This window comes from Oxyura jamaicensis, chromosome 1 (genome assembly GCF_011077185.1).
Source record: "Oxyura jamaicensis isolate SHBP4307 breed ruddy duck chromosome 1, BPBGC_Ojam_1.0, whole genome shotgun sequence".
Lineage (NCBI taxonomy): Eukaryota > Metazoa > Chordata > Aves > Anseriformes > Anatidae > Oxyura > Oxyura jamaicensis.
The window spans coordinates 193643607-193705891 of NC_048893.1; the positions used below are offsets into that span (position 1 = coordinate 193643607).

At 42.6% G+C, this 62285-nt stretch overlaps 4 protein-coding genes across 10 annotated transcripts; 2 read left to right on the forward strand and 2 right to left on the reverse strand.

Moving 5' to 3' along the window:
• Positions 1–1765: 1765 nt before the first annotated feature.
• On the reverse strand, positions 1766–8318 carry C1H11orf97 (chromosome 1 C11orf97 homolog). 2 transcript variants are annotated; one of them, XM_035328573.1, is made up of 4 exons: positions 8220–8318; positions 7459–7563; positions 4019–4144; positions 1766–2802 (listed from the first exon to the last, which is right to left on the reverse strand). In XM_035328573.1, exons 1-4 carry the CDS (start codon positions 8308–8310, stop codon positions 2798–2800), a joined length of 327 nt encoding a protein of 108 aa, XP_035184464.1. In that variant the 5' UTR covers positions 8311–8318; the 3' UTR covers positions 1766–2797. The 2 variants fall into 2 exon arrangements, with proteins under 2 accessions (XP_035184464.1, XP_035184459.1); XM_035328568.1 differs by lacking the exon at positions 1766–2802 and having other exon boundaries at positions 2828–4144.
• Positions 8319–10031: 1713 nt separating this feature from the next.
• Positions 10032–12672, reverse strand: ANKRD49 (ankyrin repeat domain 49). Of its 3 annotated transcripts, none has more exons than XM_035328590.1 (3): positions 12611–12672; positions 11812–12097; positions 10032–10999 (listed from the first exon to the last, which is right to left on the reverse strand). In XM_035328590.1, exons 2-3 carry the CDS (start codon positions 12082–12084, stop codon positions 10541–10543), a joined length of 732 nt encoding a protein of 243 aa, XP_035184481.1. In that variant the 5' UTR covers positions 12085–12097; positions 12611–12672; the 3' UTR covers positions 10032–10540. The 3 variants fall into 3 exon arrangements, with proteins under 3 accessions (XP_035184481.1, XP_035184472.1, XP_035184491.1); XM_035328581.1 differs by having other exon boundaries at positions 12515–12655; XM_035328600.1 differs by lacking the exon at positions 12611–12672 and adding an exon at positions 12429–12495.
• Positions 12673–12718: 46 nt separating this feature from the next.
• On the forward strand, positions 12719–33714 carry MRE11 (MRE11 homolog, double strand break repair nuclease). 4 transcript variants are annotated; one of them, XM_035328629.1, is made up of 21 exons: positions 12719–12798; positions 13108–13223; positions 14007–14139; positions 14713–14873; positions 15454–15541; positions 16491–16632; positions 18092–18206; positions 19330–19515; positions 19974–20145; positions 20733–20813; positions 21295–21421; positions 23293–23396; positions 25324–25497; positions 27056–27118; positions 28011–28227; positions 28836–28913; positions 29944–29999; positions 30447–30514; positions 30901–30982; positions 32111–32188; positions 32915–33714. In XM_035328629.1, the coding sequence occupies exons 2-20, from the start codon at positions 13204–13206 to the stop codon at positions 32153–32155; spliced, it is 2112 nt and encodes a 703-aa protein (XP_035184520.1). In that variant the 5' UTR covers positions 12719–12798; positions 13108–13203; the 3' UTR covers positions 32156–32188; positions 32915–33714. The 4 variants fall into 4 exon arrangements, with proteins under 4 accessions (XP_035184520.1, XP_035184500.1, XP_035184512.1 ...); XM_035328609.1 differs by having other exon boundaries at positions 32111–33714; XM_035328621.1 differs by lacking the exon at positions 12719–12798 and adding an exon at positions 12930–13020 and having other exon boundaries at positions 13109–13223; positions 32111–33714.
• A 3450-nt stretch (positions 33715–37164) lies between these two features.
• Positions 37165–41478, forward strand: GPR83 (G protein-coupled receptor 83). The gene is made up of 4 exons (XM_035328653.1): positions 37165–37758; positions 38039–38164; positions 38412–38545; positions 39290–41478. The coding sequence occupies exons 1-4, from the start codon at positions 37372–37374 to the stop codon at positions 39912–39914; spliced, it is 1272 nt and encodes a 423-aa protein (XP_035184544.1). The 5' UTR covers positions 37165–37371; the 3' UTR covers positions 39915–41478.
• Positions 41479–62285: the final 20807 nt, after the last annotated feature.

The window sequence follows — 62285 nt, forward strand, 5'->3', positions numbered from 1 at the left end:
CATCAGTTAATTTTTTCCATTATACAAAACAGTTTCCTCCTTCAAAAAGATAGTAGCACTTGTTATCTTATTGCAGGATGGATGTCTGGTAGGAATTCTGACAATGAAAACTGTAGTGTGCTAAGTATTACTAATTTGGAAAAGAATGTGCTAGGCTTATTTTATAAATGTGGCATAGACTGATCATTAATTTAGATTGCTAAATGTAAAGACAGAAAATATCATGCTCACCAGCCTCGTTTGATTGTGGGTCATCATCTCCCTCCCCTGTTACTTCTGAATATAGCTCTCCCTAGGTTGGCCAGCCTGCTGGCAATCGTTACTGTGTAGTCCTTGTATTATCACAGCACTTAAGAAACAATCATGGATCCTTTTAGGTTCTGTACAAACAGAGCTACTGCCTCACTTGTTGAGCTGGATCTCATCTCTTAGCGGTTCTTAGACCTCAAACAGCTCTCGCAGCATTTCCTCAGTGACATCCCTTAATCACAGAATCACAGAATTGTAGGGATTGGAAGAGACCTCGAAAGATCATCGGGTCCAACCCCCCTGCCAAAGCAGGTTCCTCAGAGCAGGCTGCCCAGGTAGGTGTCCAGACGGGCCTTGAATATCTCCAGAGGAGACTCCACAACCTCCCTGGGCAGCCTGTCCCAGTGCTCCGTCACCCTCACCGTGAAGAAGTTTTTCTCATGTCGGTGTGGAACTTCCTGTGCTCCATCTTGCAGCCGTTGCCCCTTGTCTTATCCCCACAAACCACTGAGAAGAGGTTAGCTACATCCTTCTGTCTCCCACACCTCAGGTATTTATACACATTGATGAGATCCCCTCTCAGTCTCCTCTTCTCCAGGCTGAACAGACCCAGGTCTCTCAGCCTGTCCTCATAGGAAAGATGCTCCAGGCCCCGTATCATCTTTGTGGCCCTCTGCTGCACTCTTTCCAGGAGGTCCCTGTCTTTTTTGTACCAGGGAGCCCAGAACTGGACACAGTACTCCAGGTGACACCTGACCAGGGCAGAGTAGAGATGGAGGACCACCTCCCTCGACCTGCTGGCCACACTCCTTTTAATGCACGCCAGGATCCCATTAGCCCTCTTGGCCACCAGGGCACACTGCTGGCTCATGGTCAACCTGTCGTCCACCAGGACCCCCATGTCCTTCTCCTCAGAGCTCCTCTCCAGCAGGTCGTCCCCCAGCCTGTACTGATACTTCCAGTTGTTTCCTCTCAGGTGCAGGACTCTACACTTGCTCTTATTAAATATCATTTGGTTTCTTCCTGCCCATCTCTCCATCTGGTCCAGGTCTTGCTGAATGGCAGCACAGCCTTCTGGCGTGTCAGCCACTCCTCCCAGCTTTGTGTCGTCGGTGTACTTGCTGAGGGCAGACACTATTCCCTCATCAAGGTCGTCAATGAAGATGTTGAACAAGACCGGACCCAGCACCGCACCCTGGGGAACACCGCTAGTCACAGGCCTCCAGCCAGGCTCTGCTCCGCCAATCGCCACCATCGTTCTTATGACTATTTTCTGGACTTGTTCCAGCATGTCTCTAGAACTGGACACAGCCTTCCAGATTATCTCGCCAGTGCTGAGCAGAGAGAAGGATCACCTCCCTCAGGCTGGAGATTCACAGGCTGGAAGGCAGCTCATCTAGCAGGATGCCAATTCTGCCAAGCTGCTCTCTAGCCTGTAAATCTCCAGCTTGTAATGGTGCAGAGGATTATTCCTCCCCAGGTGCAGGATGTGGCATGTCTCTGGGTTGAAGTTCATGAAGTTCTTCTCTGCCCAGTTCTGCAGCCTGTTGAATTCCTTCCAAACAGTTGCACGCCCATCTGGTGTATCAAACACTCCTCTCCATTTTGTACTCTCCGCAAGCTTGCTGAGGGTGAATTCCATCCCGTTGTTCAGGTCACTAATGAAGATGTTAAAGAGAGTCAACCCCTGGGCTTCTCAGTTAGTGACTCTCCTCCAGCTGGATTTCATGCTCCTCATCACAACCTTGGGAGCCTGGCTGGTCACCAGTTTTCAATCCACCTCCTTACCCATTCATATAATCTGTAACTTCATCAGTTTGTCTGTGAGGATGTTGGAGCAGAGTGTCAAGAAGCTTTGTTAAAGTCAAAGAAAACAACATCACCTGCTCTCCCCTTGTCCACCACGCAAATCATCTTGTTGCAGAAGGGTATTGGGGTGGTTAAATACAATTTCCCCTTTGTAAATCATTGCTGGCTACTCCCACCCACCTTCTGTCCTTCCTATGTTTGGAAATGATGTCCAAAATTATTTGTTTCATCATCTGCCCAGGGACTGAGGGGAAAGCTAACCAGCTAGTAGGTGCCTGAGTCTCCTGTCCAGCCCTTCCCGAAGACAGAAGTGCCATTTCCTTCTGCCAGCCCTCCGGTACCTCTCCAACTCACCCATGACCTTTTGAAGCCATCTTTTGTCCTGCTTTTGTACAGTACCTAGAAGGATCTAGGACTGTTTCTGAAGTTCTGTGATAATGCAATAAATACCAGATGATGATCATTTGGTATTACCTCACAGTAATAACGGTTACAAGTGAGAGTTAAGTGACAGGTTGTTTCAGGTTCCAGGCTGCCTCCATCTTCTTTAACACTACGATAACTCTTACATAAATAGAGACATCACAGGCTTATTGATGTTAACATTTTATTAAATCAGGCTAGAAATTGAATCACAAACTCTTGGCCTAGAACTGCTGGGTTTATGCATAGATTCAGCATAAGGAATGTTAAGGCATCTCTTCAACTATGTATTATGATCTTCTGCTGGAACTTACAATCACTCTGCAACAGAGAAACCTATAAAAATGTCAAATTTCACAGTAGTACCTTCTTGTCATCAGAAACATTCTGTAGTTTTTGGATCATGACACCTTCACTAACGGAAATACGGCTCAGATTTGGCAACTACAACAGGTGAAAAAGCAGTGTGAAGCTATGTGAATAGAAACAACTATAAAGAGAAAATAATTCCCTATCCAACCAGAACTTCAAAATCTTATAAATACAGGTCTACATTTCCATACACGGTCATTTTAATGTTTGACACATCAAAACAGATTTGGAAGACTAATTTGTGCTAGTCAATCATTTATGGGCAAAAGCAGCTAATTTTTAAGGTGCCAGTATCTCCAGAGCTCAGATCAAGAGAGCAAGAAAGAGGTGCTGATATAAAACTCATGCAGCTAGCTGTATTTTTAAACTACTAGCCCCTGAGAACATGACAAGTAGCTTCATCTAATTGCCAATACGCTGAGTTCGTATATTCTGCAACCTTATGGCACTAATAATATTCTTATAAAGCTGACGAACTCTGCTTCCTCAGGGTTGGAAGCTCTCACTTCCTACTACAAAGTTAACACATTCCAGCAAAAAAGAGAAGATGGACGCATTGAGAAGACAGCTGAAAACTACCAGCTCATAGGGTACAGGTCCATTCCACAAAAGCCACATTCCAGCGACTGCAAAGGAAGAAATATGTGCCCCAGAGCACCAACTGCAAATGGCAATTTGCTATGCAAAAGCAGGCAAATGTGAAAATGCCTAAAATGGTACCTAGATCAATCTCCTTTCAGGAGACATGATGGAGAAGGGCTTTTCCAAGCATTTGAATTGATTAAGGCTGAATGTGAAGGGGAAGTAAGGCTCATTACCTACATGTAACCAACACTCACCACTCGTTCATAGGAAAGAAGCGATTATTCCCCACATTCACAGAAGGTTTCAGAATATTAAACAAGGTGAGTCAACACAGCAATCCTAAATAGGTTTCTTATGCAAAGATTTCAAGTCTGTTGGCTACTTAATAAAGGTGGGTTAGCCCTGCAGGAAGATGCCCAGCTGTGATTACTCTAAGGCCATATAGGTCATTTCATGGAAAAATAACATTGAGCAAAACAGATATGCAGTCCAGTGAGATATCTTTGAATTACAAAATAGTATTATCCTGCAACTTTAAAGTGAGGTGTTATAGCGAAAGTTTCTTATTGTTGGCTCTTACTTTTCATTCCTGCATGCCTTGAGTAGAACTGAGGCTGTAAGAGTAAACCATTTCTGTTCTGCAGTGCTGGTTTTAGGCCTCCAATGGAGAAATTCTTTTTCAGACTCCAAATTCCTTCCAGAGCCACTGTTAATAATTTGTTAAAACAATCCTGTTACAACTGATTAATTCAACTTGTTCTAGATGAATGTAACATTTACAAGACAGTCCCTTTGGTCAGTACAGTACAAACAGGGAGAACACTATCATCATCCTCCATAATTAATGAAAAATCAGACTGACATCTTCAGAGAGGAATTAGGACTGCTAAAGGTGTATGTCACTCCTTAGTGTCTGTGGAACAGCTTAGGACTACTAGGCTAACTGATGTAGCTGATCTATGATGTATAAGAAACAGCAGTAATACTTAAATGCAACCAGTTTATTGGTCATACTGGAATACCAAACGGCCTCATAAAAGTGATAGCAGAACAAAACAAAAAACTACTTTTTTGTTGTCTGTTATTTTGTAGAAAGGTTACAATTTACCAGTTGTCTAATTTATGTAAAACAGTAAGCTTACGAATCATCTAAACTGTAAATCAGTAACTCTCCAACCTGAGAGTTTTTAATCAAAGCCCTAGCCACTTGTGGAACATCTCTAATTCTCTAGATGTATACTAATGAAAAAGGAACCAGGCTCTTGCTGAGTAATTTGCACACCGACATCTAATTTAACTTATTATACATAGCATTATTACAGGAAGCGTAGCTTGTAACAATTGTGCTCTACATACCATTATACGCTGAACTTCTTATACACAGATTTTATACATTCCCCTGACAAATATTTTTGGTGGTTCTGTTTTATCTGAAGTACTTTAAGCCTTTGTAACATGCATTTAATTGAGAGGATCTCCAGAAATGATGAGAGTATATTCTGTAGCACCCACTCATATGATCAAATTGAAACCTTCCTATTTTGGCAGATGGATGCAGTCCAATATAGGTGTGTTAAGCTCTTAGTAACATCAGCCACAGGAGCTGATTGAGCAAACCAATGTTAACGTCTGCAACCCAGCTACTTGCCCAGGTTCCCTTTAGTCACTGGGCACAGAACAGGCACTTAGACAGCATGACTCATGCAAAGGTAGGTATCTAGGACAAGAATTGTGTTTTCAAAATGACTTTTTTTTCTCCATTTACTATAAACAGAGCTTACATAAGTAGTTCATTTGCCTTTGTGCTGTTATTGCCTAAGGAGCCTAACCAGAGAAATGCAATTGCAGGTTCAAGTGGTCTTTAAACCTGATACCAATTACATCACCTAACTTTTGTACAATTTCATCTGTGAATCCAATTGTCTGAAATTCATTTGAAGTAAATCCACACTTGGGCCTTAATCCCACAAAAGAGAAAACAGAAAAACTTTTTTTTTTTTCAAAATTTTCCAGATTTGGATATAAAGGCTAAATTACCCTTGCCACATTTGTGGAGGGTGTAATGATTAAGAAAGATAACGGCGGGCCTATTCCAACAAAACGCAGCTTAATGTAACAAAGGAATAGATTTTCTCTGTTGAAAAGAATGCAAGGCTACAGAACAACAATTGTATTATGGAGCAAACCATTAATTATATATTATATATTCAAAAGATGAAATACATATTCATGTGTTACAGATTTAGGAGTAACAGTTGGCAAATAGTTCAACATTCCTGTCTTAATGTTAGCTCTAGACGTTAGTAGAGAAGTAAAAATAAGTAGATGATTCTCTCTCTTTCTCTCCAGGCTACTAATGATACAAATACTGAAATAACATGACCAGATTTGGTATTTACATTTTAAAAGGGGAGGTAAAACATTGGTCAAGCCCCACCCAGCTTGGCCTTGAACACCTTCAGGGATGGGGCATCCACAGCTTCTCTGGGCAATCTGTGCCAGGGCCTCACCACCCTCTGAGCAGAGTTTCTTCCTTACATCTAATCTGCTCTCTTAGCTCTCTGCTCTTTTAGTTTAAATACATTAGTCCTTGCCCTATCACTACACCCCTGGACAAAAAGTCCTCCTACTAAGACTTTTCAGTCAATTTCCACCACACTGAAGCCTAAAGTATCCCCAAAAACTGAGGTTTTGCAGTCCCCTTAATTCATGTGTATGTTCTTTCTTGCTTTAAGAGGATACAGAATCACAGAACACCCCTTGCAGGTGGGGTTGCTAAGGGATTTTTCAACAGGAAGGTTCTTAAAAGCCCTACCAAAACATGAAGAGAGGCTGTGTCCAGACAGAAATATACTTACAAGCATACAGCTAGAGAAATGTTTTCTTCAAAGAAGTGAAAATACACAATATATGTAAATCCTAACTCGGCTCAAAAGAAGTATAAATTAGCTTCATTTAACAGTCACCTTTTCTACTTGTGTAGCCTGCAGTGAACGCTGTGTTATTAATCAGGCATGATTTTTTTAACACGCCAACCACTAGAACAAACTGATGAGGGAAGCTGTGCAATACCCAGCTTCATTCAGCGGACTTTACAGAGAGGCTCCTACTGAGGTACAGCAGCTTGACCAGTAGAGACAGTCAGACCTGGCAGTCAAACAGATAAGCTGTCCTATCCTTAAATATTGCAAATTTCTGAAAAAAAATAATTTTCTACAATTAAATTAATAAATCTTATGGCTGCAAGAGAGAACCACCACGACGTAAGTTATGTCCTACATGGGTCACATGGCTTTATACTCATTTCTGCATGATGACTAGCAAATGAGCTTGGACTAGGGCTGTTTACATAGAAAATATTTTAAATATGTATTAAAATGGAGAATCGAATTGATCTTTGTTAAATTGTTCCACCATTAGGCTTTTTCTGTTAAAAAATGCTAATTATTCCTATTCCGATTTTCTAATTTTTACCTCCAGTTCTCAGAATTAAGTTTCTTATCTAGACCAAACACCTTAGACTTCCATTTCCTCATTTGCCTACTATCGTCAAGTAGTTCCATAACCTTCAAACTGCCTGAACAGACTGATTTTTTAATTGCCTTCATTATTCTCCTGTCCTTTATTTAACCTTACTCATTCTTACCCCAACTTCTTCTTTTCAACACCAACTTCAGAACTGGATGAAGTATTCAAATAACTACAGCACCTCTTTCAAAGAAAGATGTAATAAACCTCCCTAGCACTTGGTATTTGTTACTGTTTTATTAAACTGATAGATCAAATTGAATTACATGTTCTCAATAATTATGTTCCTCAGAATTTCAGGAAAAAAAATGCAATTCTTCTATTTATAAATGTTCTCCAGATCATTACATAAATGTTCCATGCTGTTTTTTGTTTGTTTGTTTGTTTTTTGTGGGGTTGTTTGTTTTAATCAATCATTTTGCCAGTTTTCAAAATGCCTTCTGTTTCATTTGCCCTGACAAACACTTTTCATTTGCTTGTAAGGAGGATTACCTGCAGCTGGATGTTTAATGTGGTATTCTTCTTTCTGAAAATAAAGCTCTTCTTGAAGGATTTCTTTAACTCTCCTAGATGGCTCAACATACACAAATTTCTTCCCTGTTAGCAAAACATTACAAAAGAACCAGTTATTTTACCCATGCCTCCCACCCCAATGTCAATATGCTTTGCTGAATGTAATTTCATCCTGTCCTGTTCTACTTTTATCCTTCATACAGGTTAAGACAAATTTACAGACATAGTGTTCAGGCATGCCCAGCCCCAAAAGGGATTCCTCAGCGGGTACCGAAAAGGGGAGCACTGGAGGATACCAAGGGAGGTGAAATCCATGGCAGCGAACCAAGGCAACTGCCAGGAACCTGGGAGAAGGGGCGATGGGGTCCCTCCATGAGCAGCCCAAGTTGGAGCAGAGTGCTGCCGAGGGGAGCTGGAGGCAGCCCCCAAGATGTCCTTGCTGAAGGGGACACCTCACAGCAGGTTACCCCTAAAAGAAGGCAGCACCCAGCGGTGCAGGGCTGCGTGGGGCCGCCACGGAGGAAGCCTGGGGAGGGATGCGGCGCCTTGCTTCCCTCTCCCCACCCTCCAGGGCTTTCTGGAGACCCATGACAGGGCAGAATCCCTCAGGATGAAGCCGGAGCCCACCCCAGTGGTGCCCAGAGTAGCCGGGAAAGGGACCCTGAGACGGGGAAAGGGGCACGGAAGGGGCTGCCCGGGCGCAGCGGACGGTGAGGCAAGCCGGGGGCCGCCGCGCTCACAGGGCTGCCCGCCTCTCGCCGCCTCGCCGCGGTCATCGCTGCCCGTCTCCTCGGCCTCCTCCGCCGCCTGCTCGCCGCTCGCCGCCTTCATGGCCACCGTGCCCGGACGGGTGCGAGCCGCGCGGCTCCGTTGCCACAGGAGCGGGGACGGGCGGGGACGGGCGGGCTGTGCCCCGCCAGCGGCTGCCCGGCGCCATCTTGTGGCTGCCCCGCGCACCTGGCGGCGATGTTCTGTTCCGGGCTGTGCCGCCTCTTTCTTCCTTCTGTCACAGCGCCGGTGTGTTGTGGCCCTTCCACTTTGACCTAAAAAAGACCTTTGGCCTTTTATCTCCGGTTCTTTTTAGTAAAAAAAAATAATGGATGAGACCTCGGTGCAAAGACGCCGTGAGGTCGCTGTGACGAGACCCCGGGTTACCTCATGCCGCCACTGGGCACAGCGCAGGCTGTACGTGGTACATCGTTAAACATCACTCATGGGGACAGTCAGCGTTACATGCTGGTATGCACACGCATCTCTAGTGCTTTGTGTCCCTAAAAAGTGTTGCCACTGCTCTGCCTTTTAAAAGGATGTCACATCTTATGTCGCTCTTCACACTGTTAAAGACAGAAGGATGCAGCTTGACTGGGGGCAATGAAGCAGATCAACTTGTAGGAGCATTGGCTTGATATTAATAGCACTTTTTGTAAAATAAGGCATCTTGAAACTTAAATAGGACTGAGGTGGCATTTTGATTCCACTGATCTTGCTGCTATGTGCATGTTATGAAGAAGAGCAGTTGGCAGGTACCACAACAAGCAGAGTGCTACTGGATAGCAGCAGATGAGCATACCAGCAAGCTGTCCCACTCGCCCAGCAGGGAGATTTGACCTGTGACTGCTTTCTTGAAGCCAAAACTTTCCATACAGGTGGAAGTAAGAATCTGTAAGATAAAGCAATGTCTGCTTAAACCAATGCACAACATAATCTGTTTTTCCTTAGTGTGTTTCATAGTATATGCCTTTCACAAATATCCTGAAACCAAGCTTTCAAAATAATAAGCATTAAAAGTTACTTTGTACAATTCCTATTTCAAAGGCAGTTGTCTATTTTTTAACAGAAGTGCAAAACAGGGCTTCAAGAAAGCCAGGGTGATGGAGATGCCCTCCAAGGATGCTTGATCAGAGGACCAAATAAATGCCTCAGAGAACAAAGGCTGACATATTCCAGCCTTGCTGTTGCTGCTACAAGTGTGCTTCAGACCTGTTAGTGGTGTCTGGAAGGAGCTTGGGATCACTCAGTAAAGTGTCTGCACAGGACAAGATGTTTTCTTACAGCTGTCTTGTTAGAAGGGCTGAACTGTCAAACAGAAGAAGCAAATTACAATACCTCTTGTGAAAACAGAGCATTATTTACCATTTTTCCTGTTAGTTAAACCAAATAGCACTCAGTGCTAAGACTTGGTAGGAACACCTCAGGTAAAGAGTCCCAATCCTTCATTGTAAACCAGTGAGATTCTAGTTTGCATGATTGCAGAGAGAAGCTGCGCTCAAGTGTATTTTAACAGCCTCAAAATCTCGAAACCAACCAACCAACCCACACTCCCCCAACTTCAATTTGGTTAAATCATGGGAATAAAATCTGAGTTTGGGATCCAAAAGGTTTAACAGATTTGACTGGCTAGAATTAGCAATACTAGCTGTAACTAATGAGGCACAAGTCTGTTGGCTGTTCATCCTCAAATGGTTGAATTTCCTGGGAATAATTCTTTTGATTTATGAACAGGCAATCACACTGGTTATTGAGCTTTCAATTAAAAATACGACAATGAAATATGTAGGGTTGAGTGTTTTATTTTATAATAGGCCTTACAACAGATCACAGCATTTTGTGTATCACCCAAATAAGTTACATTCATACTGAGCTTTCATGCAATTTTTTAAAAAATTAAATTTCTGAAAAAATAATTTTCTCTTGAGCTGTAATAAATTTTGTATAACCAAGCCTGAATTCTTTCACATAAATAGTCCAGTTTTCCCTCTTGCTTTGACATTGTTTTGGACCAATCACAAAGCTCCCTTCAAATTTGCGCTAATTAAACAGACTCACTGAAATTACTGAAATCACTGAGACTTTCTGAATACCTTGATAACAGAAATAACATTTCAAAGCATGAGGGAAACCACTGAGTTGAGTTGCAGAAAGTAACCAGACTGAAGAACATCCAAGTATCTTAACTGGAAGCCTCGTTGCGAAGGGACAGACCACCACTGACAAGCATGCAGAACGCTGCGTGACAGACAAGAGGTAGGAAAACCCAGGTTCACAATTCTAACCACAACTTTTAAGGGGTCACAGCATTTATGCAGTCTTCTACTATTTCAAACAGGTAGTGATATACATCAGTCCTCCTAGCGATGTCGAGGGCAGTTTCATCCAGATTATTTTTCAGGTCTGCTTTCACATAGCGATTCATCAGCAGAAGCTCAAGGGTTTCTCTGCTGTTTTTGTTCCCTGCAGCAATATGCAATGGTGTCAGCAAGCCGTTTGTCTGGGCGTTGATGTCTGCGCCCTGCTGAAGTAGGAACGAGGCCACTTTTGTGTTGTTCCACTTGCACGCGCTGTGCAGGGGCGTCCAGCCATCCACCGTCTGCGCGTGAACATCCGCCCCTTGGGCAACCAATTCCCGTGCCATGTCCAAGTGCCCGCTGTAGGCAGCTCGATGGAGAGGAGTGTATTGGTCTTCATCACGGGCGTTAATGGGGGCCAGCTTCTCGGAAAGGAGCCTCCTCACTGTACTCAGCTATTAAAGTGAAACGGGTCATTTATTATAAATCTCTAAAAACAAGATGTATTGCTTCTGCTGTTCTACCAAACTTTAGATGTTTTAGGAAAAAGCAGTTTCTCTCTGTCTCAGGACTACGTAACACAAAATTAAGATGAAACCAGTTATGGTTACTTAAAATAAACAGAGATACAGCTCAGACTGGCACAAAAACACACAACCATGGTTTGCCCTGCCTAGCTTTGGGCATTTAGCTGCAGTGCCTCCCCATTCGCTGTGAAGAAACACATGCCTCCACAAAACTACATGTGGATCGTGTATGTATAACAAAGGCAATCAATAAAAATAAACGTACACATGGGTGTAATAAGCTACCTAACGGGAATCTCCATTTTATTCTTGGAAGTTAGGGGATACAAGTTTTTTTATTTTTTCAGTAAAGAGATAGGAAAACAGTCACACATTCTCTGTACAAGTAGCTTTGAAGAAAATAAAATTTCAGATATGCCCTCTCCACCCCAGTTAAGAGGCTTACTTGCCTTGAAGAAAGAGTCTGGCATGAATTTTGTTTATACAAGCTTAAAAACAGCGCTGTTATTTTAGCTTTGAACTACAATCAAAGTGTTTCTTCTGAAAGCTAATTGACCCAGAAATATTTTTGCGTGTGTGGACTAAAAAGCAAGCTGCTTTTCAGAGTGCCTTGCAAAACCTGATCAAGGTAGTTCAGACAGATAAAGGAGAATACAGGGAAGTTTTTGTTCGTGGAAGAAACTCTATACATCTATTCGGGCTAATAATCCTGTTGGTGATACACTGAATAAACGCCTTACCCGATTGTTTTCGGCTGCCCAGAGTAGCAGTTTCTCTGGATTTTTTTCCATCTTTTTTTCTTGCATTTCATACCATTCCTCGCTTCTCTCTTGTTCGTCATCTTCGTCATCCGACTGCCCTGACCAGCAGCTCTGCGTGCCCACAGGAATCAAGTGCCTGTGTGTTTCCAGCAGCTCCAGCTGGTTAAAGCTCTCCGTATACTCGGCTAGGTCATCGCTGTCATCATCTCCTTCATCGACGTCTTTTTCAGTGGTATGCTTGCTTTTACTCATTTTTAGTCAGCATCTGCAAGGAGCAGAGATATAATGATGTTTATAATACGTTATTTGTGCGCTAATTGAACTCCCCATTATACTCATGCTACAAAATGCCACATGATCCCATTCTAGAAGTTATACCATCTGCAGACAGCGCAGGACTGAGTGGGTATTTCATTACCTAAAGCCACAAGCATCTTATAAACACAAGATTTGGAGGAAACGCTTTATTTTGAAGAAGAGTTTCTGCTTCTCCCCAGAGCCAGCGCCGCCCCAGATGCCGCCATTTGCCGCCCCAGCCCTGCCTCCCGGCCACCACAGCCCTCCAGGGACAGCCCAGAGAGGGCCTCAACACCCACCCTAGCTCCTCGGAGGCTCGGTTGGAGCTTGCAGGAGCCCGTCCGAGTCCTCCTTCCCACCCCACCCCCGTCCTCCTCGTCCCTGCCCGAGAGCAGCGTCGCCAGCCTCAGCGCACAAGGCCGGGCAGGTCTCCCATCCACGCTCACCCCCCGCCCGGCCCCGCTTAGCTTCCCCCGCGCACCTGCCCCTCCCAGCACGGCCTCCTAGGGGGCGGGGCTACGCGCCCACCTGCGCGAGGAACCCTTCCGGTCCGGCGGGCGTGATTGAACGCCCGACCGACCAATCACGCCGGCGAGCGAGCCGGGAAGTCTCGCGAGAGCGGTGCTCGGCGCCATGGAGACGGCGCGAGGGGCTCGGGGCCCGCGTTAGGCCGAGGGTGAGGGCACGTCCGGCCCCCTTTCGGCCCCCTCCCCTTTCGGCCCCCCCCCCCTTTCGGCTCCTTCCGGCTCTTTTCGGCCCACTTCGGCTCCTTTCGGCTTCCTTCGGACCACCTTCGGCTCTTTTCGTCCCCCCTCGGTTTCCCTCAGCCCCCCGGCCGTGTGAGGGGGCGGGCGGCGAGCCCGGTCGTCAGTGGGTAGACCAAGCGTTTGGGTTTGTTATTTTTAGTAAAAGACTGAATAATTGTGAAGTCAGCTTGCTGTGCCCTTCCTTCTAATCCGTTTGTGTTCTCGTCCCTCAGGCTTTGCACAGAATCCGTGAAAACAGAAGGGAGCTCTCTGCCCTGCCTCGTTGCGCTGTGCCCGGAGCCCTCTGCTGAGGCGTGCTGGCAGCAAGATGAGCTCCCTCAGCTCGCAGTAAGCTCCTGTCTCTGCCCGGTTCTTCTTTCACATTGGATAACACGGATTTTGTGCGTTGGGAAGGAGTCAACAGCTCAGACGTGGATTTGTGTCTGCAGGCCCCTTCGGGGCCTTCTAAGCATCATACATTCCTTTATATTTTCATAATTACCAGTGCAAACAGAGAAATGGAACGTCTGTTCCCCAAATTAAAGGCAGAAAACCTGCAAAGTTAGCTGCTGGGGGTCGACCTCTTTTCACAGATAACTAATGATAGGACTAGAGGGAATGCCTCAAGTTGTGCCAGGGGAGGTTCAGGTTGGAAATGAGGAGACGTTTCTTCCCAGAAAGAGCAGTCAGGCATTGGGATGGATTGCCCAGGGATGTGGTGGAGTCACCTTCCCTGGGGGTGTTCAAGGCAAGGTTGGGCCTGGTGCTTGGGGACATGGTTTAGGGGGTGACATTGGTGGTAGGGGGATGGTTGGACCAGATGATCCTGAAGTTCTCTTCCAACCTTTATGATTCTGTGATTCCATGATTTAGTTTTTCGTTAGATATCTGCAGCCCTTCACTAAAGTGGACTGATTGGGATAACCTTGTTTTGAAACCAGTTTGTTTGGTCAAGTGCCATTTGCAAGTAATGTAGTGAAATGCTTTGAGAGTATTACCGGAAGGATATCTTGATAGAATTTTATGCTAAATCTACTGTGTAATTGATAACTTTGGATAGAACCGCTTACCTTAATCAAGTGTGTTGAAATTCTGAAGTATTCCACTAACAAATTCTCCTGTTTAATTCAGGGATGATGAAGATACATTTAAAATACTGATTGCTACTGATATTCATCTTGGCTATATGGAGAAGGACCCAGTGCGTGGAAATGACACATTTGTAACTTTTAATGAAATCCTGGAGCAGGCTCAAAAAAATGAAGTAAGTATTGCTTTTAAGAAAGTAAAGCAGAGTCTGTGGAAAACCTGTTCGAACCTGCCAGAAACCAGAAAGCTTTGTTCTGCTGTAATCCTTACTAAAACCAAATACATATTGCAACCAATTACATTTCTAAAATAAATGATTATTCCTTCATTCAGATACAAACAGATGTAGTGCTTGAAAAGCTTCTCAGATTTCTTAGTCAAATTATTTGAAATGTTGACTTTTGTTTTTCTCTATGCTGTTTCAAAATCTGAGCTGAAATTAGTACGCTCTCAAAGTAATGCAGAGAGAGGCACAGGTTTCATTCCCCTTGGTACAGTAGCAATGAAAAGATGAAGCAATTCCTCAGGCCCATCAAAGGAAAAGTTTGGGATTATATATATATATAATGTTTGTTTCATGAGAAAATTAAATACCAATATCTCCAGCCACAGACTCATTTTATCTAGAAGTCCAGGTATGAGATACGTGGAACTCCTTAACAGAATTAATTTAATCAATTCGCTTATAGGTCTTTCAAAGTACTACAAAATGTTGTATTAAAATAATAGAGCTCTTTGTTATATACAGGTGGACTTTGTTTTATTAGGTGGGGACCTCTTTCATGACAACAAACCGTCCAGGAAAACAATACATTCTTGTTTAGAGTTGCTAAGAAAATACTGCATGGGTGATCGTCCTATTCACTTTGAAATTTTGAGTGATCAGGCAGTTAATTTTCAATATAGCAAGTAAGTCCCTTCCTATGAATCATGACAGCATGCGTTTCGTTTTCATATGGGGTGAATGTATTGTGATTTTGTTTTTGAATGCTTTTCTTCTGTGACTGAAACTTTGAAGCTTTAGGCTTGTTTGTATGGGGCAGTCGGTAGGATCGCTTCATCTATCATCTTTCACTGTTTAACTCTGTAAAGGACTGGACACCATATTTTTTGAGGAACTTCTGAATGTGTTGTAATAATTTATATATTTCAAGTAAAAACTAGGTTGTATCCTGCAAGTAAACCAACTTAAATGTAGTGTTGTGCTAGAATAAACAGTTCTTTGTGTATAAATAAAGGCTGCACAACCCAGTCTAAATATATATATATATATATGTATATGTTTGCTACAGTGTTCCTAGTAGGAAGTTCCAGACAATGAATAAGAATCTTCTTATGCTGTGGAGCTTAAACTTATACATAGCCTCTAGGTAATCATTTGCACCACTGTCATGTATTTGTGATGACAGCAGTTTGAAGAGAATATTAGGAATTATCATGGATTTGCAGATTAAATCTGCAAAGTTAAACTTTCCTTCTTTTTGTTCAGGTTTCCATGGGTGAACTATCAAGATGGAAATCTCAACATTTCTATTCCGATTTTTAGTATTCATGGCAATCATGATGATCCAACCGGGGTAATTATTGTCCTAGTTCTACTGCTGTGTTGCAAAACCAGTATTGTAGAAGTACAGGCTTTTACAGAAATACAGTTCTTGGCAAACAGGCTAGTTTTGGTCAGTTGCTCCACTCTTTGCATAAATATTTTGTGTTTCTTTAGAAGTCTTCTTGATTAGTGACAACAGCTTAAGTGTGGTATTAAAAAGAATTAAAAGAAATTAAGGTATCTATACAGACCATATTAAATCTCTTAGATTCCATAAACTTTGATAATTGGGAACAGTATCTGTTCTCATACCAAGAAGTGACAGCCCTTCAGAAAGTTCTGAGAACAAATTATTTCAATGAAGACTGAAAGCCTTTTTCTTAAGGAAAGGAAATTTTGATACTTGGGCTTGTGCTTTGATTGCGTGTACAATTGTAGTGCGTCTTCAATTACATTAACTTTTATTTTTAAGGAAGATAAGCTAACAATAACTGAAATGATTGTTTGAAAGTAAACATCTAAAACTAAGCACAAGAAAAGACCATTTGGAAAGCATATTCTGAGTTAAGAATTCTGTGTTTTATATCAAATAGCAGAGGATGGGTGTTATAACAGCAAAACTTGAACTTCAGCCTTACTATGAAGTAGTTAGCTTAACCAGATAATTTTCTGTAATATTGTAGAGATGCTGGCTGGGTTTCTGTGTTGTTTTGTTTGTGTTTGTTTGTTTGTTTGTTTTTCTCTGAATGGATTAATATTTAATTTCATGTTGTTAAAATGAGGGAAAAGTTGTAAGGAAAAAGGTTTTGCTTGTGTTACAACAAATACTAAAAAGGCTAATACATGTGGTGAGGTTTCCAACTGCAGAAGATATTTAAGAAAAGATGTTCTCTTTCCCTTTTGAGACTGTATCACTAAGACTTTAAAGGCTAAATAGCTTGTTCACAGCTTTTAGGTTTGTTTCTTACTATTTTCCACAGGCAGATGCACTGTGTGCATTGGATATTTTAAGCTGTGCAGGATTGGTGAATCACTTTGGGCGTTCAACTTCTGTGGAGAAAATAGATATTAGCCCCATTTTATTGCGTAAGGGTAGAACAAAAATTGCTCTGTATGGCTTAGGTAAGTGTTTTTCTGCCAGACTGTGGCTCAACTGTTTGGGTATTACCAAAGCTTAATAGCTCTGAAATAAGTTGGGACAAACATCCTGTGCTGCAGCAAACACAAGATGTCTAAGTAAAAGTAAGTTAAGGTGTATCAATTCGGTGAGAGTGTTATGGCTGAGAAATGCAGCTGCGCCAGCTGTGTCCGTAGTTTGTGTCTTTAACATGTTAACCTCTTGATCTCATGGTCCCATTTTTGCAGATTATAAAGAGATTCTGTGGTGGGTTTTCATCTTCAAATTGTCCCATCTTATTTTCCCTTCCATATTCCCCTTTACCCTCACCTCTTTGAAAGATTATGTTTGGCCACTTTCTGTTTAGAGAGGTTAACTATTAAGGTTCTCACTTCCCCTTATTTTATGTCCAGTCGTGAATGCTTGAGCACTAATTTCCAAGCAACATTTGTAGCTGTAACTTAGGTCCTATTTGGCCATGATTCCATGTGTTTGATGAGATACTCTAGAGTTTGCTTGATGTTCTAAGGGTAATAATGAGTGTTCTAATAAAGAGTGTTCTAATACCACAGTATAAAAGTTTTCAAAAAGCAATTGAATTTCTTATGCCCAAAATTGCTATTGGGAAATGCAGTGACTTTCTAAAGTGGAGGTGTTGGTGTTTGAGAATGTTTGGGAGATTTTTTTTTTTTGAACTTGTTCCAGGATTTTCTACACTCTTGACTCTCTCTGATTTACAGAGCACTTACTCATGCACAAAAGATACAAACTCCATATGGGATTTTATTGAAGTCTATCATAAGAATTAAGTCTGGATGTGGTTGGTTCCCTCTTCTTTCCCTACTTGCTTAAAAACATTAAGGAAGTAGCCAGTGACAGATAGTTCAGAAGTGCTGCAGTCTTTTTCCTGCTCTGTGGGAAAGTGTAGACTTTGTAGAATTTGTGGTTTATTTCTTGTTTTCTAGAGAATTTCTACGGATGTTTAAGAACTCGGTAGAATCTGTTTTTTAAGTCTACCATACAACAAAGTATACTACTTACTCCATCAACAAGAAAAAAAAACAAACACATTTTTAATTCTTCCCATAGTGTGCTCAGCACAGAAAACTGCCAAGAGACTTTAAACTTGATGTAGTTAACAAAACTGCTTTTAGCAGTTATTTAAAGGTAGATTTCATGTTACAGTGTCTTACTTTCAGAAGCCTGTCTAGTAAAATAAAAAATATACTTTATTATGAATCCAAACAGAACAATACCTTAGACTTTTTAGCTCATGAAAATGAGGATCTGGTCTTGCTGCAGAGTTGTATTCCCTATGCTCTTTGTAACAGGGTTGCTAATTAAAATGCTATAAAATGAAGAGTTGGTATATACCTCTTGATATCTATCAAGAGTTGATAGTCGATATATTTTGGTGTGATACATATACCACACAACAATGATGTGCTGTTTTGTCCACTACAGGAGCCATTCCAGACGAGAGGTTGTATCGTATGTTTGTCAATAAACAAGTAACTATGCTGAGACCAAAGGAAGATGAAGACAGTTGGTTTAACTTGTTTGTGATTCATCAAAACAGGTACCGGTACTGAATGGGTTATGGTGACCTAAACTTTGTGAGGTTTTGTTTGTTTTAATTAAACTGCTTTGAAAAGCATAGGAGAGAAGGTCAGCTGTGGTGGTTTGTGCTTCTTGCGAGTAGCTGACTTAAAGATTTTTCCCAAATAAAAGCAATATTTACAGCTGTTCTTAGAGAATAATCATCAGGGAAATGAGTTGAAATAAATGAGTTGGAGATGTTGGGAAATTGCTTCCCAAAATCTCATAGTTGAGGGGGAAGAGAGAGGGTAGGTAATGTAATATGTGTAAAATTAAGTCTTAAGTCTGCACGTTGCAGCTGAAAGATCAGGAAACTTCATATGCCATTTTCTATGCTTGTTTGAGCTATAATTTTGTTAGTGCCGTGTCTTCACTTGCATTTGTATCCTTTACAATGTCTCAGACAGGATAGGTAGTGTTGCCTGCACACTTCTCCCAGCAGTGTCAGTAGGAACAGGCAGAGTTCTTTTCCACATCCATTAATATAATTTTTCATGAGTTTTCATGAAGTCCTCATGTGGGAAGTAATGGTGCAGGAGTAGTAAACAAACAGAGCTGGGAACCCTGTGTATTGCTCTCTGTCCAGTAGGCTAAAGGAACTCTGTCACACTTTGTTTCCTCCATCTTCTGTCAAGGGATAGAGGGAGGTGTGTCCTACATCTTTTTATTTCATCTTTTTTTTTCCCTCACCATTTAAAAAACAAACAAACAAAACAAAAAAATGTGCTATAAAAGCATTCACATGGAAGATAACTGAAAGCTTTGCAAGCCAGTTAAAAAGAAAAGGGAGGTCTAGTGAGGGAAGTAGAAAAGGGTGAGCTTCATTCAGAACAGAAAAAATGCTACTGAAAACCTTCCCTGTGCAAATTAACTAACTTTATGGTTTAAATCTGTAAGTTTCCTTTTTGTTTACCCAGACACTTGAAATAATTGCATTAGGAAAAAACCTTGAAGAGTCGCTGATGTGAAATGTATGTCAGATATTTTTGCTAGCGCTTCTCTATCACTTTAAATCATACTGCTGGTTTTCACCTCCTTCGCTTCCCACCTGTGCTCACCCATGACTGCACCCATTCTAATTACTCTTCTCTTTTCTTGTACAGGAGCAAACATGGAGCCACCAACTACATTCCAGAGCAGTTTTTAGATGACTTTATTGATCTTGTTGTGTGGGGTCATGAACATGAGTGTAAAATAGCTCCAGTCCCAAATGAACAGCAAAATTTCTATGTTTCTCAACCGGGAAGTTCGGTGGTGACATCTCTGTCCCCTGGAGAAGCTGTGAAGAAGTGTGTGTGTTTTTATTTATTCTTTTCTTGTTTATCTCTTGCCTTACGTGTGTTGTGTTTATAAATATAAAAAGAAAAATACTTTTGTTAAGCATGAACAGATTTATGTTACAGTGTGGATTAGCATCGGTGTGACATAACAAATGAAGTGGATTGAATCAGTGCCTGGAATAAGTTTGGTTTATGTGGAACTAAACCTGACATTTGAAGCAAATGTAACTTATCCAAGAGGGGTTACACCCAGATAATTTGGAATACATGAACTGTGTACATCTGCTTGTATAAAGAACAAACACAATCTGAATATAATGGGCTTGAAGTTTGGCAGTGCCAACCCTGAAGTAGGTATCTGAGAACTTGCTATAGCTTTTGAGTTTTGGCCCCTGTAAAATAAACATAAATTTAGAACAAGCTTTTGTACTGGAAGTTATAAATTTAAGAGAACTTTCTCTTCCTAGACACATTGGTTTGCTGCATGTTAAAGGGAAGAAAATGAAAATGCACAAGATTGCTCTAGAAAGCGTGCGAACTTTCTACATGGAAGATGTTGTCCTATCTGATCATCCAGATCTTTTTAATCCTGACGATCCAAAAGTAACCCAGGCAATACAAGCATTCTGCATGGAAAAGGTAACTTGTAATGCTAATGGTTTATGGTAACAGCATGCGAGCAGGGAGGGTGATCTGTGAGTAGTTGTAAAAGGGGAAGATAAACCTTATTTCTTTTCTGATATTATTTGAGACTGACGTAAGCAGTGTTTCCACCAGCGGCCAATTCCATGACATGCACTGCAGATTTGGCCTCCAGACCAGGATGACCAATTAAAGCAGGCTGTAGCAGCTTTATGGGGGTCTACATCATCTTTCTGTAGAAACTCCCACCTGCGAATGGGACAGTGTTAGATGTGCACTTTGGAACCACTGTAAATACACGCACCTAAACCCTGGGAGCTGGGCTGTGCAGTGTGAAATGGCCCAGGTCACTAAGGCAGTTTCATTGATTTCTCTCAGTTCTTAGGTCTGTATTTGACTCTTTCTGCTTTTCCCAGAACTGGAACTCGAGCAAAAGATAGTGTCTACAGAGTAAAATAGTATGAATGGTCACTGATGTAGATGCTGCTGGACTAAGCTGTATTTCAAAGATAAGCAAGTTATATTTGAAGGGTTCAGGCATCTTTAAGAGAGTAAAGTGGAACTGAAATCCTCCTTCTTTGTAGGTTGAAATGATGCTGGAAAATGCAGAAAGAGAACGCCTAGGAAATCCACGCCAGCCGGACAAGCCTCTTATAAGATTACGAGTAAGACATTGTTCCATTTGGGTTTTGTTTTGAAATGTTACTGTGAAAGGTTTCAAAGCAAATTCATGCTTGTTGTATAAATACATAAAGTTTCTTACTGTATACAGGCAAATACAAACTGCTTTAATACCTTGACTCTGTTAACCTGTGATATAACCAACATTGTATGGTAAAGAATGAGATTGTTCATCAGTGTACTTCATTGCTGGTCTGAGTAAGGTGACCAAGATTATTATTTTTTAAGTCATGTTGTCCTGTGTTGGTTCCTAACCTAATATAAGGAAGCTTTCCTTAATGATAGTAAACAAGTTATGAATCTGGGCTCTTATTAGCTATTCTGCATGCCGTGATAAAGTATTAATTTTAGGCTGATTTTTTTTTTACTTTAATTTTGCTTTGAAGGATAACAAGCTTGCTTGCTTTGTGTGGCTTCTCTTTTTTCCTTTAGTTTCATGTTTTAATTTTTTCAATCCTCCCTTAGGTTGATTATACAGGCGGCTTTGAGCCATTCAGCATCTTTCGTTTTAGCCAGAAATATGTGGATAAGGTGGCTAACCCAAAAGACATCATACACTTCTTCAGACGTCGTGAGCAAAAAGCAAAAAATGGTAATTTGAAAGGAAGGAATCATTCCCTTTCCTTGATTTTCATTTTTCTTCTATTGTTTCACTACCTAGCCGTTACTAAACCATGGTGTCTACCATCTAATGTGTTACAGGAGGAGTAAAGACATATAGTCATATTCAAGGGTAAAATACCGCACAAGGATCTCTGTTCTATTCCAAGTGATTCCTGGGTTTGTCTAAAAATTCTGATACTCATCACGGGATCTTTATGATAGTTAATGCTAAATAATTCATTTCTCTTTGGCCTCAAATCTTACTGAGTTGCCTATAGCCCCATATCAGGCTGAATTATTCCGTGACTCTATGATGATTGCCATGAAAGGAATTAAAACATCTCGCTTCTGGAACTTCTCAGAAGGAGATGGTTGGCTTTGGTTTTTTTCCTACTCTGTAGGGAAAAACGTAGGTGGTGTTCTTTTTTCTTAATTTTATTGATGTAGTAAGTAATTTGTTCATTTACGCCTGAAATGCTAATGGGGGGATGTGCTTCAGAGTTGTTTTTATATTTAAAAAAGTCCAAATCATAGAATCTGATGTGTGGTGTGAATGTACGGCAGCATTTTGTTTGCCCTAATCAGCCACGTGTTTGAGGTGCTTTCGGCTTTTCAGCATGTTCCAGGTATGTCTCTATTCGAGCATTTTTGCAAAACAAATAATAGCTGTTACTATTGTGCTTTTTCTCACTGTGCCTAGAATTTTTAATAAATGGTTCATAAATGTTGCCCAATTAGTGGATTTGTAATAGTCACTAATAAAGGTACAGCGAGTCTGAAGAACTGTTAATACTGCACATTAGTGCATTGTAAGTACTCCAATTCCACTGACAGTTTTTATTTACATTGTCAGTTTTGTAAAGTTCAAAACATGATGGCTCATAAATGGAAATTTCTTTTAGTGAAGGTTTTTTAATTATGTTGCGTTGCTCTTGTTTTATTTTGCTTTGTTTTTCTGATGAGTTAAATAACCTCATCAACATTTGCAGAATGCAAGATAGCTCTCTCACCATCTTTAATCTATACATTTTCATTTCCCTGCTTAATGTGCATCTCGGCTTCAGGAAGGAAACTTAAAAAAAATGCCATGGTTCTCTGTGTTACTTTATTTGATAACTTCCACAAGTTAGGTGGCTAATAAAACAGTCAAAATTTCCTTTACATGTGTACATAACGCTAGTGTTCAACGCAGGGTGTTGTTTAGACTTAATAGTTCAGAAGTTGTTATTGTTTCTTTTGTAATGTTGCTTATATAATAAGGCCAACAAAACAGCATTTAGTGCTTGCATGCAGTAAAGCTAGAAACAGGCTGCAGTCATTTGAGACTACTTTTCACAGCATACAGTAACCTCAGTTGGTTCTGACAGTCAGTCTTCTGTTATTCCTACCCTGTTTCCTGGGAGTGCAGGGCACCTTCATTGAGCCATGAACCTCTTCTACTCAAAACCAACCAGCATGCTTTGGAGGACAGTTTCTTCTTTAGTAACGGAGTTACTCATAAACATCCTTTGTGCTTTGATGCATTTTCAATTCTCCTCCTGTTGTGATCTTCCAGAGTTCAATTATATCAACCTTCAGGATGTAGCGTTCAGCTTCTAATTCCAGACATTTAGTAGAAGAACCTTTTCTATCTACTAGAGATGTAGTTGTCTTGTACAACTGTTGTATCTGTTGAATTTACCTGTTTGCGTACAATAGTGTATTGTTTGAATAATAAGCCTTTACATATAAAAGGGACCACAGTTCTTAAGAGGCCTGTGTTAATCTTTTTTCCTATTACTTTAATTGGGATAATAAATACAAGCTGGAAACTCCTATGTGAATGATGGCTAACAGTGTCACTATGCTCTTCTGTTTTAGGCAGTAATATTAATTTTGGAGACCTGCTCGACAGACCTGTTTCTGATGGGATGACACTGAGAGTGGAAGACCTCGTAAAGCAGTATTTTCAGACAGCGGAGAAGGTTGTACCTTGTACCTTTTATAAATTTCCTATATAATTATATGCGTATTCCTGGGTAAAATATATGCCTTAGGTTAACAAGTAATTGTTGTACACAAAGTGTGTAAGATATGTGAACATAGGCTGTTTTGATAACATTTGGTAAATCTTCATGTTACTTGCAGTGCCTGTGCTGCACTCACAGTTGCCTCCTGTTGTTACAGGAGGAAAGTTTGAGGCAGCATGCTCTGAGAAGCTACCTTAACTTACTTTGGGGTGAATGTGAGGCCATACCAGTTACTTTTACCAACTTGGAATGATTTGTTACCTTGCAAATCATATTTGCATCATCAGGCGTAGTGCAGTTCAACATTAAAGCAGAGCAGGAAGGACAAAGAGAGCACCTGATAGTTTGTTTTCTTCCCATTCTTTCTTTAAACCTTATTTATTCCTACTTCCTGGTTGCAGGGCTGCAAAGTCTCAGAGGTAAAAAAAAAAAAATAATAATCAGTGAGTCAGCCACCCAAATGCTTGATCTGAATGATCAAGCATAACTTTCAGAAGCTACTTCAGAATGTGCTTTATAGAAGGTTATTAGAACACGGAAGGGTTCCTGAGGTAAAGATCCCCAAGTTTATATAAATCTCGCCTAACATTAAACGTACATTAGGGGCTTTTATTAGGATGGCATAAATTATGCCCTGGAAGGGCTACTTGCCTTTTGAATATGATAGGGAATGTAACCCAGGGTGAGTAGTCCAGAAGTAGGTGGTACTTCAGATGTAAGCCTTCCCTAAACCCCGTGGGGAGAAGCAGGGTCAAACTGTTCAGTTCCACTGTTGCTGGTAAGTCAAGGCCTGGGAATTAAGACCACTACTGTTTGTTTCCTTAGTAGGTGGTGTGTTTTTCCCCCTCCTTCAGAAGAAACCTTAATTGCTGAAAGTCACCGTTAATATTCTGTGTCGTTACAGTCAGTCTCTCTTCTGAGATGCTTGCATTACTTTTGTGTAAACTTATTTCATAGTAGCATTAAACTTTATTCCACTGTTAAGCATTATTTCAGGGAAGGTTTTACACTTCTGATTCAATCGACAATATAATTCCTAAAGGACATGGGGAAGGATCAAACATCGTTAAGAAGCATGTATAATGCTTATTACCAGGAAATTATCTAACGGACAAAAAAAACTGCATATCCAACATCACTGTCCATGTGGGGTTGCTTTCCAGAATGTCTCTTCTTACTGTACTGGGGAGGACATGTAGAGAAGAGAATGGCTTTGAAATGCCACCAGTAGCTTCTGTTACTTTTATTAATTAGCATCTCTGGTAACATCTTGATGTAGAGTATTTTGATGAATATCATCTCACTTGATGAACAAGTGGGAACTATTGGTATTTACAGAACTTGATTTCAATAGAGTAGACTTCTCCTTAATAGCTCTTACTGCTTTGCAATAATTTGCCCAGCTCTGTAACTGCCAATTTTTACTATTAGAATGTTACGGTAAAACAAAGTAATTTAACATTTGTAATAATTCAGTGCCTGTTTTTAATAGCTTTTTATGTCTTTGCAAGTCTGTCTTAGTTTAGCTTATAAAAGGGGTTGGACTAAGAAAAAATAGATGACCTTCTCTCTCAGTAATACATTTCAGACAAATTATTTTAGTTATGACCATCATCATCATTTCTTTACTGCTTATGAAATGTTTCTTCTTTGACTAATCTGGAAAATACTCTAAGTTAGGTGTAACACACTAGTAACAAAAAAGTTGTAACTGTATTACGAGGAGTAACATTTGCTTATTGCTGTGCTCTTTTCTGTTTGAAATCTTAAATGCGGGTTACTTGTACGTTTGGTTTCCAAACTATATAGCTGGAACAACAGGAGTATTTCTCACATTCTTTGGCAGATGCTTGTTAACAAACTGTTTTCCCCTTTTATAAAGAAAGTACAGCTTTCACTTCTAACTGAAAGAGGAATGGGAGAAGCAGTGCAGGAGTTTGTGGACAAAGAGGAGAAAGATGCTATAGAAGAGCTCGTGAAATTTCAACTAGAAAAAACACAGAGGTTTCTTAAGGAGCGTCACATTGATGCAGTGGAAGAAAAAATAGATGAAGAGGTAATATTCTGTTACTTTTAACTCTTTAGAAAAGAGGTCAAGACAGATGGTAGAGAAGTTGGTGCACAAAGCTGGTTTAATAGCTTTGCCTTTGTGAAGAGCACATGTGACAATTGCCTCTCATCATTTTCTGGAATGAGTATGGTAAAATTTCAGATGTATATTTTAAAAGCTTGTGTTAAAAGTGTGTTTTATGGTATCCTTATGCTGAGTCCCGCTTTATTTGTGCATGCATGAATAAAAAAAACACGTCGCTAATGTACATAGAACTTGCTCTCTGACCGTGTGCAAGCACTTACTCGTATGTGCTATTTCACTGCTATCGTAAGTAATGGTAGAGGGAAAAGGAAAACATAAATCAATCCCTTCATTTCTTGAAGGGCTGGGGCTGCATTGACCACTTACCTTTAGGGTGAGAAAATATAGTAGATTTAATCTGTTCTTAGTTTTTCATATTGTCTGGGAGAAAGCACACAAACAGCACAGCCATAAAGGAAACTTCTACTTAGGTGCTTTGCTGGTTTCTAAAAGCTTGCAGCTTGTGGTCTCTGAGAGCCAGGCCTGGTATCTGTGTAACTAGTAACGCTTAATAAACTTCTATGACAACTTGTGGAATTTCCTTGTAAGCTAATACTCACGCAGGGTAGGACAGGTTGCTCTGCAGTGTAATTTTGCACTGTTTTTGCACCAATAATTTGGTGGCTGGTTGCTTTAATTCATGAGGGGTTTAGAGACAACAGTCAGCACCTGTAGGTTTCTGATGCCACCTTTGTGTTGTTTTTTTATTTGTTTTTGTTTTTTGTCTTCTGACAAAATTCCTAACATCCCCTCTTTTTTATCTGCTCAGCTTTTATTGTTGAGCACAGTATCATGGTATGGGACATCCCTTTGGTCATTTTGGGTCAGCTGTCCTGGCTGTGTCCTCTCCCATCTTCTGCTGCACCCCCAGCCTCCTCATTGGCAGGGAAGCAGGAGAAGCAGAAAAGACCTTGATTGTGTGTAAGCATTGTTCAGCAGTAACTAAAACATGGGTGTGTTATCAACACTGTTTTCATCAGAAATCAAAAACAGCACTATAATATAAATAAAATTAACTCTACCCAGCAAAAACCAGTATACCATCTCACCCATCGTATCTTTTCTGTACTTGACAAGTCAAGCTATCTTAGCTGTACATCCATTGCAGTATTTCTCTTGATATCATTGCTTTTCAACTTGCTTCTTCATCTCTGCCATGTCTTTACAGTTACTGATATTTCACTGTCCCTTATTGTCTAGTTACTTTGTTTCTACTGAGTGTGGTATCTCTGTGCCAACCTTTTTCTTGCCAGTGGTGTAGTTACAGAAGAGTTACTAATAGAATGTGAGATTCTTAAACGGTAGCGTTACCTATAACGTAGTTAGCTTGAAAAGGCTCTAAACAAACTGTTCAGTTATTCTTGCAGTCTTGCTCTTTCACATGAGGTTGACTTCAATTCAGAGATCAAGACATACTGTGTTTTGGTTATTGTATGAAATGAACTGTTATTTGTTATATTATGAACTTCTCTTTATTCAGGTGCGAAAATTTAGGGAGTGTAGAAGAAAAAACGCCGAAGAGGAGGATGAGGAAGTTCGCGAGGTAACTCCTTTGAGTTTTGGACTTAGATTAAAGAATGAAGTAGTGACTTTTGTGTATGAATGAAGTGACTGACAAGGTCATCCATGTCAAAAAAAAGTCTGTCTGCTTAGGGCAGATGAGAAGTTTTCTCAAAATCTTCCTTTGTATAGTATGTGCCTAAGCTACTGCTCAATGTGGCCTTTGAAATCTCTTTTCTTATCAAAATTTGTGAACCTGAAGGTTCAGTTGCCCTTGCTTTGAACCAGGTGGCTGGCCTTCAGAGCTCTGTCAGCTTAAACTGTGATCCCATCACCAGTGGAGATGTGAATGGGAGTGATCTTAACAGAAGAAGTTGGTACTATTGGTGAACCTGTTGGTTTATTGTCCTTATCAGCAAGCCAGATCTTAGATATCCCTGACATTGGTATCTCAATGTCGTATGACTTTCTAGAGCTTTCCCAACCACTGACGGTACTTGTGCTCCTTTGTTTTTATAAGCTATGTGGGACTAGAATGAAATTTTTGAGGAAAAGAACACCTGTGGTGAGATTCAGCTCTACTAATCTCAGATATCGTCATGGGAAGTAGTTGTCTAAGCACCCACTGTCTTCAGTGGAGTCCAGAGGGTGTGTTATCTAAGGTACCTGATACACAATGACAAATTGCTCACCAAACTTCTGACTGTGTGGAGTTTGGTGAACAACCACATTAACCAGCTCCACAGCTAACAGCTGCACATCTAAGGTAAATAGAATAAAAACTTCCCTGGCATTTTGAGAGATTTCCTTGCCTTCCATAAAGCTGTGGATTTTGATCTTCTACGCCTCAGTTGTTGAGTCCTAGTTGTGATAAACAGTGATGCGTTTTACTGCTGAGGATTCTCTTTCCTGTAGCACTTACTGTTGCATTTCAGGCAATGACCAGGGCTAGAGCTCTCAGATCTGAAGACGCAGTTCTTGTGTCAGCCTCCAGCGATGAAGAAGTCATGGATACAGGGGCAAAGGCCTCTGGTGATTCAGATGATGACCTTCCTGCAACACTGACTCGAGGAAGGGGTCGGGGGAGAGGTAGGACAAGAGGTGCAAGAGGACAAAATTCAACAGTAAGAGGGTCATCACGAAGGGGAAGAGGTAAGAAAAAAACAAATTCTGTGCATTGTAGTTGCTGACTTTTTTTTTTCCTTAAAAGTCAGAAAAAGTCTGTTGCTTAAGAACTCCTATTGGAAAAATAAAATTCTCAAATACTTTTGGTACCATATGATACACAGCTGACTGCCTTCCAAGGCCTAAGTTGTGACATTTTCACAGTGTGATTAAACTAAAATTATCTTTCTTTGCAGCTATGGAAACACAGTAGACTCATAAGAGATCCATTATTGGAAGGTCTGTGCTATGAAGTGCATGGATAGATCTTTGTTGTTGCTAATGATATGCAACATTATATGTTTGATCAGTGTAGAGAGGATGTACAGGTTGTCTCTATCTTAATGTAGCTTACAAGCTTAATTATTGCTGGTGATTGAAAAAATGGGGTTTATTTCCTAAGCAAAATGAATTAAAGAGCTCCTTGGCTATGTGTGATTGTGTATTTTACGGTGATAGCAGTACTTCTGTTATGGCAGCCTATTAAATATAAATAATTAATATAAATATTATATCACACAGGAAGGGGGAAAAAACTTTATGGGGAAAAAAAAGGAGCACTGAACAGATCTGCATGTTGTTTATTGTTCCTACAGGAAACACTAGCCAAGAGTCAGCTACTAGCAGCAGAACCTACAAGTCTGTCCCTGCCAAGAATAAGTCGATCATGGATGGTAGGCCTACGTTCTGCCCATTACTCTAATCTGCTCTCATATTGTAAGGAAGGTTTTAATGGTGAAGTGCCTTAATTGTCTTTATTTCTCTGAGTCCAATTCAGCTGGGAGATATTATTTTTGTTTCTAATGAAATAAGGTAACTAACAGTGGTGAGAGGAAGAAAAGAGTAGTTAAGTCCTGCTGTTGCCAGTGGTAAAATGAAATGTGCTGGGAATATCTGACTGGATTTGGGAATGAGAAACCTCTTTCTGTGTATGCATTTAAAAAAAAAAAAATAAACATGGAAAGAAGGTGACTTAAATCATCCTTTCTATGCAGAATATTTTCAGTGGTTAAAAAGCTTAAACTTAACGTTTAGTAAGTTTTAAGCAAAATACATGTAGTCTTCTGTTGTAGCAGGTTTTAGAAACACCAGCTTATAGTAGTGAAGAATAACATATCTGCAGTTTAAGCCGCATATGTGAGAGCAGCCCTTCCTTCAGAGGGCAGACTCTGAGGAAACATCTTAGGTAGTCTGAGTATTATAGGGAAAAAAAAATACTGCTCATAAAGCTGTACGTGAATCCCACACAAAATAATCAAAGGTGTACCCAACATTTATGTTTAAATTAATCAGACTCAGCAAATGACCCGAAATACTGCACATAAATCAGCTTTAGCAGATGTGTTAATGTGTGAACTAAACATTAGACAAAGAGGAATCCCAGTAAAAGCAATATATTCTCTTTGTCGTAATGAATGCTACTGATACTTTTTCAGACAGACTGGGAAGCACCTGCAGCTGCACAGAGGATTAGATAGATCTGGGTTGTTGAACTCTAGCCAGGACCTAACTTACACTTTATCTGCCAAGGACCTTTGCTTGTCTTGTTTTGAGATTTGTTTGCTTGTTTTACTTACCCCCTCCCGCCACCCCCCCCCCCAGAGGAAACAAACACTAAGCAGATTTTCTTTAATGAAAATGATCATGTAACGCTGCATTTTATTACAACAGCACTTTGAAAATACTACATTTATTTTATTCTAGCCTTTAAGTCTTTGAAAACAGACCCCTTCCAGAATTCATCTAAATCTTTCTCTGAGGTAAGAAGCATCATCCAGTAGTGAAGCTGCACAACTACCGCCTTTTGCTCTCTTCTCATTAGAAAAATAAATACATGGCCAAACTGTTAGCCCAGCCAGTAGATGTTCCTAAGCTATTGGTTCTAGCAGTAAAGTTCTGCGTGCTAATTTGTAGAGCCTTCTTTTGGTAGAGGGTCTATTGGAGAAATACAAAGATCATGTTCTACTTCTGGCCATAGCCTAAGGTACAGAGAGTATATATGAGTGGTCTGGGAGTTTTTGCAATATCAAATGTTTGTTTGCACATTATATAGTTTTTACTCTAAAGCACTCTCAAGTGTATATTATAATTAAGTAGCTTTTTTTAAAAAAATACACTATATAGCTATGTGATGGTAGTACAGAATTATGTAACTGTTTTTGAATAAGTTCTGTGAAAAAGCTTTAAAAATGGTATCTATTTTTCAGGATATTATAGATGATGACTCAGATCTAGAAGACATTCATATCACTCCTTCCTCCAAAGTAAATCAAAGGTTGGTGTGTTTATTTGGTCAGTGCTATCACAACTGCCTTATTTCTTATTGGTAATTGACAGAATTCAGAGATCTGACACACTACATGAAGAAATGGGTTATATTTTTAATTCACAACATTACTTACAGAATTTATGTAATTTTTTTGCCTATTACTGTGGGTAATCTTCATATAACAGTACGTTGGTCTGCTGACTGAGGTAAGCTAGGTAAAAGTATCAGGATTTGTATGGTAGTTTGAGAATTTGAATCGTTCTGCTCATTATATTTTTCTGTTCAGTATTAAACTCCGTATTGATGGTCCAAATCTAAGTTGAAGGGAAATTTATTAAAAATGTCTGGTATTTGAGAACATGCTGATAATTTTGTTGTCTTTGTGTTTCAAGGTTCTCAGCTACATCTTCATTTAGTAAAAGAGGTTCACAAAGCCAAACAACATCAAGAGGAGTGGATTTTGAGTCAGATGAGGTATGGTATATAGTGGCCTTTTTTCGTGTGTATCTGAATTTCTATAGCTTGGTTTTTTTTTTGAAGCCATTTAAATAAAACATTTCCAAGTAGAATATTTATTTTTTTTTTTCCTATCAGGACTAGATTATTATTTCCTGCTTTAATTAAACATACACATAATCATCAAAAATAAGGCTAAAAGAGACCCCAGGAAAATATCTAGTCTTTTTTGCCTTCAGTTCTTAATAAGTTAATTGTCATTCCTGAAATGTCTTTGATAAGTTAGATTGACTGGGGAAGAAGTAGTTGTAACCTCTTCTAGTACATGGCTTTGTCCTTTTATTTATTTTATTTTACCCTTTTAAAAAGGAAGACTTATGTTTTGTGCATTTAAAAATAGCTGTTTTCCAGGGCTCTTAACTGCTTTATTGTTGCACAATATCAAAATACACTTAAAAAAAAAATACTGTCTTCAGGTTTAAAAAGTCTGTTCTTGCAGCCTGTATTTGAACTGCTAGGAATAGTTTTTTTTGTTTTTGTTTTTTTCCCATAAGTAAATGAGTACAATGTCTATTCACAGTTTGGCGCTGAATACGCATTATATTGTCAAGCAGTGTGTTATCGTAGACAGCAGACTGTCAGGTTCACATCCTTAACAATGCCAGTAACCACTTCAGAGATGATGTATTCTTATTCTTCTCTCTGCTATGCTATCTCTTCTCCTTGTACCTGAAATATGAAATTGAGTTTGTTTCAACATGCAAGAAACGTTATTTTTGATTCATAAAAATGTCAGTAAACAATGTTGTCTGATGTACGTACATAGATAAAACTTGACTCAAGTATATGCTCCTCATAATGGTAACGCTTCTCTAGGTCACACCTGCAATATAGGTTGCTCCACTTTTTAGAGCAACTATTCTGACCATTCTGACTTAAGCTCAATTTCTGTTTTCTGCACGTTTGTGTCTTAAACTTTTGAAATGATAGATAATCTCCTTGATATCAAAAATGATAAAAACAGGTTTGTCAGAAAACATGAAATAAAGTGATCTGTCTTTCTACCTTAATCTAAAGGTAACTTTGCTTTTTATGACTTGGCATCCATGCTACTTGTAGTAATGCCTATCTGTTTACAAATTGCAGGATGATCCATTCCAAAGCGCTGCGACATCACGAAGAAACAGATGATTGCTGTCTCACTGTAGAGGAGAGACCACGAAAGTTAGTGAAGAAATTGGAAAGTAGTATGCAGGGCGTACTCCATATGATGTTTCTCTGTAAATGACTGTTTGCCTTGTATGAAATGTTTTGGTTTTGTTTTGGTGGCACCACATTTGGTATAATTTGGGTGTTATGTTACTTCTAGGGCATTAGACTAGAACACCTAATATTCTGAAGTATTGCCTGAAACTAAATTCTTTCTAAAACTTCTAAAAACTTGTTTTCTTTTTGGGAGGAAAATGTAAATAACATAATGGTATCTTTTATAGAAAACTCCTTTGGACTTGACTTTTTTCATAGCTGTGAATCTTTAGTAGTATACAAGTATGGATATGGACATGGACTCAGCCAGCAAAACAAATGTTGTATTTACTTCTAGTTTTCTATAGTTATAGATGAAAACTCTGAAGAGTAATAGTTTAATCCAAAGTTACAGTTTCCAGTAATAAAGCTGGAAAATGCTCTAATGCTTCCAACTAATGGTGGGTTTAGTTCTCCTGTTACACTGTTACTAAATGTCATAGTATGCAGGAATGACTTCTGCTCTGTAATTCAAGAACTGCCAAAGAATTCAGATAGAATAGCTTTGTTAGTGTTTACCCTCCTAATAAGATGTAAGAGCTAGAACCTTGCAGCTTCACAAGGAATGCTGCTTCAAGAATAAGCAATGAGGCAGTAACAGGCAAGCCGCTGCCTCTTACAGTTTTCTTTGCTGATGTTTTTCAGGTATCTTGCCTCAGCCATCCTAAAATATCATCACTGTTTTTCCAAATGAGGCTTTTAAGAGAAGATCCTGTACTCACACTGGGGGAACCACACCTTCTGTTGAAGGAGCCAAGACCTAGGCACTTTTCTCCTTCCCCCTTTCCCCACTCCCCTAAAAATTGGTGTTCTGCAGCTACAGCCTTTAGAGCTAATCAAGGGGGAAAGGCTAGAAGTGTTCATCAGCTAACACCCCAGCATGTCAGAGAAATACCAAATACAATGGGTAACTGAAGCCATACTTCTGCATTGTTATTGTCTCCATCACAGAGATAGGATTGGGCATTTATGTTGCTCTGGCTTTTGCTGAACATGACTGTCGTTACTTTGTCTGCGTATGTGCCGTAGCATAGCACCTAAATATCCCTTGAGCTTCCTGAAGACTTCCATAGAAATGATCAAGACCACCAAATTTCTAGCGTAGAGCTCAGTAACAACTTCCAAAGCAGTACAGCTGCATGCTGCATCAGGAAATAATTTGATGTCTTGACCCTTTTGTTGAGGGCTATCACAGCTCTTATAATATTATGCAATTAAAAAGCTGCTGTAAATGCCCTCCAGGATGGGGGTTGTGGTTTTTGTTTTGTTTTTAATAAAACTATTTCTGTTAAGTAAATTCTGAATGACAATTGTATGGAGTAAGTTAATCTGAGGGATTGAGTTTTTAAAAATATTTTGGTTTTTCATGTTGCTATCCAAATTAAACCTGTTTTGTTACTAAAAGAAAAAAAAAAACAAACCACCCCATTTAAAATTCTTAAGGAGACTCCATCTCTTACAACTGCAGGCATATCCTAGGCAAAGATTTTAGCAAAATATATAGGATTAATAAGATTCTTTTCAAAGGTTCTTTCTGACTCTTTCACATTTTTTTCACTTAGCTGTCAAATTCATAGCATTAACATTTGTTATGTTAAACTGCAGCCATTCCCACGTTGTTTTTTAGAAGGTAAAAATAACATCTTTCAGAGAGAAAAATGTAGCCTGTTGTGCATAGAGAGATATTTCTGTACTGTAAAAATACCTTACTCCTAATCATCAATGTGATTTGCTTTCCTACAGGGATAAGACACACAGAAAACCACTGCTAATTCTCAGAGATCCCACTGGATAGTTTTTGAGAAGTCATTTCTCACTCATGCAAACTTCCAATCCACCTGCTGAAGGAAAGCTCAAATGTTTAGCAGAGCTACATTCAATCAAAGGTTGTTTCCTTGGAGATGGGGTGGAGAGTGCACAGTGTGCAGTTCAGTTTTTGAAATATTCATTTTCTTGAATGTTTCCAAATTGTATTTTGTAGTTTGGGTGTTTTTTCATACTTCTGTTACAGCTGTTTTTTCTGTGCCTATTTTCTTAAAATCACAGCTTCGGTGGAGAGAGCTGTCAAACAGATGCTTAAGATGACTCGGATAACCTGAGATCTTGAACTGTATAGCTTTATTTCAAGTGCTTTCTAAATACTTTTTATTTTACAAGGTACTTCAGTTCACTTCACAGATGTCTTTTACAAAAAATAAATACATATTTTTATGTATCATTAAATCAGTGACATTCCTGTACAGCTACTGTTGCTCTCAGTGGATGACGGCTGGGGGTGGCAGTGCCTGGTGAAGCAGGTGCCAAGCTGTGTTCTGCTACTTCCCTGACAGCTACTACAGCCTTTTCTCTAGTAACAACTACGTGTATGTGAGCTGTGGTTCACTGACCTTGAGCAGCTTTCAGTAGAGGCTTGTGTGCAAATGCCCAAAACCGATGGAGCATCTGTTCCCACACAACGGGTGCTGCTTGTGGTGGGCCTGTGGCTGAACCAACTTCTCTAATCCCATCTTCATACGTGGGTAGCTTGTGAAGGCTGAGCCCTCTTCATCCTGCTCTTTTTGCAAAAAAAATGTAACTTATGTTTTGTTTTTGTTGTAGGCTTACAAAAGCTTTTCTACAAAAGACTGATTTGCTAGGTGAAGTATTTCAATCACATCAGGAAACTGAATACATCAGGAAACTTAATAGTTGTATAATACAGAGATTTTTTTTAGCCCATTGTGTCTTGTGGTGTGAAATTTAAGCTATTGCAATTTCTGTAGCATGTCTTTGCTTCAGAACAGTTAATGGCTTCAACCCGCACTCTGTCCTAGATCTGTCTGATCTTGAGTCTAGTGTTGTGGGTTGTTTTGGGGTTTTCATTGTTTGTAGTTTGTTTTGCAGAGACTAGGAATGTTTGGAAAGTAAATACCCCACCCTGCTGTGATCCTTCCTTACCTTCCCAGAAACATAGAAAATAAAGCAGTAGCTACATTGGTAAATGTTGCACAGAATCCCAGAATCATCTAGGTTGGAAGAGATGCCCAAGATCACCGAGTCCAACCTCTGACCTAACACTAACAAGTCGTCCACTAAACCATATCACTAAGCTCTACATCTAAATGTCTTTTAAATACCACCAGTTTGTTACTTGTGGATTGAGTTGGAAGAGTTCTGAGGATGTTCATGCCGTAGCATGTTTTGCTTTGAAGGTTTTTAACAATTTCAGGAGTCAAAAAGCCATATAAAAGAAGCAAGCACGTAAACACAGAGTTATATTAAGATTTTCCTTTTAGAAAGAGGCACGAGTTCTGGAGGGATGAAGGTTTTGGTCTACCCTAACACATCCCTTGACATACTGACAGCCAGTTATCCTTCCGAAGTTACTAGACAAAGCAGACGAGCTCCTGAGTAGGTCTTGATAGGTAGGTCGTTAGGAATGGGAATGGCTGCCAGCCTGCTGCTCTGTACCTCCAGTCTGCCTTCTGCTTAGTAAAGGAAAGCATTGCAGGTGATGCTATCAACCTGTAATCATCTGGTGAATATGCAAATTACTTAAATGAGCCTTAGCTCTGAGAAAACAGCTGTACCTGCATTCAAAAAACAATAAATAAAAATTAGCTTGAGAACTAGAAAAAATACCTGAGGCAGAACAGGCTGCTTGAGCAAAGGTGGAAGCCAGCCGTGTTGCTCTATCCATAAGGCTACAGAGGGAAGAGAGAGCAGCAGGGAGAAATTAAGATTGCAGGGAAATCTCTCACGCTACTTGTTTGTGGGCAGGGGGAGCGCTGGGCAGTACTGCGTGCTTTGGGATAGGAAACGTATCCGCAGAAGGAAACTGAGCTATTCCTCAGAAGACCTTAGTCCTCGTGCAGAGGCCAGTAGCAGTGAAAAGGAGGGGATCTCCTGGAGCAGCCCTCAAGAAGAAGAGGAGTGCATGCCACCTGGCTTTCTGTTCAAAGTCCGAAACCCTTCAGGATACTGCCCTGTCCCACTCTCAGCTGCTTTCAAAGACCTTTGTGTCGCATTGTGAGGGAATTTGTGTTTTCCTGGCAGCATCAGATCGAGGCGCATTTAGCTGGCCACCACCTTCAGCACTCTGCTGCCAGCTGGGTATGCCTGGATGGGACAAGTATGGAAAGAGCTCCTGGACAGCTTTTTGGAAGTGACTGATGCTGGCAGCAGCTTGCAGGAGAGCTCTGTGGATGGGACGTGGCACCTGCCCAGCTGCATTGGCCTCCTGAGGGGTGGTAAGGATAAAAACCACCTGAATTAGGTCACTGTGGGATCCTGGGCTGTGAATGAATGGCTAAATAAAGCCTCATACGTACAAAACCTGCTCTGGCTGGGGTTAGTTGGCACCACCCAAGCAGATCTGACCCCAGCCCTCCTGTTCCAGCGTGCCAGCTGTGGCAGGGCAGGTTTGTAATCCCTGAAGCCTTAAGCCAGGGAAAATTGAGAGCAGTGGGGCAGCACCTTGCACACGTGTATTTTCACCGGCATGGTTGTGCATGCTTCTCTGTGGTGGTCAGGGCTTACTCCTTTGGCCAAGAGGAAATCCCTGCCAAGGGATCTGAATATTTCCCCCTGAGGGGAAAAAAGCCTTTGGAGAAATGCTGTGAGTGCAGTAAAGGCAGCGTACATACACTGATTTTCTATGTTCTGTGCTGGTTTGTGGCTGTGACGCAGGCTGAAACTCGCCTGTCGGTCCTTTAAAGCTGAACTTCACTTTGAAACGAGTCCTGGAAGACAGCACGGCTGCTGCGCACGTCGCTGCTCATAAACAACACCGGATTAGCACGAGTGGAGCTGCCAGTAGAGAAAAAGAATGCTGAGGACCGAAGGTGTTGCCTTTCATGCAGTGCAGGCGCGATCGTCTTGGAGTAACGCCCGGGGGGGTGTAATCGCATGGAAAAGCAGCGCGTCAGAGCCGGAGCGATGCTACGCAGCCCGGTGGGCAGGCATGCCGGCTGCGAGCTTGTGTAAGAGCACGGAGCCTGCCGGAGCAGCAAAAGTAGCGAGGAGTGAGTGGGAGAGGAGCCCCGGTGCATGGCGAGCCTCCCTGCCCCAGCACGAGCTGCAAACGGGGCAGTTCCCAGGCAGCACGCAGCGTCTCCTCAGGGATGTTGTCCCTTTTCATCTGTTTCTCCCTCCCCTACTTCATTAATGCCTTCACGACCTCGGGAAAGTTGCCCCTCAACAGAAGCCTTGAGGAGTCTCTGGGAATCCCGACCGCCTCGGGTTCGTTTTCCTGGGATAACGACACGCTGGCGGGTTGGCAGACCTTCGTGGGCAGGAGCCGGCACAGGGCAGACTCGCAGCACGTGGCGGCGAAAGCCCTGCTCGTCACGGCGTACTCCGTCATCATCGTCATCTCCCTCTTCGGCAACGTCCTCGTCTGCCACGTCGGTGTCAAGAGCAGACGCCTGCGGTCCGCCACCAGCTTGTTCATCGTCAATTTGGCCGTGGCCGACATCATGATCATGCTTCTCAACACGCCTTTCACGCTGGTAAGGTGGGGGCAGAGGCTTCCCTCTGGTCCTTCTCCGGGGGAGGGATGCGGCAGCAGCGGGGACAGGAGGCAGCTGGAGCGATTGTCATCGCTTCAGTAGCTTCAGTAATCTGAAAATTACCTGAGGTGGAAAGAACCTGCTGGTTTTAAAGCATCTTTTGCACAGCAGAAGTCATTCTGTGCCAGAGGTGGTTTGGTGGCTCAGATATATGTATATCATATATGTATATGTAAGCGTGTGGGGGTGTGCGCGACTGCTAATGGCATTCTGGTTCCAGGCTCGCTTTGTGAACAGTACCTGGATATTCGGGAAGGGGATGTGCCACGTCAGTCGGTTTGCCCAGTACTGCTCCCTCCACGTCTCTGCCTTGACCCTCACAGCCATTGCCGTGGACAGGCACCAGGTGAGAGCCCGCTCAGGCAGGTGGACGGAAAGGGTGGGACCAGGATCTGCCTTTGCCCATTTCAGTGAAAATTGTTTCAGGCTTTCACACACAGCTTGCAGTCAGTGGGAGCTGGGTGAGGACAGCACAGTTTGCATGCTAAATTTCCCTGTCTAGTAATAGACATCAGGCTGGAAGTTAATATGGAAAAATGATACAATTATTCCTTGAAATGCCGTAAGCCTGAATATTGGTTTATTTCGAACAGGTTATCATGCACCCTCTGAAGCCTCGCATATCTACTGCAAAAGGTGTTATCTACATCGCCGTAATTTGGGTCATGGCGGCTTGTTTTTCCCTCCCACACGCCATCTACCAAAAACTCTTTACTTTTGAATACAGGTAAGGATGTTCTTTGCTTTTCCTCTGAAGTCTCGTTAAATGCCCAGTTCCCAGTGGCATCTTCTACTAAAAGCTCTGAGCTCATGTTGAAGTCACCCAGGTACAGATCTGGTCTGTAATTTACATCAGTTTCCTTTTGCAGTGGCTCTTCTCATTTTTATACATATATTTTAATCTCCGTTCTGCCCCACTAATCCTATAAAATAGGGTACAAAGGTAGAGGATCTGGCCTGGACGTTCTGTTTCTCTACATTGGCATTTTACATGATGTACCAATCTGTTTGGGCAGACCAGGAATGAGGGAAAACTTAACGGGTTTTCATCAACTCCTGAGCCCTGGGAAAGGGACAGCCTCGGCTGCTTGTAAAATGCCGTTGTGAGCAGAGGTATTTGTAAAGTGGTTTAAGCAGTCCTTTATGTGAGCAGTGTCTGCGTTTCTGTTCACCACAGGACAGAGCTTCAGTGCAGCTGGAAATCTTGTAATTAATGAAATTCATTAAATTACCATAATGTCATGGATGCCCGTGAGTAATTACCACCGCGCTGCTCGCCGGCTGCACCATGGCTCAAATCCTTGGACAACAGAGCTCTGCTTAGCACTGACAAATGTGCATAAGTGAAGGGCATGCCCGCAGGTTCTGCGGCGTTAGCCTTCTCCCTCCTAGCTCCTTGTTTTTGGGGTACTTCTCCTGCTGTTCCTGGATCTGTGCACTCATCCCCTGCCCTGTATTTTCCTCCTTGCAGTGAGGAAGTTACCCGGTGCCTGTGTCTCCCGGATTTCCCTGAGCCAGCTGACCTCTTTTGGAAGTACCTCGACCTGACCACCTTCATTTTGCTCTACGTCCTGCCCCTGGTGATCATCTCAGCTGCCTACGTGACGGTGGCCAAGAAGCTCTGGCTGCGCAACGCCATCGGGGATGTCACCACCGAGCAGTACTTCGCCCTTCGCAGGAAGAACAAGAAGACAATAAAGATGCTGATGCTCGTCGTCATCCTCTTTGCAGTCTGCTGGTTTCCCTTAAACTGCTACGTCGTCCTCCTCTCCAGCCAGACCATCCGCACCAACAACGCCCTCTACTTCGCCTTTCACTGGCTTGCGATGAGCAGCACCTGCTACAACCCGTTCATCTACTGCTGGCTCAACGACAGTTTCCGATCAGAGCTGAAGGCTTTGCTCAACATCTGCAGAAAACCTCCTGGCCCCGCAGAACAGAGGCTTCCCTCCACTCTCCCTTCCTACCAGCTGGCTTGGCCAGAAAACGGCACCTTCAAGAGGCTGCAGGCCTCTCATGTCCTGCCCTCGGCCTCCAACCTCCCATCAGGAAAGACAGACATCTCTGCAGTTGAGCCGATAGTAGCCGTGAGCTAAACGGTGGCCCTGGGGCGCCGAGAAGGACCTCACTTAATTTTGGCTGGAGCTAGGAAGGTGGGAAGATGTGGGGCCCTGGCCTGCATGCTGGCCGTGGCAGCACCAAGCCTGGCTGTGCAGGAGGCAGTGTGAAAGGGCTGCATCTCCAGTGCTGGCTGACGGTAATAATATGGAGCCCTGGAAGGGAAGGAAGGAAACTCTTGCCAGGAAGGAGCTCTCTTTGTGTCCTGGTCATGTTGACTTTGGATCTGGTGGCAGAGAGGGATTCTCTGCATGTACACCGCTGTTACCTGCATGACTGAGTCTTTTTACTGCTGGGGTGGTGTGTGTATTTTGCTGGTATTTAAATGCTAAAGCAACAGCCTGATCACAAAGAGCCTCCCTCCCCCTTAGTCTCTTGGTAGCACGGCAGAAATGGCAGATGCAGACCTGTAGGCCGCTGGCTTAAATCCAGCACACTTGGGTGGGAGACATCTCTTCCTACAGGGTCAAGGGTCGAGGTCTGCTCAGTATGAGTAAAAAAAAATACATCTTTAAAATCAATTTTTTTGTGGAAATACCTTCCAAGAGGTGGAGGGCTAGACAGCCACTGAAAATTAGAGTGGTCTTTTATATCCCAGGCGCTTTTTCTAAGGTAGCACTGGAGAAAAATCGATGCTTATTCTTTGGGTAAGTAGATGGCAAACACCAACTGTTAGCTCTGCATCTGTTGCCAGTGCTAAATCACACAGAATTTTACCTTCATAAAATAGTCATGAAAATTCATAAAACTTTTCTTCAAATAGAGAACTAAAACCTTAAAAAAAAAAAAAAACAAAAAAAACACCAAACATTGAGAGCCATGGATTTACCATCCACAGAGCATCGATGAGTACTCTCTTAATCTGAGTTGGGATTAGGACCTTACTTGGGATCAGAGCATCTCTGCGTTGTTCTCAAGTGGTAGCTAAAGGATCCCACAGTTTGACTTTTTAATTCATCTTTGAATGTTGCTCTCTTATCCTGTAAAGCACCTGGGGACTTCTTAGCTCAGACATTTGGGACATTTTATCTTAGCTCAGACATTAGCTCTTCGGAATCAGATCATAAATAAACTGCTTTGATGATATCTGTGATAGAAAGTAATAAAAGAAGAACATTTCTTGGCGAGATGTCCCCTGGTCAATGCACAATTTTAGTGCATTTAAAGATGAGTGAGATGTGTTCTTCATGGGATGACTGTTAAGAAATTGATGTGACTTCAGCTGTCTGGAGTATTTTGCAGAACTTAGTGTTCTTAACAGAAAAATATCTGGTTCTGAATGAGAAAAAAAAAAAAAAGGGGAGGGTGGGGGGCATTCCCATTCCAAAAGCTGTACCTTGTATTATACAGGGAACCAATAACTTTTCCTGTGCTGTGGAAATTAGCTTGAATGTCACACCAGGGTGCCACATTCCACATTCAGCTTGCAGCAGCCAGTAGAGAAGTGAGAAAAATCTTCTTTTTATAAATGGGAAGAAAAATAATAAGGGAGAAAAAAAAAACTCTTTTTCCTAATGTCCTGTAATAAAGTTATTCTGAAATCATTTTAAGTCTTGTGCAGGTTTTTTTCACCTGAGCACGTAAGGAGACTGCCATGCGTGCCCCACCTTGCAGCCAGCCTGTCCCTGCATGCCTCACTTCTCCATGTCCCCCTGCTTTTCCTTTCACAAGGCGGTATTAGTCTCCTGCTTTTAATCCAATGTTATTTTCCTACCCTTTATCAAGGCCCCATGAATCAGAGTGCTTTTTGTCACTGATGGGCAAAATCGAAGTTTTCTCTTGCCTGCTTTGAGCCCTTAGGCCAAGTCCCATCCACTCCACCAGTGCCTGCAATGTGAGGTCCCGGCTGTGCAGGGCCCCTCGGCCACACTTCCCGGTCTAGGGAGAGCATCTCCCCTCTGTTTTCCAGCACACAAACCTCTCGGATTGCTGGCTGCCTGAAAATCTGATAGTATGCACTTGAAAGGGAGAAGAAGTGATATTTTCAAAATGGATGTAACCTCAGCCATGTTCTGCAAGTCAGACCCCTTCCCTGATCACAGTGCTTCGGCTGTGAGAGACAGAATCCACACAAAGGTCTTTTCATTAAACAATAATTTATAAAATTCCACAGAATCAAGGGCGACCTTTCGCAAAGCACGCACACCTCTGACTTGGAGCACCTATTTTTATACGCAGCTAACTTGTGAAACTCTCTCTGGCTGCTCTCTCTCTGGCTGCTTCTGGTTGATTATTTTAGCTGCCTAACTTACCTCTATTGACCCTGAGCATTACAGAGGACCAGTGGGAGTGTGGATACCAAATCCCACGTTTCTGTACATCTACATTTTTATGGGTGTGTTTTAATATGTTAATGACCCTTAATTAACAAAAGGTTACCATGGGTCAGTCTGGAATCTCCCTTCAGCTGTTCTCCTTGTTTTCTAACTTGCATCCCTTATCTCCCTTGCTTCTGCTAGCTTGAGGCTACCAGTCTCCCTGTTTTCTTCAGGGTTTCCTTCTTTTCTGCAGCTTAAGACTACAATGGGACACTGCAGAGCCTAAACCTGGAGAGACAAGCACATCTCAGTGCCCTGCTGCAGAGGGACGTGCTGCCATGGCAGCTCCTGCGCCTTCTGTCACCGTGTCTGGTGTGTGGGCCTGGCTCCTGATGGGCAGCTGGCAGCTCCTCCTGAGGGAGCTTTTGCTGCGAGAGGGGTTGCAGGTTAGTAGTCTTCATTGTTTAGCGGGTGATGTTAGTAACAGGGTGATGGTTGGACCAGATGATCTTGGAGCTCTCTTCCAACCTTTATGATTCTATGATCAGGGCCGATGAACAGGCCAGCAGCAGAGGTGAGCTTCAAGTGGTGCTCTGCCCACCCAGTGCTTCAATACAACTTTGCCAAGCCTGAACTATCTGGACCGAGCTATGATTTATAACAGAGTACTTTTCTTCCCTGTCAGTAAATGTCATGGTGTTGTTTTCAAGCACATCCACATGTTGGATTTTGCAGGCATATCCTTGTAGCTTAGCCTTGTGTGGGACCAGGGCTTGTGGTCCAATCTCAGTAACATGCTTTCTTAAGGTGAAGGTAAACTTTCAGTATCTTAAAATTCACCTTTTGTAGATGTAGTTAACACCTGTGAACATCTGCACATGTAGAAGCTTGCCCTAACTCCAGCAGCCACGTCCTCCAATGCCCAACATGTAGCTCCAGGTGGCTCTGAGCTTGGCTCCTGCAGTTACAGCTCAGATCCCAAGAGGAAAACCTTCCTCCGCCAGCTTCTGGTCGTGCCCTGCCAGACTGGGGCTCAGAGAGGCTGTAAGAAGTGCTGAAACTGGTGTAGCTACAAAGGCTTGGAGGGATGGACCTGGTAAAAAGAAAGAGCAATGAGCTTTAATGGCCAGTGAACCTGAACAGCCTGATCTAGGCCTGAACTGGTGCTCAGCATCCAGCAGAGGAACGAGTTTATGGGAGAACAGGACAGAAGCAGGCAGGACGACTACAAGCTTATGGCTAAAGCTCTAGAAATGGTGCCCTTCAAAACTGTACGTAATACACGGTGCTACAATGTGCTCTGCGTGCCACAGGGTAATTTCTGATGAGCATGTCCTAATCAGCTCTTCTTCATTTCCTTCATATCTGATTTGGGATCCTGGATGAACATTGTGCATTCACTGGTGCTGCTGAAAACAGCAGGGGTTGTGTTCTGAGCAGGCAAAGTGCAGCAGGGTGCAAAGTATTCCTAAAACATCACGTCCTGGGCAATTTAAATTGGGCATCCAGGCTTCATGGCTATTTTTTCACCTGGCCTCAGCTCTGTTGCAGATCAGGGGGTTATTCTAAGGTGACAAAAGTGACTGGTGCTTACACAGCATTCAGGTGCCTTTTGGGTTAGTGTGAAGGGACAGTCTGAGCGATAAGATCTATGTGTATGCACAGCATGGAGAGTCTTTCATTTTCTCCTTTGTTTATGTTTGCCTGCTGCAGCTATGCTTTTTCTGCTACATTCTGATTTTTGTCAACATGCAGTTCTTTGAAGGCATCGCAGATGTGGTTTGGTAGCTGCACTTTGCAAGACAGGCAAGAACAAGCCTGGGAGGAGATTTTGGTGAGAGAAAGGGTTGGTTGCTCTGGAGCATGGTGAGAATCACACTCTCAGGAGGCTCTTCTTTTCCCCTGGGAATGTAAAACATCAGAGCATAGAGTGAGGTCATTTCACTTTATCTGACTTGCAAATTTCTTTTTTCCCAACCCCACCGACATACCCACGTGCTCAGCAGCACCAAGAGCTGTGTCCAGGTGGCCTGGCTCACCCCTGTGTGACACAGAGCTCAAGGGATGCTGGATTCCCACTCCTCACTATGCCTCTTGGGTTCCTTTTGGCTTCCAATGAACTAGATTTCAGACAGGTGTTTTTTAATCTTTAGGAATCAACAGTTATTACTGCTACCTTTTCCCTAGTTACCTTGTCTACAGCTGCTTCCATAAATCTTAGGCAAGGTCACTGCCTGCTGGCATTGTTCCCTCGTTTTCATTTCTTTATAGCTGCAGGCTGCACTGCTGTCAGGGTGAAGGCACAGGAAAGGTACATGTGATGAGCTGTCACCCTGTGGCTGTCCTCCTGCGGCCATCAGACCCCAGGTCATCTGCTGCCAGCTCATCTGTGCTGGGATCATATCAGAGCACGGCCCTCTGGCCCCAAGGTAAACCATAGGATCCCCAGAGCTCACTGGTCTGACCGCTGTCAGTCCTGTCCTTGGTTATCGATAGAGGTCTTTCTTTTAACCCTGGCTCTGTCCTTTCCTCTGGAGCTTTCACACATGTGTTTCCATTCCCACATCATCCATCTCCATCCCAGTATTTGCATTACAAATCTCTACCGCCTCTCATCGCCAAAGTTGTTTGAAGTTGCACAGTGCCAGCACCCAGGCCGTGTACGTGGCTGACCATGCCCCATCAAGCCTTGTAAAAGTCCCCAAGGAAAGCCCTCTGCCCCTGGCACACACTGCCCATGGCAGAGGGCACCTACTGGGCAATAAGGTGCACACAGGCATGGGGCTGGCTGCAGGAGGAGCACACAGCCCAACTGCAGGAGTTCTGTAGAAAAACAAAACACGATCTTGTAATTAGAGAATGCATCATCTGCCCTACGGATAAGGGAGCTTGATTAAGGTCACATTAATGCTGGCGTCTCCAAAACTTTGAGTGGTTGGCTCTGTGGTTTTCATGGTTTTAACAGAGTGCTGTGATATTTGTATTCAAAAGTGAAATTATTTTTATTAACAATACAGTTTTAATCTTTTTTTTTGCTTTCCTTGAAAAATATTGTAGGACAGCTGGCCTATGAAAATTAACTTACAAGTTCTATGAATTCATGAATTTTAATTCTCTGTTTCTAACAATATTCTATTAATTTCCTCCACAAAGAATTAGACAGAGACCTTGAAAGGGAACAAAGATGATGCCAGGCTGTGTCTGGCAGCTTGTGCTATTCTGAGCGGCACTTAGGGGAGAACAAATCCTTGAAGCCTTTCTTGCACTTGTTGATGTCAGATGAGGTTTTTCCCTTTCAGCTTTCATTCTCTTCCTCCCCCTGTCCCTCTCTCCCTTTGTGCTTCCTTCCATAATCACAGAATCACAGAACTGTAGGGGTTGGAAGGGACCTCGAAAGATCATGGGGTCCAACCCCCCTGCCAAAGCAGGTTCCTCAGAGCAGGCTGCCCAGGTAGGTGTCCAGACGGGCCTTGATTATCTCCAGAGGAGGAGACTCCACAACCTCTCTAGGCACTGTTCCAGTGCTCTGTCACTCTCACCGTGAAGAAGTTCTTTCTCATGTCGGTGCAGAACTTCCTGTGTTCTATTTTGCCCCTGGTCCTGTCCCCACAAACCACTGAGAAGAGGTTGGCTACATCATTCTGTCTCCCACCCCTCGGATATTTGTACACATAAGGCAATAAAGAGGAATGTCTGCTGGATGGGAAGGGATTTCAAGGCAAAGTCTACCTGAATCCTTTGCACTGAGAAAAGACAGAGCATGTCTTGGATTGCTGCTTGTCCAGCCTGTTTTAAAAAAAGTCTGCTGAAAGGAGTTCCACATCCATCCTGGTACAGATGAGAGGTGCATCAGCACCATGGTGTCACGACTCCAGATGATAGAAAAATAATTGAAGGGCTATGCCACTGCTGAAACCATGGCATCTGAGAAGTTCTTGTGTCCCATTAATGCTCCTCTGCTCCATCCCTGCCTCCACCTAAAGCCAGCAGCAGTGCTGTGAAGGTAGCACATCCCTCATGCCAAGGCTTTCCACATTTGTGGTTAAGCTTTTTCTAGGCATTTAAGCCAACTTCACACTTTTGCACATGAAGTTGATGTCTTCTTTTTCATGTTCTTTTAGAAGAGTAGTCTCACTAGTTTTATTTAGAGAAGACTTTTCTCATTTCTTCCCCTCTCTTCTACAAAAATCAGAGTTCTTCCATCTTTCCCTTGCAGGTATCATTTTCCAAGCCTCTCACTTTGTGCACACATTTTTCCTGAAACCTGATGCCTGAAACAGACCATTCCAGGTACTCCACAGCCCCTTCCAAGTAGGACAGGAAAGCCATCTCCCATGCCTCGCATCTGGCGTTCCTATTACGACATTCCAGAGGGATGGGGAAGTTGGGTTTTTGTTATTGCAGAAGCGTCACAGTGACAATTTGGTGAGTTTAAATCTCAGTATTTTTTTTTTCCTAAACTCCTAACACCTAGCTGATTATTCCTGGTTTGATTTCTCCCTCATAAGTGTAGTTGTTTTGCATTCAGCTTTATTTAATTTCACCTAGTTGGGTTCAGGTCACTTCTCAAATGAGTAGTGCTCAGTAGGACGCCATCCGCTGCAGTACTGAACAGAGGAAGCCTGCAGGGCCCCATTTACAATGTCTTTCTATCAAATACATGAACTCAAACCTTCTCCAGACTCTTCATCACAGTGTTTGACATGCACTTACAATAGTCCCATGGGAAGCAGGCCAGTTCATCCTCAAAGTCTTTAGCAGCAGAGCACAAGCTGCAATCTGACATTGCCGTGCTCAGCGGGGAGAATGCACAGCTTGTTTTATTCCACTGTGTGGGTTTCTTTGTGACAAAGAAATTTCTGTTGCAGACAAATTAATGACAAGGACCAGCTCCTCTCTGGATATAAATGGAAGGGGTTTGCTTCACATATGCTTTGCTATTCTGGCCATAATTAGCAATAAACCAGGATGAGAAACTATGGTACAACCATGCTGGAGTGTTGGAGGCTTGGAGAAATTGCAACATAGATTCAGATATTTTTTAAATTTTTTTATTTTTTTAATTTCAAAAATCAGCTCTGGGCTCAGTAACAGAGGAGAAACTAAACATAAAACTACCATGTGCTGTTTTCCAACAGCAGTGTATTACATCTCATGATGCCTAAGTGGTAATATTAATGCTTCATGGACAAAAGTCAATCTTATCCAAAGCAAAGCAACAGATGGCTGAAGAACTGTAGTTGCCAGAGGCAGGGATATTTTGGGAGTACAGGCAAAACTGACACTGCAGAGCATACACAAAGTCTTGCGCTGTAATATACACAGGGACACCAAAACTCCTTGAAGCACCCTGAGACTATCAGCTAAGGAAAAGATTGCACATTTCTCCTTCATGACTTGAATCTCAGCTTCTGTTGGCACCCTCTCTGATTACAGGGCTGCCCACCCGTTCTCCTGTCACCATGGGATGACTATGTTCCCCTCTCCATTGTTGGGAATGAGAAGAGGGCAGCTAAAAATATAGTAATTTCCTGGAACTTCAGGAACATTGATGCTATTATCTCATGGGCATTTTCTGAGGGTATCAAGTGCCATCCCCAGTTCCACTGCTCTTACAGAAAAAAATAGCAGGAGCTTCCTGAGACCTGAAAATCACAGTTTGATGGGTAGAACCCCCCTGATTTCCTTAGTGAGTGTATTTACCCAGCTACTGCTAGCTAATAAAAATGAGACTTTTATGTCTGGATCTCCAAGCACTTCACAAAGGTTGATCCTCTTGTTTACATTTCTGTACCACAGAGAGAGCATTTACTCACCCCCATCATCCAATTGTCCAGGGAGGTGGTGGAGTCACCGTCCCTGGGGGTGTTAAAGGAAAGGTTGGACGTGGTGCTTAGGGACATGGTTTAGTAGGTGACATTGGTGGTAGGGGGGTAGTTGGACCAGATGATCTTGGAGGTGTTTTCCAACCCTAATGTTTCTATGATTCTATGTTACACTGATCAGAGGCTACAGCCTGAGTTGGAAAAGTTCATGTGGAGCATGTGGAACAAGGTAGATAAGGCTGCAATTCGCAAGGTCCTGCAGTTTTGCCACCTAATCTAACCCATGAAAGTGGCCTAAAAGAAAGCTGGAGAGAGACTCTGTCAGGGAGTGTAGTGATGGAACAAGGACTAATAGCTTTAAACAAATGGAGGGGAGATTTAGATTAGATGAGATGCGAGGAAGGAATTCTTCACTCAGAGCACAAAGCGCACATGGGAATTAGGGCTGAAGACGCACCTTGCTTCTGTTCTTTTCCATAAAGAATAGAATGAAATTACGTAAAAAACAGCATTAAAAATAAACCCAGGGCACAGGATGGGAGGCACAGGGCAGTCCCTGTGGCCAAGGGGCAGCCTTTCTCTCTGGCAAGCCAAATGGCCCGGGGGAGCCAGCCCCAGCAAAGGGGCCCTCAGCCCCCCCAGCCCTCCTTCTGCCACGTGAGGGCATCTCCCAGGCCGCTCCTAACACAGCCGCTTTTGGCCACGCGTGGGCCACTCCATCACAGAGGCTTGCTGAGGTCACAGCGGCCACCACTGCCCCACCTTTGCTCCAGGCCCTATAGAACAGGACCCCTGCAGCTGGCCCACCACTCACTGAGCTTTTGGGCACTCTGACAGCCAACTTGTGTGGCAGGAAGAAGAGCCGAAGCAGCAAGGCGAGTGGCAGGCCTACTTGGTGTGAGAGGACAGCAATGCAGTCTAAGGAAGCACCGAGAAGGAGTGCACCTAACAAGGAGACGTGCTGTGGGCAGAGGGATCGTGCCTGCAGCACAACAGACACCAGTGCCTGAGGGACCTCTGGCGCGCAGCCCAGAGACACATACAGGCGGTACCTGAAGCAGGAGCTTCAAGCAGACAGCCATGGGGAGCAGAGGCATGCCCATAATCTGGAACGCAGTGTGGGACCCAGCTGTGGCCGGAAAACCAACGGCAGTGTTGGACCCACAAACAAAAATCAACTGGACAGTGGCATGGGACCGAGGCGTGCAACTGGACAACCCCCTGGTGTGGCATCCTGGCCTGAAAACATGCTGGATGGAAGGCATCCCATTTGGGCAGTCCCAGGCAAGGACTGGCTTGTCCTTCTGCCAAACACCATGGGGCCCATGGAGGTGGATCCACCAGCAGATGTGGAGGAACCAATGGAAGTGGACCCACCTTGGCCAGATCAGACCTGCGGGTTCCCCAGCATGTCTTTGCTCTCTGCCATCAGGGCGCACCAACAGCATCGCAGCAGGGCCCGGCGAGCTCCCTACTCATCGTCAGTCAGGCTCCATCCCAAGCATTAGCTTGGAGCCAGCAAACACCAGGGAAATCCTGCAGGCTTACCTGCAGGATGTCCCGGCAATAAAGAACTCTGTTTCCGATTCTCAGGGGTTGTGTGAGTGCTTCTTTCCCATCGCCAGCCCTTGTGCAAGAGGTGACATCCCTTCTGCACAGAGCCTTGAGGAAGAGCAAAAGAGAGGACCCAGCTTCCTTCAGACTGCTGCTCTGGGGTGAGAGGAGGAGTCCCCGGGGTCCACCATGCACCTTTAACATTTGTGAAAATAGACTGAGGGGTGAAAATAGAAGTGTGTAAGTGACTATAGGTGGCTAATTTCTTATATTAGGAGTGAGTTTCTATATCTGAGTAATTGGCAATGACAGACATGGAGAAGGCTGAGGTACTCAACAACTTCTTTGCCTTTGTCTGCACTGGTAGATGGGCTTCCCAAGTCTTTAATTTCCCTGAACCCGTAGGTGGAAGCTGGGGGATCAAAGTCCCACCCACTGTAAGTGAAGAGCAGGTTCAAGACTACTTGATGAATTTAAACAGGTACAAGTCTATGGAGTCTGTTGACATGAATCCCAGGATCCTGAGGGAACTAGTTGATGTAGTTGCCAAGCCTCTCTCCATCATAGCTGAAAATTGTTGGCAGTCAGGCGATGTCACTGGTGAGTGGAAAAAGGGAAACATCATGCCCCTACTCTTCAACAAGTAAAACAAAGAATTGAACAAAGAGCATTGCTGTCCAACAATTAAAACAATTGGGAGACATTTCTTCTCAGAAAGAGTAGTTGGGCATTGGAGCGAGTTGCCCAGGGAGGCGGTCAAGTCACCGTGCCTGGGGGTGTTCAAGGAAATCATAGGATCATAGAATATCCTGAGTTGGAAGGGACCCACAAAGATCATCGAGTCCAACTCCTGGCACCACACAAGTCTACCCCAAAATTCAGACCATGTGACTAAGTGCACAGTCCAAACTCTTCTTGAATTCTGACAGGCTTGGTGCCATGGCTGTGTCCCTGGGGAGCCTGTTCGATTGCGCTACAACCCTCTCACTGAAGAATCTCTTCCTGATAGCCAGCCTGAACCTCCCCTGCCTCTGCTTGACACCATTCCCTCGGGTCCTGTCGCTGGTCACTAAAGAGAATAGGTCGGTGCCTGCCTCTCCACTCCCCCTCGTGAGGCAGCTGTAGGCCATGATGATGTCTCCCCTCAGCCAAGAAAAGGTTGGACCTGGTGCTTAGGGACATCATTTAGTGGGTGACATTGGTAGTAGGGTGATGGTTGGACCAGATGATCTCGAAGGTCTTTTCCAACCTTAATGTTTCTATGATTCTATGATTGTCGAGAGTCTGCAACATTAGCATACTGAAACTCCAAGATGTTTTTGATGTAGTTTGGATAGACCATGATTAACACAGTCTGGCTATGTCCTTCATAAATGTCATCAACAGACCACAGTGCGATAGCCTGACATCTTTGCCAGCTAAGAACTGGCATTTTGTGAAAGCAGCTTATTCCGAGTTGCAGGCTGCCTTTGTGCAGTGAAGTTATTGAGATGGGCTCACACTGAGATCAGCATCAGCTGAACAAAGCTGTACAGCTCCTAGACATGAGTAGATATATCTGCATGGCACTGAGCCACAACCCATGCCTGGACTTTCCAGATGAGTTTCAGCTCTGCTTTCTGTACTCATTTGTGTGCTTCAAGCACAGCACTGACATGGCTATGGACAGGTATTCCCACGGCCATTAGGCTGCAGTGGACTTAGAAGAAGCAACAAGCTCCTACTGCAAGCTGATGGCTAGAATAAATGTGTTCCCAGAGCCTCAGAAATGTCTGATACCTCTAATTAGACCAACCTGGAAACTGTCTCTGGACACACAGATAAAGCCTTAGAAGAGCAGTTCCCCAGGAGACTGTCTGTTATTCAGGGCTGACTTATTCATAAACCTCTTGAGTGCCGGTGAGCGCAGCCAGCTCCACTGCTGACGCAGTCTGCCAGCCTTGTAGCAAAGCCACCAAGCTGTAGCGGTTTGCGCCAGCCGAGGCACAGCCACGCTGTAACAGCGCTCAGAGGCTTGGCTGGGAAAACTTGTCACAGCCTGGGACAGCTGGTACCTTCCCAAAGCCCCTGTGCCTTGTACATCATGACTCACAGTGTCACAGGATGGTTGAGGTCAGAAGGGACCTCTGGGTCCATCTGGTCCTACCCCTGCTCATGCAGGGCCACCCAGAGCAGCTTGTCCAGGACCATGTCCAGATGGCTTTGGAAGACCTCCAAAGAGTGAGACCTTCAAAAGCTGTCTGGACTTGGTCCAAGACAACTCAGCGTTTACTCTCTTGTAGCTTTCTCTCTTATTTCCCCATATTTCTTTTACCACTGATTTGGGATGAAGACAGGGTTCTGCCCCACATTCCCTGTCCCCCGTTGCCCTGACGTTGAAGCCCAGCAGAAGGCAGCTCCTGCTCCTTCTGGGGAGGTGAGACTTTGGCTCTGCTCCTCCAGATGCCCACACTTAGACCCTGTTGACTTCTGTGTTGCATTTTATGCTATAGTGTAGGACAGCAAAAAGTTCTCTAAGCTAAACCAACAGGTCTGTAGAGTTTGGATTTCAGGCTGTGGGTTGCAGCATCCCCTTGTTTTGTTCACTCGCGTATGCCAGTCACTTCACTGTTAGATCCTTACTTGTGCTACTGCTCTGCTTTAAGCACCTTGGATAACACAAAGATTCAATTCATATCACCACTTCTTCAAGAGATTTGACACATTCTCTGGAGCCTGAGCCAGATGCTCTGAAGCCTTTGGTTTTAGAGAGAGCAGGTTTGCATTGTCACTAGAGAAACCAGAACCAGGAAGATTCCTTGGTCCACCATTTCTCCCGGAAAATGTGTCCTCCACAGCCTGTCCTCTTGGTTTGCAGGCTTGAAGGGCTTTCTGTGAGTCATGGATAGAGTAAACCTCCCAGCTTCTGCCTGAGGCTCAAAGCATTTTGATGATCCTCAGAGAGGCCAGAATGAATTTGGTCATCACCACAATGCCCTGACCAGGAGAAAAACTGTCTTTATAATATCATAGAATAAAATAATAGAATCATTAAGGTTGGAAAAGACCTCTACTATCATCAAGTCCAGTGCTAAACCATGTTCTTTAGTGCCACCTCCACAGGTCTCTTAAATACCTCCAGGGATGGGAACTCCACCTCCTTCCTGGGCAGCCCATTCCAATGCCTAACAACTTTTTTCATGAAGAAATTCCTTCTGACATCCAGTCTAAACTTCCCCTGGTGCAACCTGATGCTGTTTCCTCACTTTTTGTCACTTGTCACCTGAGAGAAGAGACTGACACCCTCGTCACTGCAACCTCCTTTCAGGTACCTGTAGAGAGCAATGAGGTCTCCCCTGAGCCTCCTCTTCTCCAGACTGAACATCCCCAGTTCCCTCAGCTGCTCCTCACAGGACTTGTGCTCCAGGCCCTTCACCAGCTTTGTAGCCCTGCTCTGGACATGCTCCATGGCCTCGATGTCCTCCTTGTGGTGAGGGACCCAAAGCTGAACACAGCACTCAAGGTGTGGCCTCACCAGTGCTGTGTATACAGAGGGATCATCACCTCCCTAGCCCTGCTGGCTGCACTAGTTCTGTTTTATCTACCAAACAAACACACAGACATTTTTACTTCCTTCAGATCAGTCTGTCAGCCACCTCTTAGGTGTCTCTTCTCTGCAGGCTGTATTTTGCATGCAGCGCCATCCAGGATGACATAGGTTTATCCATCCAGCTCAGTAGCTGAAGGCCTACAAACAGTTCCCGGTTCTGAGGAGTGAACTCCCTCAATTCCACAGTGTGTAGGGCTAGCTCCATCTAGACGTGTGATGGCACATAGCACTTGACTCAGGACTTCTGAGGATATCAGAAAACATAATTTATATTTTTGTATGCTTTTCAGTTCAAAACACTATAATGTGAGGGGGTTGCCAGAGTAGCTTTCAATAACATGAAGCTAAGGACAGGTATTGGCCAGTCCTAGAAGCTTGCCAGCAGAGCCTCTGAAGATGTAAAACTGATGGGGTATGTTGGAGGGGTGCACAGGCGGTGGGAACCAAGTTGGTATGGTCTCATCCCCACCGTGTTTCGGGAGTCGCTCCTCAAGTGAGGAAACTTGCCCAGAACTGGCCTTGGAGAAAGCTCACTGGAGCAGTTATTACTGCTACTATTTTACTCCCTACTGTACTTGTATTTTAGTACATTCAATCAAATATCCCATTATGAGGGAAAAACAGCCAAAATCCATTCTAATACTTTGATAACTTTTCTGTCAGCCATCCTGTAGGCTGTGATGTGATTGCCTTACGCACGCAATGATGTCCAGAAGATCTCTGCCTCTGCAAGCTATATAGTGTCATCCTTGCCATTATGTTCCTCTAAAAAGAGCACTTCACTTCCCAAATTCTGACTCACAGTGAAACCTGCTCAGTTCTTCCCCAAAGAGCATCTCCCTCTAGAGGAAGTCTGAGAGAAATAACTAAAGGGAGAGCAGGATATTGGACAGCCTTAACATCAGCAATTGTGTTTGCAGATATTATGGTCTTGGTGTCTCATCACTGCATGAGCTAGATCAAGTAACTCCACCAGCAGCACACTTGCCAAACCAGATAATTTCCTGAGAGGTGAGTAACAATTAGTCACTTCCCAGGGCAATGTTAGAATAATAGAAAAAAACATTTGAGTGGGAGGATAACAACCCTTGAGATACTCAAAGAAATCTGTTAGGAAACAACAGCTAAATTAATGTCAAGATTGTATAAAAATTGTACAATTGTATAAAAATTGTACATTGTATAAAAGCCATGATGGTGCAGATGGTCAAAGAAGAGTTTTTAGCTTCTGTATCAAGCTATGAAGTCAAAGATATTGTTGATCCAGAAAAAAATCACCTTCCAGCTCTCCTGCACCACTGAAGTAGTGCTATGGGGTTTTTCAGTCAAAGGCACAGTGTTTCCATGCAGTGCCTGTAAAGACTCTGCAGGCTCAGCTGCCATCCATCCCAAAGCATTGGGAGATGACTTTTGTTTTGTACTATGCTACTTTAAGCAGCATTTTCTCTTGGAGAGGGCCAACAGTCACCAGAAGCATCTTGCTGCAGGAAGGAAAGCAAATCCAAAGGCATGAGGTGTTGTTTGAATGCTCTGCATACAGACCTTTCCTGTCCTCCCTGTAAGTTTCTCCACCTTGTAGAACCTCATAACCTGAAGTCATGCTTCTCCAGACCAGTCAGCCTTGGAGATCTCTGAATTTGTTTCAGCAGATCATCAGTTAATCACCAGCTACTATGTCTCATAAAGAATAAAAATCACCTTTCACTTTCTGTTTCTAGTTTTTACATAATTTTGAAAATTCCTTAAATATATGGAATTTTAAAACCAAGGAGTTTTGTTTCATTATTGAAGCATATACCTAAGCTGGCTGAATCTATAAAAATCCTGATGTGTTTTAAGTAAAAGCTCATGGATTGAAGTCTTCAGAAAATTTTCATATAGGAAATTAAAATTCAAATACCTTTTTGGCAACCGTAGCCTGACTGAACTTTAGTTCTCTATTACTTCAACATAAAGCTGGAAAGTGAACATTGTTCATAATATGTTTCCCTGGAGTCAATATTTCTCTGAAACTGACAGAAAATTAACTCTACACAGCATTATAATAAACACACAGCTTTTAAAAGAACAGTGATTTAACAAAGTAAAACTACCATTTTGCTCTTACTTTTGCTTTCCCAGTATGACACAACATTCATGTGTGGGATTACAGGGTAATTTTTCATGATGTTCTGCTTTATCTGGTTCACAGAAGGTCAGTGTTCAAAAGCAATTAATTTAGCACACAGCACTCTCTCACGCTCCCCAGGTGGGACAGGGGAGAGAATAGGAAAGGTGAAAGAATGAGAACTCATGGGCTGAGATATAGACAGCTTACCAGGCAAAAGCCATGCACACAAGCACTGCAAAACAAGGAATTCATTCACTGCTTCTGAGACAGGAAGAAAAGAGCAAGTGCATCTTGCGTTTAGGATGTCTGGAATTGAGTGTGATCAGCCACAGTTTGGGGATTTCATTCCAAGCCAATTCTCCATTCCTCTGTCTCTTGTACAGCCACTTTGCCCAAATCCAGCAAAGGATTTTTTCCCCCGTAGATTTTCACAGTTTGCTTCCCTGACTCTCCTGAGCACAAGTATGATCTTTTTAAAAGACTTAAAAACACAGCTGTTACACTAAACCCATTTCTGAATCTATACCAAATTTCACCTTTGAAGTAATGGGGAGAATAATTTAAGCTTTTCAAGTAGAAATGTGCCAGAATACCTCCCCGGTCTCCTTTATTGTTCTCCAGCTGGCTATCATCTCCTCTTTTGTACATCAGCAGCTCAGTAACATTAACTTCAAGGGACATGAGCATGACCCAGGCAACTCTGTCTTCTTTGAAGTCAAGAAGACGTGGGGTTTTTCTTTGGCATAATGTCTTTAAAAGTTTCTCTCTTGTATGAAAAGTTTCTCTCTCTGGCAGCTCAGGGAGAGGGTGGTGACCTGAAGAGACCTAGATGTGTACATACAGGTAGATGTGAACTTTCTGTGTTTTATTTTTATTTTTTATTTTTTGTTTGTGTGTTTATTTATTTATTTATTTATTTATTTTCTCTCAGGCAACATGGCAACATTACAGAAAAGCATAGAGACCTGAGATGGTGCTGAGATTCAATAAAGCTCTATTTTCTAAGAAAGCAAGATTTCTGCTCAGTCCCTCTGGTTTTGTGGTGATCGAGCTCTCATCCAACAAGAGATCGTGGGTAGCTGGCAACGCTGGCAAAAATGTTGGAGGAGCTGAAGGCATTCTTTGGCCCCACTTTCAAAGACATCAGCCTGTGCACCAAGGGTTTCTTTAAAGCTGTAAGTGAACAGTATTACCTAATGCTGGTTCCAGTGGTCTTTGCAAGGTTCATTTGAGAGGTGTGCTACAGGTGAGGATACTTTGGAGGGTATTTTGAGTTCAGAAACGATACTTCTTTTATGGACAAGAACAAAGAGCATATGACGAACCTTGGGGTGATCTCTCCTGATCATCAGCCTCAGACTATCCAGCCCTGTCCAGCCCAGAGGGTGGGGACAAAGAGCTGTTCTCTGCAGGGAAACAGCTCTGGCCAGGAAGGGAAGAGTTACATGAATGACCATTGTATCCCAGATTCTGCTGACCTATATGGAGAGTGCAGTCTAAGGGGTCTGATGAGGCAGATGTAGGGCCTGGGAAGGGCTCAGACAGGCAGGGGCCTGGGACTGAGCAGGAACAGGGAACATAACATTTATTTATTTATTCATTTGTTTAATTAAACTGGAAGTCCTTCTGTATGCCAATCCATGCACAGGGCAAAGTCAGAATGGGCAGTAAAATATTTTCCTAGCTTTTGTTACCAAAGAAGTGGAATGAAGCTTTTGAGAACACCTTTGACATACAAGAAGGGCAGTTTCTGTTCTTTTGCAATTTTTTTTTTCCAGAGCTTTCAGCCTTGCACCCTGCAGGAGAGAGAGCCGAGAAATGTAAATTATGCCTATCAGACAGCTAGATATTCTTTTGTGTCACCCTAAGGTGTACTTATAAAGTAGGGCTCAAAGAAAAGATTTCTGGAAAAGTTTACTCCAAAGAGAGAGACATCATTAATTCTTCCCCCCTGCCACGACACTGACTCACCTCTGCCTTCACTGAGCTGTGCCACAGGCTTGAGCAGCAGGACAGAAGCTGTCACCTCTCTTTGAGCATTACTTTATTCACCTAAACCTCCACTTGCTTCTGTGGATCAGGGGTGGTTTTGCAAAGCAGAGGTGTGCAGGAAGCCAATGTGCCAGGCTGCATGCAGCGCAGATGCTGGTTACAACACGCTGCAAAATGTTGATAAAGGACCGAGCACATCAGCATGTTAATCAAATCGCATCACAATTTTCCTTGTGGAACTTGTAATTTCCTCATCAAGTGGCCTCAAAAAGGTGGAAACTGTCTGGGTTTACATAACCGCAGTAGGAGTACGTCACAGAAATTGTCTAGTCCCCAAGAATATCCGAATTCATAAGCAGCAACAAAGATCAAGTTAAGCAGCACATAATCACAGAAAATCATCTTAAAAACACAGACTTTCATTTTAGCATATAGGAGGACCAAAGAGGCAGGAGAAATGGCATTTTGCCTCCTCCTGAGGTAAGGCACAGGAGTTTTCATTAGTCTTGACTGTACTCTTTTCGTTAACTGGAGTACTGTACTAAAAACATAGCAGATCACAGGACAAGCATGCAGGGGCACCACTCTTCCTAGTTAACCTTACTTCTGTAGACCTGTCACTTAAACTTTTCCTCCATCAAGAAAACAGGATCATATTGCTTGGTTAGCCTTTGGAAAGTACCTCAAAATCCAGTAGACAACTATTGCATAGCTGCTAAAGAGAAGGATAAGGGCTTTAATAACACATGTAAGAAGGAGAAAAGAAGGGCTGTTGGTCTGAAAAGATGTAACACTTGTAGGGAGCATTTTCTGCGGCTGTATTTGTTGTTAGGCATCGCATATGTTCACATGCCCCTCCACTTACTGATTTTATTAGGTTATTTTCTGAAGAGACAAGTTCTTCATTTAGTTCTCTGCCTACGTCTGCTGCTTACTGAAAAAACAGGGTCTGTTAAGTCTGAGAAATTATATAATTCCTTAACCTCCCTCCTCTCTCAAGCATGCAAAGTTATTGCTACCTACAATAATTTCTGTCCCTTTCAGAAATGTGGCAGCAAACCTGGTCTGTTGTAGAAAACAGTAGGTAGACTGCAGAGTCATACCCACAAGATGCTACTAAAGAATAAGAAAAAGAAAAAAGGAAAAAAAAAAAAAAAGGAAAAAAAAAAAAAGGGAAAAAAAGAATTTGGGTTTAGCCAGCCTGTCGTTTGGATACTTAGTGGTTATTAATAGCTCATGTTTCAGCCTAGCAAATATCCTCTACTGCCCACAAACCCCACCACTCTTGGACAACATTGCTACTTCCAAAGTTCCCAAATCCCATCCCTCTGTCACCACTTAACTTGCGTGGTCTGTAATGAACTGCTTCTTCGATATGTTTTCTTTGAGGAGACCTGAATACTGCAAAGGAAAAAAAAAAAATCTAGAAATACTAATCACTCCAATGCTTTCCTACATCTAAATCCTAAATTTCCATTGGTTCACATTCAGCCCAAGACATGTTTGGCTGTGGTTTTTGGTAGCTGGTGTGTCTATGCACAGTGTGTACATTGAGAAGCCCTGGAGAGATCATAAAATTAAACCAAGAGTCAGAGTCCTCCTCCAATTAGCAACAAAATCCACACTGTCTGTTTTCAGAAGGGGCTGAAATCACAAATGTGAGCATTCACAGGACTTCAAGCTAAAACAGCACCAAGCAGCTCTGATTTCTGCCCATGTTTCCCTGTTAGAAGTATAAACCTTTTGTTGAATTTCAGCCTTAATATAATAATCATTGGGAATCGGTGCATTTTCCACAAAATTAAGTTCAAGTATTTAGTAAACCTACTGTAGAAATATTGATCCTTGACTCTTAGAAATTTCACATGAGGGAGTTTCAGCAGTGGGTTATAACCAAACAACCACAAAGAGATAGCCCAGTACATTTTTCAGCTGAGATTTTCTGAGCTAGCATATTTGTGTCAGCTGGGCTTAGTCAATGTAAAGGTGCAAGAGACTCTTGGTGGTGGAAAGTACCTGCAAGTAACAGAGTAGTGTCTTCTGGGACACTAAAGGATGAAGAAAGGTCACCTCAGCAGCTGATTTCCTTGGTGCTGCTGACTTGGAATGGTAGAAATTTAGCTCAGGATGCCAAGACCATAAAACAAAGAAAAATGAACAGCCCAGACTGGAAAGAAACCTTCAAAACCCATCACATCCAACTTTTAAGATGCTAACTGTTAGTCAAAAATCACCAGAGGAGATAGGCAGTTCTTTGCACATTTAATTAATCCGTGGAGCACCTTGCTGGTAGGAATCATAGGTGTTGGAGGTTTTCATAGGTTCCAAAAGCAGCTGGAGAAATTACTGGAAGTAAAATCCACAAGCAATTGTCACATACAAAGGTTCAATAAAAGATGCTGTCTTCAGAAAGTCCATGAGCAATGTGGTGTCAGTATTCTGGGAAAGTATGACGATATGCTTGGCTATCACCTATGACTGCTTGGCCTATGCCTACTGTTGTCCCCTAGGTAGCTGCAGCTGACTGCTGTGAAAGAAGGGATACCAGGATGGATGGGCTTTCATCGTGATTGTCCTTACGTCTTCTGTAAGAAAGAATTTATCTAAAGATAAAACATCCCTCTTTCCACAGAGAAGCTTTTAATGGACAGCTGTCTTAAAAAATGACTCATTGTCCGTTCATTAATAAATCAGGCTCCACCACAGCTTGTTGAAGTACCAGGAGTACATGCCAGCTTGTCTAATGGCACTTTTGTGCACAAAATATTTATTAATAAATGAACAACCTGACATAGTCTGGACATGTGCAGGAGAAGATACAGATTGCTGAAATAATCCCATCCCATGAACTGAGTAACTGGGTAGCTCTCCCACGCCAACACCCAGGACTCTTCACCTGAGGAAAATGCACAGTTTTTCTCTAGGATTTCTTACTTCAAGTAGAAGAACAGATAATATTTTTGTGTGGAATTTTAAAGATCAAGATGAAATGAAAAATAACCTATCTGAAAGTGGAGATGATTTTAGATTTGAATTATAGTGATCCTGCACATTTAAATATGAGACTTTATTCTTCCATAGGTAACAGGTTTAGCTATTGTGTTTTGTTTAAAAAATATATATATATATTTATTTCCAAAATGTTTATGCCCTTCAAATAAAAACCCAAGCCTTGGACCTTTTCAAACCTCCAAGTACAAGGAATTTTCCTGAAAAATCTAATTCTTTGGCTGATTTCACAGACAGCGTGAGGGTTATCCTGTGCTCCTCCTAGCATTTTGTTTAATTCTTATTCCAGGAGTATTCCACGGATTTCAACACAAACCATAGCACAGCAAGATACTCCTGAGCACACCAAAGCCACTGGAAGCACTTCTGTTGTTTTCTTTCATCTGCTCTTGTTCTGTTTGCAATAATCTGGGTCCCAAAGCAATGTCATATCCACATGAAAACACTTGTGTAGTGATGACAACCATTCAATGAGGGGAATACACTCTGAACTTCATTAAAAGTTGAATTACAAGCTTCCTTAAGATAGGTATAATACTTCACCTATCTTTTAAAACACAGTAATTGGTGTATGCTTTGATCCATGGGTTAGAAGCAAGTTGGACAAGGCTGAGCCTTAAAACACAAGCCTACAGAACAAGCCTAGCTGCAGAACAAAACTTGAAAGGCAGGCTGACAAAATCTTTGTTGGTTTATGAAAGGTTCAAGCTATCACTAATTTCCTTCAGCACATTAGAATACACTGCACTTCTATGAGTGCAGAAACCCTTCAGTGGAAATGCTTTTTATGTAGAGTTCACAGAGATTTCTTAAGCAGCATTATTAGAAGAGTATATAATATACAGTTCCCATGGATGAAGGTAAATCATGAAATATAATTAAAATCCCTTATGCCACTTCAGGGAAGGGCAATTCAACTGTAGATGCCTGTGAAGTTTGACAGAGAAGGAACAGTTTCACCATGAAAGTACAAGAGTGTTGTACACAATGTGAGTTGAGATGAGTTAGGATGGGATAAAGCATCTGCATAAGACTTCTCCAGGGTGTTCCTTAGTCTTCTCCCACCCTTTGGGGCCACACAACTGGCTTACACAGTCACCAACAAGGCTAGTTCTAGATTTCCAAGCAGGTGTTAACACAGTGCATTCACTTCCTTGGGACACATGCACAAAGATCAACACAGCATTTAGAAACCAGTGATCTAACTCGGCACCCTCCTGTGTGTCCCTATGACACAGTCTTCCTGCACCACTGCACACATCCTGATGCCCTTGTGAGTCCTCCATCCACACCCAGCTCATGGCCAGGGTGGCGGTGCTGAGCCATGCCATATAGGTGCTTACCAGCTGCCATTGAATCACAAAATCACAGCATGGTTTGGGTTGGAAGGGACCTTAAAACCCATCCAGATCCCACCCCCCTGCCATGGGCAGGGACACCTCCCACCAGACCAGGGTGCCCAAAGCCCCATCCAGCCTGGCCTTGAACACCTCCAGGGATGGGGCATCCACAGCTTCTCTGGGCAGCCTGTGCCAGGGCCTCACCACGCTCTGAGTGAACAATTTCCTCCTAATATCCAATTTAAATCTCTTCTCTTTCAGTTTTAAACCATTTCCCCTTGTCCTATCGCTATCTGACCCTTCTAGAGTGCATGGTTGTGGCTCGCTGATGCCACTTTCTCTTCAGGAGGCCTCAAAACCCAATCAGTACCTTAGATCATGAAATCATAATAGATTTCTTAATGAGGACTCAGCCAAGAATAGCAATGAGGCTTCCTGTGGCTTGCACATACTGATGAGGAAGTCTAGTTGATGAGGGCATGATAAGGTTAGATAACTAATTAGTCCACAGTGCACGACAGTAGAAATTATTCTTATCAGTTATATGACATTCATTATTTAAAAATAAAGATTTAGATTGAGTGGCTTCCTTCTTAGAAAGTTGTAACTCACACAGAAGCCAACACAGCAGACTGTGGTGGTGGTGGGGTTAAAGCCCTCTTAACACCTCGA

Bases quoted from the DNA above. Each gene is read 5' to 3' on its own strand.
- MRE11 (XM_035328609.1), top strand. From the start codon at position 13,204: ATGAGCTCCCTCAGCTCGCA. The intron at 23,397-25,323 runs GTTGTACCTTGT...CCTTTTATAAAG, and splicing joins ATTTTCAGACAGCGGAGAAG to AAAGTACAGCTTTCACTTCT. The intron at 28,914-29,943 runs GTAGGCCTACGT...ATTTTATTCTAG, and splicing joins GAATAAGTCGATCATGGATG to CCTTTAAGTCTTTGAAAACA.
- GPR83 (XM_035328653.1), top strand. From the start codon at position 37,372: ATGTTGTCCCTTTTCATCTGTTTCTCCCTCCCCTACTTCATTAATGCC. The intron at 37,759-38,038 runs GTAAGGTGGGGG...TTCTGGTTCCAG, and splicing joins TCAACACGCCTTTCACGCTG to GCTCGCTTTGTGAACAGTAC. The intron at 38,165-38,411 runs GTGAGAGCCCGC...TATTTCGAACAG, and splicing joins TTGCCGTGGACAGGCACCAG to GTTATCATGCACCCTCTGAA.
- C1H11orf97 (XM_035328568.1), bottom strand. From the start codon at position 8,310: ATGAAGGCGGCGAGCGGCGAGCAGGCGGCGGAGGAGGCCGAGGAGACG. The intron at 7,564-8,219 runs GTGAGCGCGGCG...TTTTGCTAACAG, and splicing joins GGCGAGAGGCGGGCAGCCCT to GGAAGAAATTTGTGTATGTT. The intron at 4,145-7,458 runs GTAATCCTCCTT...AATTATTAACAG, and splicing joins CATTAAACATCCAGCTGCAG to TGGCTCTGGAAGGAATTTGG.
- ANKRD49 (XM_035328590.1), bottom strand. From the start codon at position 12,084: ATGAGTAAAAGCAAGCATACCACTGAAAAAGACGTCGATGAAGGAGAT. The intron at 11,000-11,811 runs GTAAGGCGTTTA...TCACTTTAATAG, and splicing joins GGGCAGCCGAAAACAATCGG to CTGAGTACAGTGAGGAGGCT.